The following is a 54,222-nucleotide window of genomic DNA, read 5'->3' on the forward strand; positions in this document are numbered from 1 at the left end:
TGAAGGCATGGCCCATGGCTTCCGTGGCTCTGCCATATGTTTCACCAAATGCAAATTGCCCCCAATTCAAACAACTTTTTCATCTTGATATATGCAAATGTGTTTATAAATACTGGCTTATAAATATAGCATTACAGTTTATACGGCGAGAGCTTTGAATCATTTGCTCCCTCGCTCTGCTGTTATGTGTGGCAGTGGCGCAGCGTGACAAGCTTTAACGAACAGGCTCGGACCTGGCAGTGGCTAATGGTGTCCTGGGGGACAGGATGTAAGGTGGTCAGATTGGGAGAGGAGCACGGACTGGCCAATGAGAACGGCCTGGACGAGTGTCTCATCCAATTAAAATTAGTCCAGTTATCACAGAAGCCAATAACAAATCAATGGGGGCACGTTTACAAATGAGCTCTGGAGGATGAAGTGGCCACACATTTGAACTTTTGACATTTTGAAATCAGGATTGTTTTTCCTTCACATTTAATCATCTTGGACTTTCAGACAACACTCTGAATCACAGGGAAGAATATCAACCTTCGTTCTCCATACACAATTAATAATCTATAGAAATTACTGGAAAAACAAACACAAAAGTTTATTGTGTTTACATGAGTTCTGTCGGGCAGATCCTGTGGGGTAGTATCACCTAAATACCAAAAGCTGAGATGGAGTGTGCCTGTGTGTGTGTGTGTGTGTGTGTGTGTGTGTGTGTGTGTGTGTGTGTGTGTGTGTGTGTGCTGCGCTCAGAGCAATGAACCCAAAACATCAACATCAAAGAGGCAAAATGTTAAATAATGATAAAGCCTTGATTGCAGTCTAATTAACTTGATTGAGCTACCCAAGAGCTAAACAGCTTATACATTTCTATTCTGACCTGGAAAAACTTTGTGACACATCTTCAACCTCCACTTGAAAAAAGAAAGAAGAAGGGAAAAGAAAACATAATTCATTCGCATTTTTATTTTATTTAAAATGCAAAAAAAAAAATCATTCATTTCACTCACTGGTTTTAAACACCGCCTAACATGTCACATCAGGTCACAAGCCATCCCTTAGCCTCTTGAATCTCTGTCATTCGGGCCTCTTGAGGACAGCTGACGGTGTTAGCCGCTCCAGGTTGGGGGTGCAGTCAGGTGTCAGTCGCCGCAGAGATGATCAGATTGTCACAGTCCCGCTGCTTCCCTTGGAGACGGCACCTGAGTCGATGCCTGTGCCAACATCTTCATCATCACCCGCGGCAACAGCAGCTGGCGGCTCTGGACCGGACTGCATGGCCAACACGGGCCAAGTGGGTCAGACTTCACTGAGCGAGTAGAGGCAGTCAACCATAAGGCCTGTTGTTGTTGTTGTTGTCAAATATGGTGCATTATGGGAGGAGTGTGTTCCTCTCAGAGTGTAGAATAATTTTGTTTGCTGGTGTGTTGACAGTGAAGTTATTGTGTCCAATTTCTTATTTGAACATATTTGAAGACTGTGATAGGCCACAGATGACTTCATTTGTTGCATTTGAATAACACACAGTACCTCTGTGGTTTTGCAAACAGTTTTACCCTCTTTGTTCTCACATCAATTTAGGATGGCAGCATGCTGGTAATTTACAAGACTTTAGGTTTCTCCTGTTGGCAGGCTTTATTTACCACAGACTCATTATATGTGTGTGTGTGTGTGTGTTTGTGTGGCACAGACAGTTCACCATATACAAAAATGGCAAAAAAAAAAAAAAGAATAAAAAAGGTGACACAAGGTACAACAACGGGTTTCATTGTCATTGAGCATTACACACTTTTTGAAATGGCACAAAAATGCTCCTCAGCACTTGCCGATCATCATTGCAGATCATCAATTTTCCATTTATATCTTTTATTTCCCATTTTCTGACTATGATAAGGACTTCTTATCCATGTTTGGGAAAAAATTTGAGACACAGTGGCACTTTGCTGCATGTCATTCCCTGCTCTCTTTTCCCATATTTCCTGTCTATCTTTACTGCTGCCCTCTATAGTAAAGATGAAATGCTAATTTTAAGAAAGAAATCCACACAAAGATTAATGTTCAGTGTCCATTCATGACCTTGTTGTTCTGTAGCTGGTGATGGTATATTTTTCTCAACTCCTGAATTAAACAAAGACGAGATGAAAGCATTTGAAAGAAGATGAAATTAAGAAAATTCATAATTCCGTAACAACTTGGAAAACACTATGTTTTTGAGTAAATGTGTATATATTTGTGTGATCAAAAGCCCAAAAATAGCCACTAAATGGATATAGTGAGATTATTGTTTCAAAAAAGCAAAAGAGCAGTTTGTTTTGGCGAACAAGTTGGGTAGAACAACCACATAGGTTGTTCTACCCACCCCTCTAATACAACTCATATCAGTGTACCAGTAACCGGAGATAATGAACCTGTGATTAGGGATGTGTTTTGTTAAAAGAAAACTGTCTAAATGCTCTTTAACATTGAAAACAAGCAGCATCCTTTTAAGTCCAGTGTTCTGTGGAGCCCATCCTCCACCCTGACCACCTCCCTCAGTGACCACATCAGTTGACCTCTTTGTTTGTTCCACTAGGCTTTGTCACTTGAATGTAAACATACTGTATGTTGTTTTGGGGTATTTACTGAACAAGTCATGCTGTTTCTCACACAACTACTTAATGTGAACATATTCTGTAGGTAAAGGCCTGACAAGTCTTCAGGAACAAAAGTCACCTAAAGCTGCTTTATGAAATGATACATTGTGGTGATATGGATCAAGATTTGTTGGGTACTGTTCTCAAACTGAATAGACCTGAGGCTCATAGCGTGAAATTTTATCTGGCTCTGGAGATGGATGAGACACATTTTCAGTTCTGACTAAGACGTAATGATAAAAAGGGTATAAAAGCAAAGAAAAGCATCAGAGACATAGAGCATTGTGAACCAAAGCATTACATCATTTACAAAAAAATCAGCATGCCATAAGAAGTAAAACGTAAATTGATCTTCATGTGCAATTGCATAAAATATTCTCATACTGAAGCCAATGAAACAGATATCATAGAAGCTAATAAGTTGCCACGGTACAGCACAGTTTGGATTGCCTCAAACTGGAAAATGAACGAAGACAAACATGTATCAGTAGTCAAGTCAATAGATGCTGACATCACTGTCACACAACTAATCTGAGGCCTGCATGAGTCCACCAGTCCCAAGTCTTGACAGATGAGTTGTGCTGGTTACTGAAACCTCCAGGTTCACCGTCAGCTCATTAGCCCGAGTGCTCTGATGCTAATTCGGGGGGTTACGAACTGGATGCTAATTAATCACAGACAGAGACGACCCGGCACGCAACTGCAGACGAAGCAGTGGCGAACGCTGCCGCTGCCATGCAGGGCGTCACACTCAGGTGGAGTTTGTGAGTGAACGTGGCACCATAAGGGTCACTGTATACACTGCAGAAGAATAAATGACAAAGCAAACAATGGCAGTGAAACAACGATGTGACCACAGGGAGATTATAGACTGGCTAGTTAGAAATACTATGACAGAAGCTGCTGACTAGTCTCTTGAGAAAAAAAAGTTGTGAAATACATTCAATAGTAAAGATGAATTCAGATTGTCATGAGGATGTGTGGGTTTTTTGACATCTTGCACCACAATCATGAAGATACCTCAGCTTTAGTTTAAAAAGTGGGAATCCTTGATTAACCACTAGCTAATCTAAATGCACCAGATTTCACATGTCTCATTTTTGTTAATGAAAATATTGAAAATTCATGCTTAGTTTATTGAAATGAGGATGTTGCTGTTGTTGTTTTTTTTAAACGTGCCAATGATCCCTATGGAAAGCATGTGTCAAGAGTTGACTACATTACGCCAGTATGTGTGTGTTTACCTAAATTTTGTTTGTATTAATATTAAAGCTTTTCTTGGAAAACAACATGTTCTCACCTGAGATGGTTAATGTATTAGCAAAAAGCAAAATGTGCATTTATCTGCTTTCCTATTTCTGTGGATGTAACACATTTAAGTGCAATATTCAGTCTCTTTTAGATCTGTTTTTGCTTCCAGTCACATTTCTCTGTGGGTTTTTCTTACTCTTTTTACATTAAAGCACATATTCTGACCTACTGTTAATATAAGGAAATACTCACGAATATAGCTTTAACCTGTCCAACTGACTCTGTTAAATCTCACAACTTTTATAAGTAGTTCTGTTGTTTTTAGTGAGGTTTTGGCCTGCAGCTGGACCTTCATACTGGTTCGTCATTGCAATAAAAGCATCTGTTATGCATGATAATAGATGACAGGAAATATGACAAAAAGTCTAATTGATATCTCAGTTGAGATGAGAGAAAGAACATGAAGATAAACAGTATGTAAACTTTGGTAGAGGATTAAATGGATGTTGAGGATGTGACGGGCTGTGTGTTCAGAGCTACAATAGCTCCCTCTTGAGGGTTCGATGCGAGGAAACAGGAGACATTAGAGGATGGAGGAGATCAACGGGACAGTCAGTGCTGTAGTGCTTTATCATTTCTAAGAGGAAAAACACACAAAACAAAACAAAACAAAAACACATGCAAGCCATTTAGCTCTGTGTGTATTGAATAGGCAACTCACATGACCTTTAAAGACAAAATTATACTTTATTTAATGATCATTGTCATTTCACTGTACTGTTATGATCTATTCTATTACAGGGTTTAAAGTATTTTAGGATATTTGCAAACTTAGTCTTACCAAGTCTTTAGAATAAAGTTAAAGAAGATTAAACTCTGCTGTTCTTAGACAATAAACTTTGTTTTATAGTTTCCCTGTTGAATCGAATCTGTCTTTTTTTTTGTCTGTTCCTTTTTTGTGTGTGTTATAGGGCTGTTTTGCTACTAACAAATTATAATTTCTAGGATTTTACGCTTAATTTTTAAGACAGAATGCCTAATGGTTTGATGAAGTAAATAATAAGTAAATGTAAATGACAGCACTGTATATGGAGAGCTGGCTTCTTTGTACTGCAGAACATCTACAAACACCTACATGTACAACAGTATCTGTTTGTGCAACAAAAAAACTCCATGTACGTGCGCCTCACTGTCCCTGGTGCCCTCATTAACACCACAGTATCTTGACTGAAATGAAGCACCAGCCAGATGCATTGTTGATCACATGACATGAAGATGGATGGATATGTGGGGGAGGCAGGCAGGGACAAGTATATGTGCACACTGGTGAGTTTAAAGGCAGGATTAGAGACAAAAAAATGTGTTTCATTAAGCAATTGTTTGTGGCTGTCTTAATCTGGTAGAAATGAACAAGATGCAGTGATAAAATATTGTTTACGTTCCAGAAAAGACAGAAAATTTATCATGAACAGAGAAAGTCATCACTGTTGTACACCAGAGGGCAGCAAATGACAGCTCGTCAATTTGACTCAGGGCTGAAGGAGGGAAATCTTCAGTTGCTTCTCACTAAAATACAAAACTGACACAGTAACTATTAATACTTCTGCTGCCGGTATTTCAGCTACTGCTGGTTCTACTAGTTAGCTGCTACTGTTATTATTACTGCAGCGACCACTACTGTCTTCACTACCACTTTTGATACAACAGCTTGAATATACTGCTGTTATTCTACCCGTGTTGCTATTATACTTCTCACTGCTACCACTACAACCAAATAGGCCTTATTGTGCAGAGATTGACAGCAAACAATAACCAAAACAATAAGGTTCTAAAATGCCTGCTATCATTGTGAAATATCATAATTCACATGCTGCAATTAGTCTCACCAGACTTCAGAATGGTTTCCTTTTGACCAAATGTTACAGCAAGAAAAGTAAAGGTATAACATTAAAAACAGCTGCATTTGCATTTCTTTTTCTTGAGCTACTTCTGTGCTGGCTCACTATCATGGCTGTCTGATACACTCACTAAAATGGAATCACTGTCAGCGAAATTTGTGTCACCTGCATTTTTTTCTGCCATAGGAAGTCAAAATGTTCACTGCTACAAAATATCTATTTCTACCAATGTTGTGCGTAATTCCTAAGAGACTTCTGTATTTGTGTCATTGCCCGTCAAATCTGACCACCCACACAGTTCTCACGAAGCGGCAAAACTGAGTTTTGTCAGCTGTTTAACTGTTGAATAATACATATTATCTGAGGATGTTATTTTTTTAAGTGAAACTTTGGTTTTTGCTTGTTCCGTCATGAATATTTAATGTTAAAGAGAGATTTGAGACCATGTTTTCAGTGGGTTTAAGGAGTCAGCTCTCTTCCACATCCATTTCTGAAATGTGTCTCAGAGACAGTTTGTATGTGATCATAATACAGATCATGTGTAAATGTGAGTCTCTCTGATTAGATATCTGCACACTTGGAATTGTAAAGGAAATCCTATTAGCCTTGGCTAACCTTTTGGTGTTTTGTATCCTTTGATCAAAGCGCAAAAGACATAAACATAAAGCTATGAACACCTATTATGTGATCAGCTTCACTAAAGCCAGAGGTCAGAGAGGTCAGGAACACATGTCCACATTGTAAAGATTCACTGTTTAGCCCAAGGACAGTTCACCAGAAACCCATCCATCCAGCTTCATATGAAGTCGCTGCTCACACTGAGGTAGTACATCGAGTAAACATAGCAATACAGTTTGTCAAGAGAGATCCATACCACGTATTAATTATATACAGAATATTGTCATATATTATGTTTAGCAGTTAGTGTACAAAACTGTGAAGACACGTCATCATTTTATAGATGAATAACAGGACACTGGATGTCAGTCACATTTTGACTCAGGAACACGGCAATTTAACTTCACACAGAGACAAAATCTTTTTAGTTCTCCCTAGGTGATAATTTTTTTTAAAAACTGCTTAGAATCAGTATGCAGTCAGGATTTGTGAAGCAGCACAATGTTAGTGCAGTTTTATTTATACTTAAATTAAAGTAGTACTAATTGTGTTTTTTTGGCTAGTAAGAGGCAGTGAAACAAACTGTAAGGACAACACTGATGACAAACAGGATGAAGTTATGATGAAGATAAATTGCTTCAAATAAACACTTATGTTAATGGTTATTTAGAGCAATTTATCTGGCAACTTGTTCTATTTTGTTCTGGTTTTAACTCTAAGAATTTTCTTTCTCTTTAGTTGTTTAATGCTCCACTGTGTTCACTAGCTAGTTGCCAATGTTGTCTGTCCACTTTTAGCAAGTTATAGGGATTTGTTTGTGTATCAGCTAGCTTCTTATTGCTGCTGGAGCACCAAGAAAAGCAGAGGGGATGAACGAGAAGGTGCACTAAAGCAAAACAATGAGCTAAAAGACAGTAAAAAGGTCTATAAAGGTAAGGGAATGAGAGCTGCTGATTATTATGTGAGGATTCATCACTTCTCAGCGAGTGTGAACTTTCATGTCACATTAGGCGCAGCTTTTACATAAAAATAATCTTGGTTTAAATATATTTAGCTGCGAGTGAAACCCCAAAACTGCAGACAAATGCAACACGTTTTGCTATTTGATAATCATCACAGGTGCATGCATTTGCAATCCCACAAGCTGATTTTACATAAATTAACATGTTAGCTTCTCTCTGCAGAGTGTTTAGAGGACAAGAGCACTGAGACTCAGTGAATCATTAGAGGGAGCTGCAGTTTTTTTTGCTTTGGCGTTCACCAAAACAAATGTCTTAACTATCAACATCGCCCCAGTGCTCAGTGCAGTTAACCCCCCACGGATCAGGAGGCTAAGCTACTACCACACGAGCATGTAAACACACTCTCAGACACATGCAGCTCTGTTTCTCACACTCTCCTCATTGTTCACATTAGGAGAATTCCCTCCAGACACTCATGCATTAAACAGCCGGGGAGTTGAATGTATGCATGGGCTGTAATTGGCGGATTATAAATTCCTACACACTGGTGGCACTGTTGACTTTGCCATCTCTGATTCCCCAGTGCATTCATTTCAAAGGGCTCTATTTGTAGCCTTTTGGTGAAAAACCACAGTTTAATGTGAGTCCTGCCGCCCCAGTCTGGTGAAATACACACACGTTATAATTGGGTCCTTTTACAAGGAGATAAATTATGCATGAACTTAATGGTCGGGGTTTGTGGCCCCTGCTGATATGGAAACTGCAAGGGTTTGAAAAACTCTACTATGGGGACTCAGCAGAAAAGAAATATAATGTTCTCCAAGTCTGCGTATATATTCATTGAAATCATATGTGGTTACTTTACTGTACCCTTGCGATCATTAGATGAAAACTGAGCGGTGTGACATTTTCCTTTTTCACTTTTATGTGTCAACGCATTTAAACGTTGATGTGTTCCTGCATGTGTGATTAATTTTTACACATTTGCTCCACTTGGCATATGGAGTCCTGCTGTTTCTGGATTGAGAGATCAGAGCTTCATTCAAATTTGTTAAGATTAGGATGAAACTCTCACACTGTCCTGCCAGTCATTAGCACAACTACAAAAAACACACAATTAAAAGAAGTGTTAGATGTTGTTAAGTATTTGGGGCAAGCCACTTAAGCGACATGAGGACACATGCATGCTTTCACTGCACATGCAAATTTTACAGCATCAAAGCCACATTCAGGGTGGAGAAATAACCACCAGTTAAATGCTGCTGAACATTGGCTGTGAGACAAGTTTTTCTACTTTGCCAGATACGTTGGCAGGAAACCAACAATTATTCCAAAGTCCTATCGAGTTGTAAGAAGTGATATGCGGCTGTTAAAAAGAGTGGAGATGCCGTTTTGAAACCATTAGCTGATGCTGATGGGAGAAAAAGCTGCTTTCCTGCCCTGATCGCTGGCCTCGAGGGTGTAAATTAAATCTCTTTTTAAAAAAGTGACAGAAAAAAATGATTCAGAAAGGCACTTAATCACTCAAGCTTTTTAGATGTTGCATCATGTGTTTAGATTTTTAGCATGCGTGCCACCAGGAGTGTCCTATTTCAGTTAAGTGCAGGTCCGGACTTGAACACAGCGTGGGAGAAGTGTCATGAGTAAACAAATGCTCATACTTAATCTAGATATGAATGTGATGCAGTCGAGCAGTTAAAAATGCTTGAGAAGTTTTTTTGTTTTGCTGGACTCGTAAACTAAATGAATTTTTGTACTATACTAGCTTTTAGTTTATATCATAAATAGATTGCCAAAATTGGAAATAAACAAATTCTACAGATACTTCAAAGTTGCTCTAATCAGAATTTTAGAGTTAGATACTGATTAAAATATTACATTTGATGTGAAAGCAGCTTCTTGTGGTGTCAAACCCAGAGAATAACTGCCTCTCTGTTCTGCTGAGAGAGTATTTCAGCATCTTTCAGCTTGTTGTTTTGCTTTTATGGCCTACAATTCTGGCATGCATGTAGCAAATAAATTCCTAGATACCATTTGGAGAAAAAGTGGAATAGTGAATAAGAAATAAAACATTAAATTTCTGTTCATTGGATTTGTGGGATTGCAAACCCGTTCATCATAACAACTTTGTGAGCTATTAAAAAGCCAATGTATTGGCTAAGCATCCCCAAAACCTCCCTAACCTCACCTAAAGGTTAATCAGACTAGCCTCAGCTGACAGTAAAAATTTCCACCAGATATCTACTTCATCCTGTAGAGGCACGTGGGGAGTTGCAGCCTGTCCCAGCTGGCACTGGACAGGAGACGAGGTACAGTCTGGACAGGTGGCCATCAGTCCATCACAGAGTTAACACAAAGAGACACAAAACCATTCACACTCACACCTGCAGCAACTTTAGAGTCTTTAATTGACCTACCAATAATGTCTCTGGACCATGGGAACAACCAGAACCCAGTGTACCCAGGCAACAACGCTGACCACTGCAGCACCAATCTGCCCACTGACTGCAAATACGGTAATAAAACATCAGCTGTTTTTCAGTTGTGATGGTTTCAACGTGTCAGTAGACCGCATGGCCACATGAAATGTATTCGCTGACTGAATCACTGTTCTGCTGAAATTTGTCAATAGTTTGAAAAAAATATGACGTGCAAACTGTAGATGGTCGAGTTTATTAGTAAATGGGGGCAAAATTATTTATAGGAATCCAGTAGGTGCAACATTTCAATGAAACTACTCTGCTGTTTAAGGTTCCATCTGGTAAGAAGCTAATTTAATTGTGTTTAGTGGTTGTTATAATCTTAAAGATGTAAAATAAAAATGAAGATATTAAGATGACAACTAGTGCGTATCTCAGCTTTACGCAGCAGTAAGACTGTGACCCTAGTGTTATGTGACGCTCAACTAACCAATAGTTGTCCATCTCAAAATGTGATTGACAGATTGTCAGCCCATTGGTTTTCAGAGCAAAACATCCTGCTTAGAGAAGCTCTAAAACCTGGGGTTAGATAATTGTGGTGGAATTTTTGCTGCATTTTGAGACAAAACACTGAATGAAACACTGTGGAGGCATATGGGATGAATTTGTTGAAAAGAAGCACAGTGTGGGGCTTCTTTTAAAAAAAAAAAACAAAAAAAAAAAAACAAGAATCAGTAACTCACTGGCTTAAATCGATTCATTCTCCATTTCTGGCCACGTCATTTAAAAGCTCCTATTTTTTTTCATTCAGAGATTCTTAATTTGATTTGGGAATTCCAGTAGGATATGTTTGCATACTTTAATTTTGAAAAACACGTTTTTTTCTCATATTGTACACTACAGGAGCACCTCTTCGCATCATGTGTCTGAAAAGCTCAGTTTTAGCTCCTGTCTCTTTTAAGCCCCCCTTTTCCAAAAAGCCCAGACTGCTCTGATTGGACAGTTGGCCCGATTAAAGTGAGGTAATGTTGGTTATGTACCTGAATCCCAAATCTATGAAGAAGTGCAACTTTTGCAGTCTGCTAAGAGATGTCAATGACATCTGTGGATGTTTAGAGATTTTAAAATTAGCAAAAGTGTCTCTAGTGAGGAAGTAACGGTAGACTGAAACTGCTCATTCTGTGTTTATAGGCCTTGACTTGGAGCTACAAGGAGGACATTATGTTAATGTATTAAAAGGTGATGTAGATAAGTTACAGAAGAAAGATTTGAAATTCAAACAAGGTTTTAGACAGATCTGGAGCAGTGTTTTGTCTTGATGAATGGATGATGTAACTTTCCAGACCTTTTACACAAACAAACAGGAAAGCAGTCAGAGTGTGTAGTACTCTGCCAAGGCTGCTCAGCCGTTGTACCATTTCTGATGGATGAAAACTTTAATTAACAAAATTCCCTTGCTGTGAGCACAGGCGTGTGTACGTGCATGTGTACGTTATGTATGGCTACTGAATCATGTGACCTAAATATGTAGAGAATTGATAGGACTGGGAAACACCCCCACAATTTAGTCAATTGTACCTTGTATGACTTCCGCTGGATAAGTCCCAGTGGAGCAATGATGAGTTCTTTCATACCCTGTCATTTGCACACACACCATCTTGACTGGCATTTTTAATGGATACATTTCAACACTTAAAACAATGGGAGAAAAGACTAAATCAAAGGACTTATAATGAAAGAGAAGCAGCTTTAATGCTGTTATAATCCCTGCTTGCCAGCAGAGACTTTAATGAAGGTCACAGGTTTCTCAGTGCCTCCTTTTACAGGAAATGTGTACTTCCAGTCCCACCTGACTGCAGACCGTACTGCACCAGGCACAGTGTGTAACCATCACTCCTCCACCTCTCTCTTTCTCTCAGTGAATGCAGGGAATGTCTTTTATAGATGGGCTTGCCACCATTTGGGATTTACAGTTAAACCAATTACTCATGAGGTCATGGGAAGTCCTCACGCTTGACCGATCACCGATAAACTGAGTTTATCAGGTGGCTCCGAGCCAAACAGCCTCTGAGTCACAAGAAAAGGATGAGGAAGTTACTTTATAGGAAAGCCAGGGGCCTCATTTATTTTAAAAAGACAAAAGACCAAAGCTAAGTGTGTGAAGAGTTTGCTCACTCTGTGATGAAGTATAAAAGTGAGTCTGGAAACTGAAAATATTCACTATACGTCAATAACATAAAAAGAAAGGATAATAAATGAGCACGGAATATAAGGAAAGAGGGAGGTTATATGGTATCAGTAAGGTACAGTGGATTATATGTGTGTCTTTTTAGCCAACACTGATTTAACCTCTGCATTAAATGCTACACAAAGCCCTACACTGTAAAAATAAAGAATCCCATTTAAAAACTGTGAAAATCTAGGAGCAAAAGTGACAAAAAAAGTCAAACAGCAGAACACAGGGATGTAGAAAATATAAAAATAGTGACAGTAATGGAAAATATGTGTATGCACTCATATTTTTAGTAGATTTAAATACAGAAAAACAGTGCATTTTAAAAAGCAGTAGTTACTATCTGTAAAATATGGATTTTAATGTTGTTCTTACAGTTAACATGTAAATTAATAATTAATCTGTTATTTAACGAAGGTGTAAAATATCACTTTAAAAATGAAACCATTTTTGTCCTTAATATGCATCATTTTTCTTTCATTAAAGTCAAATATCTATGAAATAATAACATTTTTACTGATTTGAATACAATAAAATAATGTAATTTTACAGTTAAATGTGTTTTAATAGTAAACATATAAACGAATTCTTAATCTGTAAAATAACTTACTGCACACAGCAAACAATACTAGCAAAGGAGACAGATGAGTGTGTCTGTATGTAGAGATATACTGAAGGGTTGCTGATTCAAGCTGATATGGAAAAGCACATAGTTGCGTGCAGGTTTGGTCTCATTTAGAGATGCTTGGCCAGGGCTCTGAGTTTCGCTCGGAGAGTTCAAGTGTAAAGTATCACATGCACATGATTTGGATTGACCACCCCATAGTTACATAATCTGACTTCACGTGGTCTTTGAAAGCTTAAAATTTAAACATTAATTAAATTGGTCATTTGATTTCTGGTGTTGGGAGTTTTTTTTAGTATTGTTAAATGTCAGCAAAAATGTTACTGTGCTGAGTAGAAAGTACAACTTTATACTTCTGAAAACAGAAGCGGGAATCGTGTTTATAGAGTCCCTTTACATTTTTAAATAAGCTGACTTTGTCATTATCCTGTAAGCAAAAATGGAGACAATGGTTCAAAAACAGCTGTAAAGCTGCCATAATCAGTATTTTTGCATTAATAATGCTGAACTGACTGTTTTGTGTGCACACAGTGCAAAGTGCCAGTCGAGAATTATCACCAAACTCTGCAGTTTCTCTCATCTATACAGGGCATTTTGGCATCTTTCAGCTTGTAGTTTTGGTTTGACAGTCGTCAATATTAAGGTTTCATATCAGGGTTAGTTCACGCAGACACAGGTTTTCAGCAATAAACGGTAAAAAAAGAAAACAAACTCTGCACAACCTGTAAAGCACAAAAATAAACAGCTACCTAAATATCAACAACAGAATGTTTAAAATTAAAGTTGTAATAGACAAATTCATGTTTAGTTCACAAATATGACATATTTACAGTACCAGTACTGACACATGTGTTTAAAAAAACCCTTGGTGTTACTGAATGAGCCACTAGCAAATTCACAATAAAACATTTTAAAAGTTTTACATCGTGCATGTAACGTACAATTTACTGTAATTATGATATTTTTTAAATGGTTTTTGTCATTGTGGTGTTGATGTGTTACTATTGTGTCATGAGAACCCAGAAATATATGTAACCATGGTTTTAACAAGAGGGCAAGAAATCAAGCAATAAACAGTGTGTGCTACTGCTTGAGGTACAGTTAGATACGTTTATAACCCCTGAGGGGTGCCTTAGCACTAATCTTTTTTATTTTTTATATGAATGCGAGTAAACCTTTTTTCAGTGCAGTAAGAAATACAGAGAGGAGAGAAAATAACAACTGAGCTCCTTTTCAAACTGACCCAGCTGCAGCAGCTGCCCTATAATTTCCAGAAAATATAGACATTGCTGTCATTGAGGTGCTGCACACTCACATATAATGACACACAATGACTGTTTGGGGAAGTGAGATGTTTAGGAAAGTATATGAGGTCATGTTGGTTTTTTGATGCTTGAAGATTTGTATGAATCCAGGTTTCCTTTTTCACTGCCGAAACAATGCGTCACATCTCTGTAAAATGATATTTAGTCAGAGCTGGTCTAAATTTCAAACAGGTTTTTTTTTCTTCTCATCATCACCAACAAACCACAGAGGAACCAGTAACACCAGTCTCCCACAAAGTCTTTACTTTGGTCTCAGAATCATTTCTAAAAGCAGGTGTATCATAGTCCTACGTCAGACTAATCACAAGTGATATTGTACATACATAGAAAGACTGTAGGAATAATAAAGCACTATGAATCTACGTCAAAGCTTTGATCTTTGTGCTATACAGCTTACTACTCTAAATGGGTTGGTTTTGACGAGCACGCTCACAATGCTCTGAAGCGTGCTATCACATACAGAAGTGTAATCTGGGACATGGTGGTAGCCTCAGGGGGTAAGACTCATATCACGTAATCACAAAATCCCTACTTTCAATCTGACAAGGCATTTTAGTGGCTTCCTATCCACTCGCTCTTTCTCCACCTTCATCACATTTCCTATCAAAGAAATAAGAAGAGATAATCCTTAAATGACTTATTGTTGTGCAGACAAAAGAGACAAAACGGATGTTTTGTTTTGTTTTTCCCTTTAGAAAACCCCAAATTTCTGGCTGGCAAAGGTTTAAACTCCATCCAGTTGTAACTGAATCCAAGTAATTCTGTCTCTTAGAAGCACACCAGGGTTTTTTGTAACCACTAAAAACATAATAAAACTGCATTTTTACCATATAATGCTTTTAATACGTGGTGTTTTTGATTTATTGGCATCTAAACTGCTTGAAACATATGCTTTTTTTTTTCAGTAATTCAGCTAGAATATAATGAATGGTGTCAAAACACAAGTCAGTTTAGTCTGATCATCAGGCTCATAAATTTTGTTCAAAGGAAAATAAGTTTGCAACAAAAGGTCAATATCAGATTGCATTGCGTCGCATTTGTGAGAAAGCTGACAGCTGAGAAAAATGATATCTTTTCTCAAGGACAGGTGGGTGTTCAGTCTCACCTGAAGCTGCCTCCAGAGATAAAAGCTCCAGCAGTCTACACATACAGAATTAGAACATTAGAAAATCATTGACATTTTACACCCTCTCATCCGTGTGTCCCAAGATGCCCTTCAGCTCATTCATGTGCGACTCAAGGCCTTGAAGTCTGAAACAATGAACATCAATAATGTATTTTCCCCTTTTTGACAAGGTCACCAGACAACAAGAGCTCTAATGGTTGTTGTCGGTTCACTTCACGGGCTGTAATTTTGGGTTTTGAGTTACACAGTGTGAGCTCACAGCACCTGCAAGGGAGAACATCAACAAACTGTGGTGCGGGAAGCGTTTTACTATTAGCCCTGCTGGCTTACCGGCCTCAGTGTTTACTCAGTGACATCATGGTAGGTTATCAAATGAGTAATAGGGGTTTGTGTGCGGAGAGGGTGTAGCAGGCATGTCAGCAGAAAGAAACAAGGATTAGCTTATACTGTAGATAAATTTCACAATTCATTTGATGCAAGTCAAATTTGTGAACATCCACCAAATAGATTTGCAAATTTTATCAGCATCAGGAATTTTGTGTTTAACTCGAATGATCAGATGGCAGCATAAATGGAAGAAAGGCACTATAGCAAGTTTTTTTTGTGTAAAAAATTTTTATAAATTTTTTTAGATTTTAGTAAAAAGCTCCACAGTGGCGACAGCCTCAGAGCCACTAGCAGGACGGTTGACTTTTGTGAAAGACTGTACAGATTATTATTGGAAGTTGAACACGGCCTCTTTCTCCTGCAGATGTCTGTCTATTTTTACTTCTCAAAGAGAGTTCCATTACTCTTTACTGATATATTCAGTGGTTCCTAAATACCCATCAAACTGTCTGATTGAACAGGAAATGAATACAGTCCAACCTGCCATATTGTCCTTGAATAATTCAGACTTTCATTTGAGGAGACCACTCGCAATCAATCAGCAGCAGGAGGGAAGGGACATCCCTATTATGAAATGCAAATTTTTGGAAACATCATTTGCCTCCACTGATGTGTGCACTTGTGCATGTTTTGAGCAGGTTTTTCCATGGCTGATAACAGGTGTACCGAGAACACCAGCCGATAAAAGCAGTGTAGCTCTGATTAAAATGTCTTTCCATCCTTATCACAACCAGGCTCCCATTATGTAACTGTGCAACCCACTGTGTTTCCTGGTCAGCGAGCATACTAACTAAGTGCATTTCCCTCCACTCTCGCTTCATTAGGATGCAAGTGGGGCCAAGGTCCTCGATGGATGTGAAGGCCTTTGTGTCTGAGCAGAAGTAGGACCCATTTGTCCCGCTGTCTCAACAGGCGCACGGGAGTTTAATAACTGGAGGTTGACCTAGTTGCTTCGTCTAGTCTGCGCTTGTCTCCGAGAGGGTCTGGGAATGAAAGAGAAAAAGTGGGGGTGGAGGAGAGAAAGAAAAATGGGAGGAACTGGGGTATGCCCCCGTCCCCTGCTGAGTGATGGGACAGCTGAGGGCAACTGTGAGGCAGCTAAACAAACCCACATATTCTCACATTGCTCCCAGTGCAGAAATAGAACAGCAGCATCCATGAAGGCATGTGCAACAACTGATGCTAAGATCCAAGATGCTGCTGTAATCCTGCTCACATTGCAAGCAACAGATATTTCTAAGTATGCAAATAACTTTTGTGAAAGTACATTAAATAACAAATAGTAATCATAAAAATAATGATGCACAGTGGAATAGTGGTTAGCACTTTTGCCTTGCAGCAAGAAGATCCCTGGTTCGAGTCCCAGCCTGAGCCCAGGATCTTTCTGCATGGAGTTTGCATGTTCTCCCTGTGCATGCGTGGGTTTTCTCCGGGCACTCCGGCTTCCTCCCACAGTCCAAAAATATGCTGAGGTTAATTGATGATTCCAAATTGCCCGTAGGTGTGAATGTGAGTGTGATTGTGTGTCTGTATATGTAGCCCTGCGACAGACTGGCAACCTGTCCAGGGTGTCCCCTGCCTTCGCCCAAGTCAGCTGGGATAGGCTCCAGCACCCCCCGCAACCCTAGTGAGGATAAAGTGGTGTATAGAGAATGGATGGATGGATATTTACTTTGCTAAACTGTCACTGTTTGATACACAGCGTCTGTAAAAAGGCTCGAATTTCTAAACACTGACTCAAAAGTTACCCAGCTTTTCTCTTTTGAGCTTGCTAACTTTTTACAGCTCATGATTGTATTTTAATAGACATTTCCTACAGACTGTAATACACCCAAAGTGTACTACAGTACCTGCTTTGTAAACACCAAAAGAAAGTGCAGATATACATGTCTGCCTCGTTGGATGCGTGTTACCTTCTAGAAGATTCATGAAGGTCATTGAAAATCTCATAAATGGCAGCAAAATGAATGAGATATTAATACTTTATTCAACTAACTGCAATGTACAGCTGTGTTACCATACCAGAAAAAAAGCCAACATTATGGTCACTGTACAGTCTGCCATACTGCCAGGAGTAAAATAATTCCAGTAAAGGAATATAGAATCATTCAGTTTTGTTGCTAGGTAAATACTGTATGAAGAGTCATGCTCTCTGTTCCTGTCTCCAGCCCCTGCAGCTATTGTCTCTCTGCTTGTGTCTGCTACCATGAGTGCTAAATTGCAGGAGTGGAGACAGGTGTTTTGAAGCAGGATCAGCGCTTCATTAGCTGCACTGCATCGTCATTATCATCAAGCGTGCTTTAAAAACTCTGCTCAGAGCATGGAACCCAGCAGAATGTTGTTTCTGCTCAAACATATCAACAGATAACTTGATGTCCAAGCTCATCTCATCTCATCTCATCTCATCTCATAGATCTCTCTGATCTGCTCCCCTCAGCCCAACTTCTAGTCCAAACTTGGCCTCAGGTTCCCAGTTTTCAGCCAAACATACAAACTCAGGCTTGCTGCTACCAGCCCTGTTGCCCAGCTGCCTTAAAATAAAGTTTCTTTTAACCAGTTCCTTTACCTCCTTCCCTTTGGGTCTGCATCTTAGCTGTGGCAACAAGCTTATACAATAATGCAGTCCTCCCTAAGTTTTCGAAAAAGTCTTCAGATAAGCAGAGAGGACGTGACCTGTTTGTCCTCAATTGTAGCTGCAACCCTGCACAAGCCTATTAGTCACAGAGATTACGGCTGTGTTTATACAGCAGCAGTGACTTCACTTAGTTTAAATGTAAAATACACAAACTAACTCTACAGACGTCACAAAAAACCACAATATTAGAGTACAGAGCTTCTGAAAATGAAAACACTTTAACATAGAGTAAATACTTGTGCCACTTCCCAACACTGGTGAAATATGTAAAGCTGTAAACACACAACAGATCGAACATACAGTACCTGTTGACGTGCTAACCCTTGCCATCTCAGTGCCCTAATTTCACTGTAACCATATATGATCCACTCACATCCTGGAGACAGTTTACAGCCCTTTCATCTCTGTGTTTTACAGCCTTTCACTATCTTCTCCTCTGTTAGTAATGACTGAATTCTGTCCTGAGGTTCCATAAAGTTCATCCTGTCATTTCCCAGGGTGATTAAGCAAAACATGTTGTCAGCTTTCAAACACAGACGTAATATAAAGCTTCATGCTGCATTTAAAGCAGCCTTATCAGCCCCGACACTCATAGAAATGCCAACCTGCTGCAAGACAAAAGGAATCAAGGGAAGGGAGATATTTTGTCAGTTTTCCCAGACTGGGATTTAAAGCGGCAGATCAGACTGGGAATACAGAGAAAGCCCTCAAAATGTCACATTTTGTGTCATGCCATAACATGTTGTGTGTAATTCTCCAGGCAGTATGAGTGACTTTAAAAACACTGAGCTGCAGATGTTGACAATAGCTGATGAGGGAACATTCACTACTCAGTTTTCCTTCCCAGAAGTGCTCCGGCCCACGTGTTTGTCCATCAGAGAGTGTGCAGAAGACTTCCTGCAGCACCAGGAAGCACCTGCTGGCTCTGGTTGAAGAGGTCGGCATTGCTCCGAACACGTCACGGCTGCTCCCTGTAGTGGGGGAGGCTATTGTATGAAAAGTTGCTGAACTTGTCGAACACTATTCACAAGAAGCACAGTAACAGGCTGTTCTGTTTTGTCGCAGTGTGTTTATTTTTTCTCTCTTTGTATAGAGGTTACCGGAGGATCTTAAACATAAAGGTGCTGAACCAATGAGGCCAGTGTGTTTCATTTTGAATTGTAAGAGAAAGTCTTTGGAAATATTTTTCACATTTTTCTTTTTTCTTTGCTTCTTTCATTTATTTTTCTCAATGAATAACAGTGATTTTATGTATTTTCCCTTTGAATTCAGAAAGTGTGTCAATGATTGAATCCATGCGTTTGGCTCCCACACAGAAGCCGTCTTTCCACATAACTGTTGACTGAATTTGAATCATTCTTATTAAAAAACATATTGCAACAAGAAAAACAAATGAAGCTTCTTTCCAATAACTTCCATAGCACAAATTAACGAGGCTGCAGAATTGGTAAGATAGAATTTAGTGCAGGGAGGGCACTGGTTTTTTTGGACCACCTACAATTGTGTACCAGATATGGTATTTTATTGGTTCATACTTGGCATGTGTGTTCTGATTTTGACGTCAACAATGCCGTTCATTCATTATACCCAGCATTGTCCTCATGTTAGCCTCTTTTTATTGGTAGGGGTATTGCTTTGTTGTGCATTGTCCCAACCAGTCAATAGAGCGTGACATATCGAGGCAGCCGATATTATTTTCAGCTGAAAAGGAAGCTGACATAGCAGTTCTAAGACCAAGTAACATTTTTCATATTGATTAAAGAAATTAGTTTATTTAAGAACTGTTTTTCCTGAAAGTTCCGTATTCGAGAATTAGTAAGGCTGAAGGGATGTATTTAATCCATCAATCTTCGTCTAATTTTCCAACTGGTAACAAGGAAGCTATATGTCGGAAAAACACGTCAGTTCTCTTTATTCCATCTACTCATCTTTGATTGGTTGAATGTTTTTCCAGGGGAAGCATCAATGGACTCAACGCCATTGCGGTGGCTGTGTTATCTTTAGTTCAACTCTAGCTGGATCTATTCTGGGAAACATGCACGGTGTCACTGGTGTAATTCAGCAGCTACTTGGTGCAACATGTTTAATGCTTAGAAATGCTACAGATATTGCCTTTACAAAAGCATTCATTCTAAAAAATAAATGCACTGTAAAGTGACAGCAAATCATGTCTGTCGTATATCTTATCTCTGAACAGGCTCTTCTTTCTTTCCTCATTTAACTTCCTCTTGTTGCGTCATTCACTTTTCCTTCCATTCAGTTTTTTCCATGGTCAACATGCATGACAGACACAGCAAACCACAGCTGGCAGAAAGAAAAACTTCCCCTGAAATCCCCAGGCTGAGGTTCCTGTAGCATGTTAGACAAGCAAATAAAAAGCTTGTAGATGCTGGACTTGTGCAAATCATCAAGTAAATATTAGATTTTCAGAATATGGCATTTGGTGGCTTCAGGTCCTCGAGGTAATCAGCATAGTAATTTGGCGGAATCACTATAGTGCGCTGAGTGGTCCTCACGCTGAACAAGGCATCATCTGTCTTTCCTGAAGGTGGACAGTGGAGACTTTTGAAGTCTCTGCTTTCAGTCCTCGCTGTGTCTCCGAGCTCAGGGGCCCCGCTGCAGCATATCAAACGCTGCCCAAAGACAAAGCTACTTTGTGTGTGTGTGAGTGTTTCATGGCCACAAAGATAGATTGCTAATGAGGCTCCAGTCTCTCAGCTCAGATCTGGCTTTGGGACTCTTGTCTCAGATTTCGGCTCACATTGCATAAAAAGGAGACATTATCAGTTTGCTCCCGTTTCTGCAGACCAGCACAAAGGGATTTTTAAAGCTCTTTTTGGGTGGTTTATAGTTTCTCAGACTATATTTAAAGAGACAAACCGCATCAGTGCTGGCTTTGATCTTTCTCTAGTTCGCCTGCCTTTGTTCTGCACATCACTCAAGAAATATAGAAATAATTGTTATCTTAAAGACAAAAAAGTGCACTTTATAAACTTGTAAAGCTTTATCATAGATATCTGCTGATGTTTAATGTGTACATTTGTTATCATGAAAAAACAATCATTATTAGTGACTAAAGATTAATGACTACGAAGATGTTTTTTTCTTTATATAAATGTAGAAGCATGAAATTCCATCTGTTTGTAGGGATACTTTATAGACTGAAACTAAAAAAAATCTCTGGAATGACCCGTTTAGCTAACAATGGAGAAATGATTTCATGCTTTCTGACAAAGAACAAAGGGAAAGAATTTAGTCCGGGAGGGAATGTGTCTGTAAATGCAAACAGGTGTGCTTGAATGTGATCTGTCTTGATACGGGCTTTGTTTAACTGTATACTCAGCAAATACGAAACCAGCTACACAGAACACTGTAAATACCAGAACAATAAAGCACAATTAATACACCACAGCTGCAATACTGGCTTTGCAATGTTCCACCTCTTTTTTCATAAAGCACTTTATTTTAGAGCTGTTCATAGTTTTTGTCCACCTTAATACTTCATTTGATTGTGTTAAAAGACAGAGTGAACACAAGACAGTTTATATACTTGTGTTTACAGAGACACTAGTGCAAAACCTTTGTGCTTATAGCCAAAAGACAAACAAAGAACTGACTCAACACTTGATATGCAAGTTATTTCCCCCATAGGCTACTTTGCAGGAAATCACATCCATGTAAACCAGTCCAGCAACATACCTGTACAGTTTGCCTCCATCACATGATCGAAACAGCACATTTAACGTCCCGTAACAGAAACTGTGCTCCCAATGCACAGCCATAACTGCAATGTCAGTTGTCATAACAACTGTTTATATAGAATGGTATGCCAAATCAGACAAAAAAAAAATTAAAGGTTGGTGAAATCGCTCCAAAAAGAAGGTTTTATGAAATCCCTCAGGTTATACTACTACTCTTTTCAGGGCTGCAACTAAGGGTGTCAGTTTGTTTTTAAAAGTGGGGGGGATGGAGACCACAGCCATTGTCAGATGGAAATGCACACCCTGGGTGGCGTGCTGGGTAATCGGGAACACCAGGGATATCCCCAGTGGGCCGCTTTATTGTTGGGCCGCTCCAGTCATAAAATAATAATAATAATAATAATAATAATAATGCTTTAAATCATGGGTCTCAAACTCGCGGGCCAACTGCGGCCTGTGGGACGATATTTCGTGGCCCTCTACTTGAGATCAAAGTTTAGCATTGGTGCGGCACGCCTGCTTTTCTCATATGCTTCCATGTCGTTGGTAAGACAGCACTTTGAGAAAATGTCGAAGAACGGTGGCAAAATGCCACAAGCTGGGCTCGAACTCACAACCACCACATCAAAGGCAGAGGCTCAACCTGTTGAACTATCAGTACATACGGGCAGAGGGGTCTGTGGGCTGCTATAATACTAATTCTCCCGGGCCGAAATTTTGCCCCTGCACGCCTCTGGTCGGAGCTTCCACTTGGCACGGGCGCAAATTTAGCATCTGCACGTTTTTTTTTACTTCATGAAGGTGTGCTGCACGTCTGTGCAACTCTCGGCAGAGTGCGGATGGTGTGTTCAGGAGCGTCGGAATTTTTTATACTGCTGAAAATAACTGGGTTTACAACGGCTTACATGTGAAGAATTTGAATGTGTTGGAGACAAAATGACCCCTGACAAAAAGTGGGGGGGACACATCCCCACCGTCCCCCCCTAAACTGACGCCTATGGCTGCAATAACTGGTTTTGCTTGACATAGCAGGCTTTAAGGGGAAAGCATACAACATGCTGTGTTTTGGACTAAATATACAAAATTAGTTTTCATGCATACACTTGGCATTCCAGACGTCCCTCCTCTCAGCGTCACTCTTCAGTTCCTCCTGAAGGATCCCAAAGCTTTCCCTGGCCACATGAGATGAGTTCTGGGTCTACAGGGTTTCTTCCCAGTTGGAAGGTGCCCAAGAGGCATCCTAATCAGATGCACAAATCACCACCACTGGCTCCTTTCAAAGTAAAAGAATAGCGACTCTACTCTGAGCTCCCTCTGGATGTCTGAGCTACTCACCGCATCTCTAAGGCTGAATTCCCCCACCCTATGGAGGATGATCATTTTGCATGCTTCTGTCTGCAACGTTGTTCTTTTGGACAGTTCTACATAGATTGATGAGTAAATGGAGAAGTTTGCCTTCTGGCTCAGCTCCCTCTTCATACAACAGTCCACAACAACGCTCACATTAGTGCTGACACTCCACCAATCTGTCCGTCCATCTCAGGCAACATTTTCCCGTGACACAGTTTGAGCACCAACTCACCCCCAACCCAGCAGGAGCAATCCGCCAGTTTTCAGCGGAGAATAATGACTTGCGACTTAGAGGTGCTGACTAGCATTCCGGCCCCTTCACACTCTCCCATAGCCCACCCAACTGTATGCTACAGTCAAGGTCTGAAGAAGCCAACAGAACCATGTCATCTGCAAAAAAGCCAAAATGCAACTCTGAGGTTTGCAAACTGGACACCCTCCTCATACCGGCTGGACCTTAAGATCCTGACCACGAATATCATGTTTTACAGGTGTCATGTTATTTTGTCCACCTTAATAATTAAAAATACATCAACACTTAAATTAATTGTGTTAAGACAGAATGAACTGAAGTATGTTTATACAATTGTGTTTACAGAAACACTGGGTGGAAAATGTGTCTGTGCTTATACACAAAAGTGGAGCAAAAGAACTGACTCTTCACCTGTGAATGTGAATGATTTTCTCCATAGGCTGCTACGCGGAAAAACATATCCATATCAACGTACCTCTGTATGCTACAATAGATCTGTATTGTGGGAACTCTAACTTCCATTATATGACTGAAACAGCATGTGTAATGTCTGATAACAGAAACTGTCCTTATCATGCACAGCTCATCCATTAGTCGTTTAATGACAAATTTGAGTTGAAAACAAGTGAAGAATAAAATAAAGTTATATAAATGCAGAAAAATTAAAATATACAAACAGTATGCTACAAGGCATCATACAGTATCTTCAACTTAACTCTGTCATATGTTTTGTATTTATCCTTCCATTATATTTATAGCACTCACACTTGCACAAATGTCTATAGAAATAGTTTGTATCTCTTTAAAAAACTTAATTCCTCAGTTCAAGTTTTGGTTTTAACTATTTTCTTCATTGCAGCACAAAACTGAACATATCAAAAAAATATAATAAATGGAATATATAGCAGCCACACGCTACATTCTCTCTATCAGCTTCATGAGATTGTCACTTGGAGCTTTTCCAGCAGTCCTAAAGGAGTTCACACATAAGCTGAGCACGTGTTGGCTGCTTTTCCTTCACTCTGCGGTCCAACTCATCTGAAACCATGTCAGCTCGGTTTAGGCTGGGTGGCTGTGGAGACACTCCATCACTTTCTGGTTAAATGGCCCTAACTGAGCCCGATGGTGTGGATCATTGCCGTGTTCCACTAAGCTCAAAGCAGATGGAAGGGTGTCTCTGTGCAGGATGTTGTGGGAACCATGCTGATTAAGTGTTGCCCTGAATTCTGAATAAATTGCCAACCGTGTCACCATCACACCTCCTCCTCTCTGTCACACATGTAGAGATCATCTACCCAACACAAGGCAAGCAAAAATCTCACATTTGGACCAAAGTCCAGATTTCCACTGGTCTAATGTCCTTTACTTATGTTTCTTGTTCCAAGCATGTCTTTTCTACTTCATGCTGTCCCTCAATAGTGGTTTCTTTGCACCAGTTCCATCATGAAGGCCTAAATCACAGAATCTCCTCCCAGCAGATGTGTCTGCTGCTTGAATTCCGATAAACACCGATGTGGACCCTAATCTGAGGTGCTGGTAATTATTGATTTGAAAATGTCAAATTTGTAACCTCCGGAATTGATATGCAAATATGTTCTTCCCAGTCAGTTCATTAGCTGGCTCCATAGAGCTATTTCAAACGAGGGGTTTTCAGTGTACAGGACTCACTATGGCAGCAAGAGTCAAAAGGAAGTGATGAGAGTTTCATGTGGGTCACTTAGCAGTATGAAGCACACAGCTAATGGCATGTGAGGGATAGAGGATTACTTAGCTTTAACTAGACCAGCAGTCTTTTCTAAGAAGATCAAATGTATTTACAAGGTTCAGCTAAGTTGCAGCTTCTCTGTGTGGTCTCAGTGTCATGGAGAAGCGTCAGTTTGAAACGAGGAATTCTTCAAATGAAGCATTCTAACAAAAAAAAAATCAAATTAATTAATGGTAATAAATCTAAATTGTCTCAAATATTGTGTGGTCACCATGTATGTAATATTCACCATCCCTTGTCATATACTGCATTCCAGTGTGTGGCTTTTTTACATGTTACATTGTCTTCACGTCACGCAGGGATGCTACTCAATAATCACACATGAAAGGTTTAACTGAGAGTCAGAGAAGCGCAAACAAAAGAGCACTGTGGGAGTGAAAGTGATAAGAGGCTTAATGTTGGCTCACTGACAGTGCATGCTACGTACAGTACAAAGAATTTACTGCCATAGGAGACAGAGTAGAAAGAGAAACGGGAGGTGAGGATCGTGGTGATGCAGGGAGTTCTACCCTGATAAGCATTATTTGTTGTCAAATAATGGCAAATTGTACTAGCAAATACTGTAGTTTTTTTTTAAAGAAGAATGAAGAATGTTTTTTCAGGAGAAAATGTTAAATATGCTAATATGCTAATAAATTATCTGCACATATGATGACATTTCTGAATCACAGTCAATAAAATTTTGCAGATGTTGACAAGAATTTGCAAAAAAAAAGGCCCTTTCATTTTTGCAAAGTAATGCCATTGAGTTAAAATTTCTAAACATAAATCAAGTGATCACAGAAATAGTCACCCTTCATTTTTAGTTGTTTGGCTGCAATTGCAGCACTGAGCCTGTGTGGTTAGAATTCAGTCAGCCTTGTATGTCTGATCACTGCAATTTTAATCTAATTTTCTTTTCAAAACTGTCAGGGTGCATGGAGATGATGAGTGATCAGCCCTTTACACATCCAGACGCAATGTCTTAGTTAAGATTGAGATCTGGGCACTGACTCAGTAACTCCAAAATATCTTGTCTTTGAACCATTTCTGTGCAGCTTTGACGGTAAGTTTCGGTTCAGTTTCTTGCTGGAAAACAAACTTCTCTCAAGTCACAGTTCTCTTGCAGACTGCATCAATTTGTCCTCCAGGATAGGATTTCACTACACTTTACCGCATCCATTTTACCATCTACCTTCACAAACCTTCCAGGGCCTGCTGCTGAGATGCACCCCCACATCATGATGCTGCCACCACCATGCTTCACGATGAGGATGGTGTGTTTGGGATGACATGCAGTATTCCTTGTATCTATTCCCCGATGCATGTTTTTTAAATAACCTTCTCACAGAGTTGCTTACGGTGTTCTTTGGTCTTCTTGGTGTAGTTATAGCCAGGAGTACTGATTTACCAGTGACTGGACTGTCCAGACACAAGTATTTGTATATTAAAATCATCTGAGACACATTTACTGCACACAGATGATCTTCGTTTCACTTATTGTGTGACTTCCAGCTCCAAATAGCTGCACCTGTGTTGAATTAGGGGAGTCACCCTAAAAGTGGTGTATACTTCTGCAATCACTTATTTTACACTTTATATATTCTTCCCACCCCTCTAAAAAACAGCAACAAAAAAACCCTAATTAAATTCACCATGAATCAATTCCAAAAAGCAATAAAAGAAGAAAACTTCCAATTGGATGAATACTTTTTGTAGGCACTGCACCAATTCACATTTATTGCCCAGATGCAAATGTTCTCTTTTTTTGGTTGTTCACTTTACTTTTGGCCAGAACCAGGCTCAGAGAGGGTGACTATTTGCGTTAACCAGTTGTGGTTGGGGTAAAAGGATGAGAGAAAAGGATATTGGAGAAAAACCAGACAATGCAAAATAGAACAGTAAACAAGTCCTTAAATGCCTGACGTGCACAGTAGAACAAGACGTCACAAGGTCATACAGACGTAAACATGGTGACCACTAAAGTTAGCATTGACCGTTTGAGTCATAATTTCATGTACAGTGAAAGCAAGCAAATTCATGAGAAGCTGTCTTCTATGTTTTATCCACTAATGTCAGGATAGAATAACGATGAATGTCAGTGAACCATGAAACCCAAACTCTGTAAAAGCTGCTTAAACCGGTTGTAAGTTCAAACCAAGTTGAGTTTATAATACTGTAGCAATAATTTATATTATTTGCATCCCTGTGATGCTCTTTAGTGCCTTCAGTGCTTTAGTGTGGACAACAGATGTTTCCCTACAACTAATTCACACCTTTCAAGGCTTTTTTTAAATGTTTAAATTATGCAACCAGATTTAGTAAATCATTGTTTGGAAATAAGCAAGCAATGGTTTTATAAATAGTCCGTGTAATCCAGCCTTAGTCTAGAAAAGTTAGTGAGGGTGCCATATGTGCAGGGGGAGCCTGACTTTAATTTATTTTGATTTATTGCTCTCAGGGCAAAAGGACATAAATCCCCCTCCTCCACCCTGCAGGAGCTGGGAGTCTGGTTCTCATAGAAAACCTGCAACCTGACTGTTCCACTCCACACCCAGCCTCTGACATAGCAGCAGGGGACAGCTGATAAGACATGTGATGGACCCAGATGTTGAATTTTTGCTTTTGTGAGGATAGTAACCTAATCTAGGTCACAGGTTCTGACAGTCTTCAGCCGGAAAGACAAAGCGCAGCCTCTCCACCTCCAGAGGTGAAATGGGCATCCCCAGGCACCCCTGAGACGGAAGAAGATAAGAGGCACGTCTGCACACTGACAACCCAGACTCTGTAAAAACCCAATCAATCCTCTGTTATCTGCTTCTTCTGCTCGGGTGTGGGGTAGATCATCCACAAGAGCACCACCCTTCAGATTATCTCTGATCAATGTAGCCAGGCAGAAAACTTCAGCTCCATAAAGCCAGAGGCTCCTGCAGTGAAAGGCCGGCTCTGAGTGCCATGGAAATCAGGGCAGATTGAGAAGCTCTGGCCAGAAAGAGGGGAGTGTTAATCATTGAGGAACATCAATATAACCGCACCCCTCCCTTTCCTCATCCCTGCTAAAAAAGGTCCACTTCATTATTCAGCGTCGCCTTTCTTTGCAGTTAATGAACTCCTACAAGAGACTTCTCATGTTGTGGCTGTTTAAATACCTCAGTCAGCACTAATTCCATTATCAGGGGAGTCATGCTGTTTACACCGAGAGGAGGTCAGCGGCGGGCAGCTTTATTACACGAGCCGAGAGGAACAACAACAAACTAGTTGAGACATCAACGCCTCTCATTAAGTGGTGGAATGAAATGGTGTCATTCAGGTTTCACTGCAGATTAGATTACGGTCCAGTGTGATTCCAATAAGAACAACTGGATTTTGAGGTAATGTGAAGTGGGTCATCGAGAGGAGCAGCCATATTTTGGTGTCTCAAGAAGCACAAGAAGAAAGGACAAGAAGTTTACCAACACATAGATTTATGTCACAAGTTGTTAAGGTAAATTCACTCTATTTTTAGTATAAGGTTTATTTAGTAGAAATTTCCGAATCATGAAACTGAAACAGACTGGACCACACACACATTAGTTTAAAATAAGGGAAAAAACAAACTAACAAACGGAAGGAACAAATGGAAGGACTTGGAACTACCTCTATCCACATTGCGATATGGATAGATACAGTTGCCTGTACAATTTGACCTGAAAGCTGGTCAAAATATTGTTTATTTAAGTTGCGAATACAGAATATAACACACACACACACACACACACACACACACACACACACACACACACACACACACACACACACACACACACACACACACAAACACACAGACAGACAGATAGATAGATAGATAGATAGATAGATAGATAGATAGATAGATAGATAGATAGATAGATTTTTAATCTAGAATTCTGAATATATGGAATGAAAGTCTGAATATACATAATTAAAGTCTGAATATATGGAATGGTTTTTTGGTTGCCCCAAGTTTCATTCCATATATTCAGACTTTCATTATATATATATATATATATATATATATTGAGAATTTCATTCCATATATTCAGAGTTTCATTCCATATATTCTGACTTTTGTTTCCAACCGAGCCCCGGAAGGGACACGTCGGTATGGCGAAACAACAGTGGAGGACACCCATCCAGACGAGAGTTTTATTTTGAAATCGGTCTAAAATACAAAGACATTGAAGCAGTGGAGTTACGAGGAGATGCATGAGGAGTCTGCCATGCAGACCAGCAATCCTGATCCCGGTAAGTTTTTGCTGTTAGCCTACTACAAGAGTCCCACATCAATTTTATGAACATTACACCAGCTAACGTGGTCCGGGCACCGGATCAGTGATCAGAGGTTGACGTTGAACTGTTGTTTGCTATCCAGTTAGCCGCTGGTAAGCTAACAAGCTATAAAACAACTCCTTATAAAACCGAAAAACAAGACCTGTATTTAAAACCTCCCACGCTGTTACACAATGGCCCATTTAATCATATGACAGAAGTTCTCCCTCTTTTAGGTACAAGCTCGTCGTTTTGAGCTGGTTGTTCGTCATCTTGTTGTTTAGATTGTTCTTCTGAGTCGAGTCCACCGTCTTCCTCCATAGCAGTTTATTTTTTAGCCATTTTTTTGCGTTGCGTTTTTGCGCTATTTTTTAGCGTGCCAGTGTTGCCAATTCTTCAGTAAGGAAAGTCCTAAAGGCTGTCCTAAAAGTCGCTAGAAGTCGCTAAATGACATCATCGCTTAATTTGCATATTTCCCAGTTTGCATGTAATTGTAATCAGCGTTGTAGGCGAGAGGAATAACATTGTGGAAGAGACCAAAAAGTGAGTATAAAACACCCAAAATCTGTTTTTGAACTAGAGGCTAAATGCTGTGGTTTATTTTAGTATGACAGTGAAGAAAACATTTTCATTTATATTCCGCCCCGTAAGTCTGGATGGGATCTGTAGTGACTTTGCGCATGCGCGATTCATCTGTCGTCTGGCTGTGGAATGATGTGGGTCTCCCCTAATCAGACACTGGGACTGCTGCGGGGTTACTGAACTGACAGCCTGTGCTTTGGGACAGGGAGGAGCTCACAGCAGCACCTGCTGCTTGTTGAGGACAGTAACTGCAGAATGATCTGAGTTTTCCAGTCAGAGCCTCCAAAACGACAGAAAAAGTCACTAGATTTGTCGCTAGTCGCTTTTGACAAAAAAAGTCGCTAGGACGCTTGGGAAAGTCGCTAGATTTAGCGAAAAAGTCGCTAAGTTGGCAACACTGCTGCGTGTCTGGGCTTGCCGTAAGGCACGTCGGTGACGTAAAATACTGCCGTAAAGCGTGTTTTGCGACACTGCGATATAAACAATAGGATCTTCACATAAAACGATAGACATTTTCTATCGTGCAGATGATATCTATCCTCATATCGCCCAGCCCTAATCTTCATCAACTACGTCTTCTTTTGAAGAGGCCCTAAGATGCTGCAGTCTCTGACCTTAAGGAGGAACTGCTACTTTCACTCTGTAACGAGACAGCGGTTATTTTAAAGACCCAGCTCCTGGTGGCTTTGAGTGAAAATTTAACATCCATCAAAACAGAACTACAGACAGTTAAATCTGAGCTGTCAGTCAGTATTTCAAACATCAAGTTCGACCCGGGTGTCCTAAAGCACGCTGTGGGTGAAACAGAAACGTCACTCTCCACATCACCGACGACATCATCACACTCCAAAGCAGAGCACCTGTCTGCTGAACAGAGAATAATAAACTGTTGAAACGGTTGGTCTGTCCTTCTGTAAGTGAAATTTAAACAGGAAGTGGTGCACAACCAGATGAGGTTTTCCTTCTGTTGGCTTCATTCACAGTGAACACGAGATGCCTGAGATGAAAACAGACATCACAGTATCAACAGCAGAGGCTCATTTTAAAGTATCCCTGGAAAGATTTTCTCTGTCATATAGTTTTTCAAGCACTGAAAGACAGAAAGGCCTGTAGTCACTTTAGCTTTAGAGGAGAGGATTTTATTATCCAGCTTATCTGAGCTGCAATTTAAATGTAATAACTGCAGCGTTCATCATTACTTTGGACACATTCTGGGAGGTTATTTTTCCAATCTACACTGCAGGAATACATACTACAACATGTGAATCAGTCATTAAACAATGTTAAGGACTAGAGAGTAGATTTACTGTTTTCTCCAGCTTAACTTCAGAGACTCAGCAGATATTCAGGACTACTGACAATGCAAAACCTTAACCTTACTGTTGTAATCACATTTAGGTTTTCTAAACATTTCATTAATGTGAACCATGGTCTCCACTGTCAGTTTTATTAACTAAATGCACCACATTACACTGACACAATACACTTCAGCTGTTTACATGAAAACACAACACAAACATCGTTAGCTTAATGCTACGTTAGCTTTAATCAGGCTGCGACTGAGCAGCTAGCTCGATTAGAATCGCTAGCATTAAAACTAATATTTACTGGATGTCAACTTTCTTCTCTGGTCAACACACACTGAAATAAACTCCACCAACATTTGGAGTGTATGAAACACATTATATCTGACACTACAGCTGCATATAAAGTGCATTAAAAGCGGCACCGATATGAAAATAAACACTTACCGAACAATCAGAGTCCTTTCAGTGTCTGCTGGTAGGATCAACCGAAGGTAGAAAACTGGTCAAAACAAGCCAACAGGCAGATAAACTGTTTGTGGAAGAGGTTCAGCTGCTGACAAATAAACCAACACTTATATCAGAATTAATCCAAATGAGGAGAGCAGAGTCTCGGCTGCCTCCTCCCACAGACTGTATATCTTTATATAGATAGATTTCACATGACTTATGCATACTTAATTAGGCAGCTGCCCACGCAGACCTGGTGCAAAACAAAGCTCGTTTAGCTAGCCAACTCGGGATATTTATACACATTATATACACATATTACACTAAATATGCCTTCTTGTTGTGCTGTCGGCTGTCAGAATCGAAGTAAAGACAACCCTCATTTAAAGTTTTATTCAATACCTGGAGGGGCTCATCCATTTCAACAAAATCGAAGGCAGTTGTGGCTACGTGCGATCAACCGGGATAACTGGTCGGAGGCACAAATAAAGAATGTACGGCTTTGCAGTGCACATTTCATTTCAGGTAAACAGTCATTCAGTTTTGATTTATATTTGTAAAATCTTTATATCATTATCGTGCATGTGAGTGATAATAGGGGGTTTTGTCATTACCGCAATGAATATGTTTGCTGACTTAGCCTTGTTATTTTGTTTTACGGGACTTTAAAAATGATAATAAATACTATTTTAACAGATGGTGCATCTGACGATTCAGACAGTCCTGATTTCGTGCCTTCGGTATTTCCTCACAGGCGTGACAGTGCCAACAGCACCAAAGTTAAGAACAAACTTGACAGGTAATTTGTACACTCACACCACGTTTCTGATACTGGATGGTATGTGAGTTCTTGTACGTGACCACAAAGCACAAAATTAACAGCATCAAGGGATTTGTATGCCTTTAAATTCTCTTTCCTGTAAACGCTTGGTGAGTTGATTAAATATAAATAGATGTCCGGCCACTGAATATTAGGCCATTCTCTCATATCCCATAACCACTCTTGTTGCTGCAATGAGTGCGGGTCCGGTAGTTGCGTACCTGCACTAAGTGTCAACTTGCTTAAGTAACAGGTACGATCGGCAGGTGACAGCTCGTCAAGGTACGATTTCTTAACAATAACTTTCGGCTGTGCCATTGTTGTATATGTAAAACACGCGGATGAACTTTTCACTTTCTGCACTGGGTCTACGCACGCATACCTTGTGTTAGTAAACACTGCAAGCCGTCTATACAGTCTATGCCTCCTTCATAGATCCCGTCAATCATTCCAGATTGGACTGTTTATCAGGTAGCCCTGCCCCCTGGCTTTGCAAAACTTTAACGCTCTATAAAAAAAAATCAATATTGATTTATTTTAAGATCGACCACCTGATCTCTCATTTTGACCATGAAAACTAACGAAAAAAAATTATATACAGCCCATGCACCGTATATCTATGGTCTCTACACTTGCTGATGATCCACTTCCGGTCTCTGAAAATGAAAAAAACGGACCTTTTCTCGTTTCTGTCTCTTACTGATTTTATTTTCTTGTTATTGTAAATATAAAATGAAAATCAAAGCATTTTTAAAATTTCATTAGAAAGTTATGTTATACTGTGAATAACAAACTTGCAGACAACAGTGCAATAATTATTCTTTATTCATGAGGATTAGATATCTGTGAAAACTAATGTGCTTGATATTTGATATTGCAAAAAAGGACATTGTGATGCTGTAAAGAATAGTGTAGGAGATTAGCCCTTTAACTGATGTTTGCTTATTTGTGAAATTTAAGTTGTGATGGAACTCTTTCCTTGCAGAGGCAAAAGAGATTATAGTGTTATTAGAAAGTGCAACATCTTTTATTTTTTAAATTTAATATTTTTATCTTTTCTTTTATTTCATTTTTAAGGTTTGGATACCCTTGAACACTTATTTGAACAGAATATAGATTCTGATATTGTTGTAAAGAATAATGTTGGAGATGTGCACTCATGTTGGAATAAATCTACATTGTGAAGCAACCCTTACTTGCACTGAATTGAAAATATTTTAGAAAAACACACTGAATTCCAAGACAAGGCTAGAATTACATGATTTTAATATTAATAGGTCGTGATCTAAAGTGGGCCGGTCTGAGGCATGAAAGTCCAGGGCTGAAAATGACTTGCTTGCCTGCTTGCATGTATCCGGTTTAGCCTGGAGTTCCTGCCAATCAGCACACATCAGGTCATCACACACCAGCTCTAGTCATATATCTACCCAGCTCTTTCTTCTACTCTCAGCTAGATTGTTCAGTCCACCTACGTACTACCTACGCTGCAGCCAAATCTCTTGCTCTGACAAGTTGCGGGGCTTTGTGTTTTTTGACTGTTGGCTAATCTGCCTGCCAGCCTCGCCCTCCTCCACACCATTTCTCAGGCTGATTACAACCCTACTTACTTACCCAGCCAGATTCCAACCAACCTCTTAGCAGCACTGCTTCAGCTCTCCATCATCTCTAACCGTCTTAGTGTCTCACATTCACAACGGCAATATTAAACTGTCTCAATATTTCTCTAAATTTGTCTATGAGTCTGTTTTTGGGTCAGAGTTGTTGTTTACAATAAAATACTGCTATCTCTGAAACACACGATTTTCCACATTTGTATACAGTGCATATACACAAAAAATCATACTTAAAGTTCCTCTCTAGTCATTATTCAAACCACTGAAAAACTCCTCTCTTAGTATCAAAATTGCATATTTGGAAGTTTTTTTTCCATGAAAACAATCCCTTCATGTTTTAAAATGGCTTAGATGTAACTCTACACTGTTGCTTTGACTAGAATGTGCAGATCTATGAAGTGTTCGCTTGTTTCTCCACCCACCCCTTTGCCGCGTTCTGCAGCTCGAGCACACCAGCTCAACTACTACTAATCTGACATAGTATAACATCAGAAGCAAGAAAAGAATGATACAGAAAGCCCCACCCTGCGAGGTGACACGATTGGTTCTTTACGTTTCTTATGTATGAAACTGTGAAAGTCTAACTCCTTGTTTTTATAGCAGTGCAGTTCCAAGGTGGAAATTTTGAGCCATGCCATTGGTTGCTTATTTTGCTCAATATGTGTCTTTCAACATAGCAAGCAACTGAATTGAGTGTTAACAAAAATGGTTTGGTTTGATATGTTATTTGGTCTCTTCAAGTGCATGACATTATGTTCCGACTTGTTTTACTTAAAGTATTTAGTTCAACACTTGTCATTTATTGAATCAGATGTAGCAACCCATTAGTTTGAAATTAGCTAGTATTCAAGAGGGCCTTTACACACAAATCTCATGCTGGGTTTATGAATAAGTGGTGCAACCCTGTCCTCTGTGGCATCCAAGTGACTCAGTAGGCTACAAGGCCAATGATATGTGCATATAAAATATCCATTTAAATCCCACTTCTGATCTTCGCAGCATTTTTTATGCCTCTCCCCCTCTTGACTGTACACTATCTCAAAAGGCAGGCGTGCAATTAAAATATCTTTGGAGAGAACTTGTGCGTATGACCTCTGTGTGAACTTCTGCTGAGGCTTCGGTCTTTGCTTTGGGAATTCATTTCAGGGCTGACATCGCTAAGAGGCGCTTAGGTGAAGCACAGACAGTATCTGATTTGAATTTCAATTAGCATGCAGAGGGAGGTGCGTCTAGACGGAACAACTGTCCTGTATGCTTATTCACAAAAAAGGCTCCTGACAAGTGAATCAACCTGCAACAGATGCATTAAAAATTAGGAGGAAAAAATGAAGGTTGTCTGACATTTTAACCTTTAATCTTTTAATGCAGTTTAGTTATCTTTTCTTTTAGTGTGACATTGATGCGCCCAGATTATTGTAACTCTTAAGTTGTCATTAGTGATACAAGCAACTGAGTAATTCACAGTGCTTAAGTGTGAGTTTTAGGCACATGTAGATATAATTCTTGATTAGTTCTTTTGTTATAATTAATCTACAGCTTGCTGCACTTGGTTTTCATGTTAAGATTTTAAGTATTTCATTCCTTGTTTTCATCCTACTTTGCAATTTTTCATACCGCTCTGCTTTGATCCTTCATATAATATAAAATCATGAAACCCTTCATTATCTGTGTTTATTTACTGAGACTATCTGAGAAGATGTGAGTGTTTATGCTAATGCTTCTTCCCGTGTTTAAGAGGTTTGTGTCTGCAAGTGTGTTTCATGTAAATTGTGCAATTCCATTCCTTTTTCTTTACATCTTAATTTTAAGTTCAGCAAACCAAATAACACTCACCGATTCAACAAAGTGGAATAGGTGGAATAGCTCCAGAATAGTTTCTTAATTTTGAAAACTATTCTGGGGCCTTTTCTATGTCGAATAACGAAACACTACCCAGCAACTCTGAATCCATTGGTCACCACAGATTTCCCCATCAGTCAGTGTGCAAACATAAAGCACTGGGGACCACAGCCTAAACCCACGGTAATCCCTCATGCCCAAACAAGACCAAAGACAGATTTCACAGGCTTGTGCTTCACAATACCCAGACTGGAGAGGACACGGCTCATTGTGGACTAGATTTGTGTCTGGACATTGCTGCTTCATGGATGTCGAGTGAGTGCAACTTTGTAGCTCGGGGTTCAAGGTCAGTATGGAAGAGAGAAAGAAAAAGTCATTTGCTCATCATCTTATGCACGCACCCACGCACAGAGAGAATTCCTCGTTAGTTCCCATTCCAGCTTGTCGACAGCCTCGCTCTCTCAGACGAAGACTGAGAGGTGAAAGAGCAATCATCACCTCGACAATGAAGCTTTCACACAGGCTGAACCAGGGAATGTCATCACTGAGCACTGTCAACCATTCATGACTTAAAAAACACACACAGCAGCAATATACAAGTAATGACTTATACTTTTGTAACATTAAAATGAAACAATATTGGGGCATCCAGATGGCTCAGCTGGCTGAGCGGGAGACCCAAAAAGAGGGGCTATAGCCTCAGATGGAGCTGTCATGGGTTGAAATCCAGCCCATGGCCATTTACTGCATGGCATTCCCCTGCTCTTCTACCCACATTTCCTGTCTCTCTCTTCACTGTATGTATAATAAAAGGCCAAAAAATTATTTTAAAATAGAAGCAATATTTATCTTTGCATGTAGTCCCACTGAGTTTTTGTTTTGCTTGGGTACATTTTACCAAATTGTGATGCAGCCTATAATATGTATTATTTACATGACAATCATTGGACAGATAATATCATGGATTTTAAGCAGCTGAGTATTGTTTAATGACACTACGTTACCTTAAACATACAGTCTAACAGTCTTCATGGATAGACTAAATAAAGAAAAAGTTTTACTGGATGTTTTGACCAAAAGATTGCATTTCCAAAAAACTCAGTGCTGAGTGTGAGCAGAACTCTCTTCCTTTGCCTAATTTCATTTTTCTACACACGTCTACTAGGTGTGCATCAGATTCTTCAATAAAAATTGAAAAAAAGAATTCTGGGCTCATCAGCACAACTAAGACATCAAGAATGACTCCTTTGTGACCTGCAGTGATGTGATGTTTTTGGGGTGAACTGCAAGCTGTGTTTACACAGAGCAGAGAGGAAACAACTAGAGAGTGTGAGAGGAAAATAAAAGAGAGTCAAATAAATGCTGGATGGCTCCAAAGCAAGTTGTCAGCAAGATGTTGAAAGACACGTTCAACAGAGTGATGCATTTCTCTCAAGCAGATGTGCAGAGTAGTGTTAGAACCACCCAATCTGTAGATGCTGTAAAAATCCAGATAGCCTTTGTGAAATACTCTATAGCACGTAGCAAGCTTTATTTGTCAGCACTGGTAACAACTTTGGGCACACGGCATGAATTGCTCATATATACATATATATATATATATATATATATATATATATATACATATATATATATATATATATATATACATACATATATATATATATATACATACTATGGCATGCCGTTTAGGAAATTATATATATAATGAAACTTGATATATATATAATGAAACTTGATATATATATATAATGAAAGTCGATATATATATAACGAAACTTGATATATATATAATGAAACTTGATATATATATAATGAAAGTCGATATATATATAATGAAACTTGATATATATATAATGAAACTTGATATATATATATAATGAAACTTGATATATATATAATGAAACTTGATATATATATATATATATATATATATATATATATATATCGACTTTCATTATATATATATCAACTTTCATTATATATATATCAAGTTTCATTATATATATATCGACTTTCATTATATATATATCAAGTTTCATTATATATATATATCAAGTTTCATTATATATATATCGACTTTCATTATATATATATCAAGTTTCATTATATATATATCGACTTTCATTATATATATATATCAAGTTTCATTATATATATATCAACTTTCATTATATATATATCAACTTTCATTATATATATATCAAGTTTCATTATATATATATCGACTTTCATTATATATATAATTTCCTAAACGGCATGCCATAACATACATACATATATATATATATATATATATATATATATATATAGAGAGAGAGAGAGAGAGAGAGAGAGAGAGAGGAGTAGCTGCATGAAAAATTCTGAAAGTCTGAAAAGTTGTTGGTTGCAGTCACCTCATGGTCACTTTGACAATCCAGTAAGCACTTCATTTAGGCCTACTGACACTTAAAAGGAATTCTAATTCCAAAATCATGATTTTTGTTTTTTCTCACATGAACTAAAACAATTCCCTACCATTTGTGCATTTAAAAAAAAATTCAGATAAAAACATTGTATCCAAAGTGTTAATAAAAAAGTGTTTTCCTAGAATAACAACCATTCTTTTTGACTCCTTAATCTTAGCTAAATAAAAATCTGAACAAGGGCATCCAGGTGACAGAAGACAGTTTCTGTCTGTGCTACCTTTGTTCACTTTGGCCCAGTTTTCTCTCCCAGTGTATCCTAAGGATTACTGAAACCAGCTTCTCTTCTCTGCACCAAAGAAAACAGGAGTACACTTCTGTAGCTCCTCTAACAGCGTCTCCCTCCTCCTCCTCCCCTGTCTCCCCCGTCTCCCCTTGCAGGTGGCCCCGTTTGCTACTTTGAACGAGGCTGCGGGGCTGTGGGAGGAATTCACATGTAAATAGGCCACTCGCTCTCAATAGACTGGGGGAAGAAAAATGAATCCCCGTCATGATAACCTTGCATAATAAGCAGGCTACGAGTATGCATATATTGCAATGTCCCCTTTTTAAGTACGTAACGGGATAAATCTCAGAACTCAGCAGAATAAGAGAACCCTCTGGGGACAGGCTTATGTGGAAAGCACAGAGGTGCAATTTGACACAAACATTACTGTGTTGTGGACATGCAAAGCAAGGGCTGATATGTATGTTATATGTATTTTTCATTGCACTAAAAATGTGTCTGTATGGTTATCTCAGGTTCCAAAAGAAAAACTTGAAATTTCTCTGAACTCTTTGTGAAACAGATTGTGCTTGGGCAGGCATGTGCTTTGGCAGCTTGAGGTAGTGTTAACTGTGCACCCCGGGGTTCAAGGTCAAAAGAGGAATTTACACACTGCTTCACACATCCACATCCACATTCATGCGTTCAGACTCCCTTTTAATTCAAACTTATTTTGACCTGAGTACCCTGTGAGTCATTTCATCTCAATTTCACTCATAGTGTGGATGTCTCATCCAGCCTGGCTGCTTGCCTTTATTACTCCGCCAAGGAACGGTGGAGTTATGTGACGATCGGCGTACGTTTGTCTGTGAGTCTGTCTGTCTGTCTGTCTGTGTGAAACATTACTCAAAAACAGAGCAATAGATTTGGATGAAATTTTCAGCGATGGTCAGAAATGACACAAGGACCAAGTGACAAAATTTTGGCATTGATGCGACTTATAATGTGGATTCACGGCTTTGTTAAAGATTTCCCATTGCCAGATACAGCGGCCTGCACAGCGTCGCTGTAACCATGACGTGAACACTGCCTGCTACCCGTTGACGATCACATGATTGCGATCCTACGACAAAATGACTGTGATTTATCAGTTGCAAATTATACAAAGAACAAAAGATTAAACTGTGGGTGTGTTTCTGAGTCCCATCAACTCCTGGTGCCTGCAACATATTTAGGTCACGTGATACACCAAACCCCAGCAAAAGTCTCTTTCTGCATTTTACGTAATTGGAGGCTGGAGCATGTCTAAGGCTTGTATGGACGTGAAACTTTCCTGATTGAATAACCGGTACAAATTACATTATCCCTCAAAAAACTCAAAGGTAGAGGCTTTTACACACAGAACCTTCAGAACAGAAGGGAACTGCAGCTCCAAAATTAAAAACATCAAGTTAAACAAGGAATTTTTTATGCACCAGCAGTTAAGCTTCAGTGAAATTAGCAACTATGGTGTGAGTTTTTATTGTCAACTGGGAAAACAAAGCATTCCTATTTACAACAGCTTCTGTTTAGCCTCTTCTCCAAAGCAACAGAGGGCATGCCTCACAGGTACTGTAGTATTTACAACCGTCTCTTATCTCAGAAAGAAATATGACTTCTTAGCAACACAGCTTAGAAACATTCAAAACAAATGGCTATAAAATTAACCTGTAGAGTCAAAGTCTGCATGAGACTGCTTGATGACTTGTGTTTCTATGTATGTTGAGGGTGTTTATGGGTGTGACTATGTTGAGCAACACCAAAGATATCATTAAAAAAAACACTATGACATGGGAATTTACAGTGCGGAGAAATCCCTCAGGAACCAGCGACTCCTCCCACTTTGTAGCTCTGTGATAGGCTGTAGAAATATCTGTTTTCACATAGCTGAACATTTTGTTCAGTTGTATGCCGCCCAACCTGGAAAAAAAACTCAATCTTGCCTCAGGCGTCTCTCTGCAACAACAGTGGAGATGGCTCCAGTACAGTACAACAGCAGTACTGAGTGGGAAGGATTGTACGGATGAGCTACTCCGAATAAGACGTGCTCATGAAGGCACTACAGTGCACTTTCACCTCATATTGCTAGCCTATTCCTGTGCCAAACATACCATCTGAGGTTAATGGGTTAATGGAAGGCCTCTGGACAAGAGGTTTATTCACCCTAATCTACCTATCACAGAGGACTCTCCAAGGACCAGTGGGGGGGAAGACAAAAGGGACAGAGGGAGTCCTGTACAAGAAAAGTGATTATACTGAACAAAGTAAAGTGATTATACTTATTATGTTCACCGTATGTTTTTAGACATACTGAACTGTGTCAGCAAAAATGAAGCACAAGAGGGAATGTGCTCCATGACGTACAGAACCAATAATCAACAGCAATCCCTTGGTGAGTGCTTTAGTAGATCAAAGGAAGTGACCTGAGCAACACACACAAGCCAGGACATATGAAGTGATTTACACGCATGCAGAAAGCTGACGTGGCTTCTAAAGAAAGGGAAGCACAATCAGGAAAAATGTGAAACTGCTTTTGCCCTCTGAGTTTCCTTCCTTGGCAAACAAGTTAAGAGGCACCTGGGTTTTCGAAATACAAAAACATGATTAGTCAACATTTCACAAAAATGAGGCATCCTGAGACCCTGACAAACGTGTATCTACAACACTCTGGACCTTTTGCTGTCATTCCTCCTCATGTACTCTTTCATTCTGCTTTGAACTCTCTGATAATAAATCTTTGAATTAATCAGAAAGTGTCCCACTGAGTTCGTTTATTTTCAGCGTTAGCCCCAAAGTCACACAAATCTGCAAAATCTAGAGCTGAGAATGTGTTATTTTCTATTTTTAAATGTAACAACCCCCTTGAGATACTGCACCAAAATCCCACATCAAGGTCATAATTATGACATTTAAGTGGAACAGATATTTATATGGTGAGGAAGTTTGCTGATTTAGTCAGTGAGCAGTGCAAACTACCCATCTGCATCAGTTATTTTAGAATGCCAGCTGCTGCACTGGCCTGTTGGGCTTATAGTCATTAATTGTTTCAAAGGAATGGGAGAACAAATGGTGTTAATACACTGGGCAATGTGTCCGCCCTTAGCCCAGTCCAAAAATACTCAGTAATGCCCCTGGCTTCATGGTCTCCTGCCCCAGCCTGTTCTACTGGGTCTGGCTTCCAGACTGCCCTGACAACATTTTCAAGCCCAGAGGATGACTAGTCGGAGCTGTAACACATCAGTGCATTTCATAGTCCTTTACACTGCAGCAGAAAACACACATTTAAACTTAGGAAGGCTTTAGCTTGTTACTGGATCCTAATATAAGGCCTCATTACAGGTCACAGGTTTGCTTTTGACAAGTATGGAATTCTAGACTGACAGTTTTGCCTGTATCTATATGCAGTTAGCTCATTACACAAGATGCAAACGCTGTCTCTCATTATATATATATATATATATATATATATATATAGTTATGGAGAAATACAAGCTGTCTTAGATTTTCTGCATGCAATCATTTAAATGCACCTTCGAGTTTTGGGTGTGCTGCCTTGTCAACACAATTAGTGTGCAAGCTGCATGAAATGAAACCGAAGAAGTGATAATTAGAGGTTAGCTTGACTGAGCATGTATTTTGTTTTTTGGAAATGCTGTACATCACATGTGCATGTAACTGAACAGCATGTCCTGCAGTGTCAGCCTTTTAGCAGCTCCCCTGTGGAAACTGGTAGTTTAGAGCCTTGATAAGAGATCTTTTTACATTCTGACTGTTACAGTAATCATTCCTCTCTGCCAGCCAAAATACAAATTGTAATAAAAGAAAAAGAAAGAAAATAACAACATGCTCCATAACACATCAACATTGCTCTAAAGATATTTTATTTTGCAAACATATTGCAAAACCTGTCTAATGACAATGTGGCCACTGTGGACCAACTACTGTACAGTAGCACTTGCTGTAATTTGCCCAAACACTTTAGTAAAATCCAACACAACTTGAATCTATTTAAAAACTGTAAACTCCATACAATGTAATAATCTAAAGTGCTTTAAAAAATCTGATATAAGACAGCAAGTAAATTTATAATAATGCATGATAATACTTTTCTTTCACGAAGAAAGTCCAGTGTAAAACATCAACAAGTTAGAATAACATATGAAACAGTAAAATAAAATTGCTCCTCAGGTACAACATTGTTCACTCATTTACCAAATAAGGCTTGAACTACTCAAAGCCTTTTCTTAATTTATTTTTGGTAATATTGTTTGGAACAGCTGTTCAAAAATCATACAGCATTCTTAAAACAACTTCGATCACCCTTCCGGACCCCACACCATCAGTGCTTTTTAACCCATATAAACTCTTTATTACATATTCGCACATGTCTGAAACTTTCTCATCGTCATACTGTATTCCTTTACGTTCGCTTCCTGACCAACAGCATAAATACAAGATCGAGACGGGAATCCTAAAGCTCAGATCTGGACTGATAAAACTCAGCATACTGAATCTAAACCTGTGGTGAAACCTTAAATCCACCCAGTTTCCTTCACATAAAACAGCAGAGAAGTCTATCTCATAACATGTTTATCTCTTTTTTCTCTGCTGCCGAAGAGCCTTCCTCCTTTTCAGGATCATGTCATGAAGTTTGTCCAGGCCATCCCGGAGTCCATCTCCTATGATGGCGCAGGCTGGCTGCAGATGCCAGGGTGTCGCGGGGCCCAGTTCTTTCAATGCTAGCAATTTCTCAATTTCAGCCAAACCCAGAGAGTGCCTCAAGTCCTGCTTGTTGGCCACCACCAGGAGGGGCACTCCCTGGTTCTCAGAGGTTTTGGCAATTTTATGGAGCTCCGTTTTGGCCTCCTCCATGCGCTCTGCATCCACAGAGTCCACCACGAATATGATGCCATCTGTGCATCGTGTGTATGATTTCCACAAGGGTCGCAGCTTCTCCTGACCACCGACGTCCCAGAAGTGGAATGTCACAGTCCTGTGGCTGCCCAGTGACACTTTGACCTTTTCTGCATTGAAACCTTTGGTCGGCACGGTGTTCACAAACTCATTGAACTGCAGTCTATACAAGACGGTGGTCTTTCCAGCAGAGTCTAGTCCGAGGATGGCAATGTGGAAAGAACTGAAAAACGGGATGCTTGAGATGAAGCTAGGTTGTTCCGATAATCCATTCCCCATCTTTCCGCATGGGGAAGGATAGATGATTTAGGAAATTAGAGCCAATCACCAGGAGTAGTCCTTGGAGCTGTTTGTATTCCAAAATGACTGCAGCAACTACCTGAAAGAATATTACATGTTACTGTGGGTGACACATGGATTTACAGAATCAGCAGCACCTAAGATGAGACCATATAACTTTGATTAAAGATTAACCACTGTGACTGCATGTAGTACTTAGAGAATGAACGAAACTTCACAGCATTTCCTGTTATTCTCTTACTCAAGGAAATATGAGTCATAAAGTTAACAAGCTGAGTAGTGTACATTTCACAGCAAAATCTAACTAATATTTATCAGAGGCCACTGACTTCTGTTCATACTAGAGAAATTCAGGATGTGGCAGCAAATCCCTCTGAGTGTGTCGAGTGTATGTATTGAATTTCTCATTAGTTAGAGGGATATTATGTTACATCATCTTCCAAAAGGTACATATCTTGCTTTTGTTTTGCTGCACTGATCTAAAATGTGCAAAGTATCCAGTGGTGCCACCCACTGGAGCTTAAATCACAGAGAATTATCACTCAACTACAGTTCACGTCATTTCAAATGAGCACGTTTTTTTAAAGCTCCTGTTTATGTTCTCCAGCCTGCAAATTATGCTCCAAATAAACTCGTTTCAAGTCTCAGGAGGCGGCTGTTTTTAGCTAAGTCCCACTAAATGAGACATTCACAGCCCCAAATGGCAGAGAGAAAAGTCAGTGACAAGCTTTTGTGCACTATTAGACACATTTGTGAGGTGTACGGAATGGGAACGTGGATATTAATGTTGCACCATGTTTACTGAATGTGCAAGAATGTGACTGATTACTGACACATTAAAGAAAAAACTTCATAAGGTAACATTAAGTTAGATATTGTGTTTTAGATTTGTTAAGCTGCCCCAAGTGGCCAGAAAAACAAAAACAAATAATTAACCCAGCCTTAATCATTGGAATACAAAAAATATATACTTTTTTATACTGGAAATGCAGTGAAACTTAAACATCAAGTCAGCAGCTAAAGTGAGCTGTGTGCATTAAAACACCTAACATTGCGTTTTTACTGATTGTTTCGGTGCTGAAAACGTTGCAGCATTGTAATGTTATTTACTAAGAGGTTACTTAAAATGCAATGCTTGTCTGACGTGTTATCGTGTACATAATGACCTGACAAATGGTGGAATTTACTTTTTGTTGCACTCAGAACAGTCAAAATCCAGAAAAGTGTGGCTTCCCGTAAATACAACGCATCCTTTAAGATCAGGAAGACATCTGAGTTGCGTATTGTATCTAGTCTTAGATTTCAATGTCAGTGGTTTGTTACCTTGCTGTAACAGAGCCAAAGCATTATTCATAGTAAAATGACAGAACATTACTTTACCCCATTTCATACTTAATAATATGTATGAAGTCACACAGTATGGACCTTACAGACGCCATATTTCACTAAAACTAAAGCATAAGCACAAATTAATGTGGCTACAGCCTCACTGTTACATTTACTAAACCTGTTTTATGTTAGTTATGCATGTCTGTCTGCATTTTTTGCATAGCATCATATCCTCAGTTGTACTAAAACAGATTTCAATCTCTTTCTCTGCATATGAGTTCGGATTGAGGAAATACAAGGGCACTGACAAGGCAGGTGAACAATTGCATTTTTGTTTCCAGTCTTACCTACCGGTCTGTGGAGAAAACATTCAACCTAATCCTCCCTGAACATAAACGCAGTCCTCTCCAGCGTCTACAAAGTCTCACATTCAGCTCACGGTGTATTTTCCGTCAGTTTTTTTTTTTTTCGGCCACCACGACAGCAAAAAACCTCCGCCAGAAACAGATACACCCTGCCTGTCCTCGGTGTCCCGTGTGGATCCACTGCTGATGACACTGCTGCTGCTGTGTGTGTGTGCCCAGTCTGGAACAACGCCCACACAGGCACTGCGGGAGTATGCGATTGGTGGGCGCACCCAATTCCTTATCAGCTGATTGGCTTAACCAGCTGTCAATCACGTGACTGCCCGGGAATCAGGATCACCTGTTGCTCTGACTGTCTGTCACACCATTTTACTTTACGCTTGAATAGTGTGTTAAAGCTAGCCGATATATTCACAGCCAGTTTTCATCTAAAAAAAAAAAACTAAACTGGAGAGATGTCCTCAGCTCAATTCCCATAAGAAGCGAGGTATTTTTTTATTGAACTGTAAGCATATGTTTAAAAACTTTAAAAACAGTGTCCCGAAATTGTGCTTTTTGTATTTTCAGACGTTCATAAGAAATCTATCGCATCGTCAAGCGGAGAAAATGTAATCCAGGAGCCCAGAATTCATTCAGATACGCTGTTCAAGTCTTCATTACGACGTTTAGTATCTTTTTTTTCCTCCAGTAAACGATAAACATTCACAAATGCTCCGGAATGCTAATATCCGTTAAGCTAGTAGCAGCGCAAGAAAGAAGCGATAAAAGGAAACAGAACCTACCGTAGATTCAGCTTGGACGGTCAGCGTGTTTTCCCTTTCTGACCGTTTCTATGTGTGTGTAGATGGACACGGGAAGAGTAATGGTGTGTGTTGTGTGCAGAAACAGCGCCGCCCCATTCATCCGTGTGTTTTTGTTTGAAATGATTGGTCAGAGGGAGGGCAGGAAAAGCAGCACACTCACTGCAGCCCATCGTGCATGAAGGATAACAAACACTGACTCTTTTTGCAACTGCCGGCTTTACATAATCAACGTCTGTTTCTCAACTATTGTAGGTCACGCTAGTTTGTTTGATTTAATTCGTTTTCACACGGAGTCAGGGATTATAATCAACACCACCAGCTACACCCAATACCAGCTACTCTGCACTAGGACTTAGGATGTTGTAAGCACCATGATGTGAGCATACAGGAACACATTCCTATGTCGTTTAGCGCTGCTCATACAGGAAGAGATAAAGAAATACATGAAACAATAGAGCAAGCAGATATGGGCTAATCTCCCAAGACTGGAGGGAGAGTTGTACCATTACTATAATATAATATATAGTAACTATAAATAAGTATATATACACTACTGCTCATATCCTTATTTTTTGAAAGAAAAGTATATTTTGTTCATTGAAGATAACATTAAATTAATTAGAAATACTGTCTAGACATTATTAATGTGGTAAATGCCTATTCTAGCTGGAAACAACTGATTTTTAATGGAATATCTACATAGGAGCACAGAGGAACATTCATGGCAACCATCCCTTCTGAGTTTTAATGCTACATTTTGTTAGCTAATTGTGTTGAAAGGCTAACTGATGGTTAGAAAACCCTTGTGGAGTTATGTTAGCACATGAATAAAAGTGAGTTTGCATGGAAAACATGAAATTGTCTGGGTGACCCCAAACTTTTGAACGGTAGTGTATATATAAATACAGTAAAAATATGATAGACGTCAACAACAATACACACGAATGTAAACATAATAAAGCTAAACTATGTTAAATAAGCATATTCGTAAGAAACTGCTTTTTCGTTATGTGAATTAACATATTTATGTGAATTAGATATTAAAGCATGACAGTTTTTTTTTTTTACATAAACCAATTTTGTGATTAATTTTTCAGTATTTATAGCAATTAAACGAGTTTGGAATCTTGTCACTCGTTGTGCATTTGTACAGATGCATAAAACCAAGCAAAACATAACTGTGACACACTAAAATTACCACGGAAATCAGCCACAATGACAGTTTACAGCATTTTCTATTCATTCACCTTTAAAATAATGTCCAATTCATGACACATTTTTTACGTATTAATCATTCAGTCAGTCTGTAGAGTGGCATATTTTTCACGTTTTGTTGTCAGGGTTTTTCTTGCATAGCGTCACTCCATTTACTCAAGAATAATACATGTTTTTGTTTTCTAAATGGTCATAAATAACGTGAAAATGTATAAGTTTTGTCAATTAAAGTCAACTCGCTGCCTTTACAGTATCCAGACTGATCTTGCTTGCTGTTGCATAGAGTCACCCCCCCCAGAGGTCTATTGTGAAGGAGGAAACATCCTTGTTGTGTTTCAAGGATGTTTTTTAAATAGTTGTTGTTGTGGCATTAGCTGCTAATTCTGTATTCCCAATCCAACTTTTTCAATTTGCTGTAAACTTTTGCACAGTACTGCAATGAATGATGACACTGTTGCATAAAAACCCCATTAGCATTGCTTTTCCCACAAGATGTTATATTTTTTTATTACGTTGTTCCGTACTCGAAAGAATAACAAGGGATTTAAATGAGGAAACCACATGGCAGCCTGCAGCTTATGTGGTTTAATGCGGTGATTGACATTTCTTTCATTTTATATTTGGTCTGTGAGTTATGGACAGCGTCACAGATGACTCATTCAGGGCGTATGTGCAGCTATGTCAGATATGCTTCGAACATGTGCAGGCTTAATTCCTGGTTCGATGAATGAGCAGCTGTCAGTGGACCAGTGGGCTTCATGACACTACAAACCCTCCATGTCCTTAGCTATACCAGGCCGGAAGAATCTCTAAACATGCTAGTTCTGTTTATTCACTTTTAGATTACTTATGTGCTTATAGCTGCTTTCTCCGCCCAAGTACAACTACTTACTGTACATTTTGCCACCTAATAACAATGCAGTGTTTTTATGATTAAAATTTGTTTTCACATAATAGTACAATGGCTCTAATACAACATGTCAGACTTAAATCCACATCAAACCACTGCAGTGAAAGTGATGAGACCCGAATCCTCAGTCAATTATCAGCCAGTGATGAAGCCGTAGAACAAATTCCACTGCATTAGCCTGTTAATGTCCTTTTTCACAAGGTGATGTACTCTGGGTAAGACAGCTTCTGTAATATCGTGAGGGCTGGAAATCTCCTACTGGGCTTAGAAAGATTCAAAATGACTCCATAATTCAAATCAATTTGCCACATTAGATGCCTTTTAGCTTTTGCCTGCCATTTGAGGGTCATACAGTGGAATTTTAAGGTCAGAAATCAGATGCTTCATGGGAATCAAATTTCCCCCCCCCCAAACTTGACACAAGTTTATGTTCACTTTTTATCTAAGAAAAAGACATTTTGAGAGTTTCATGCTAATTCAGGCTGTAGAAGTGATACAGCTGTGTCACATAACTTTTTCTATGCAACAAAGTTTGCCAGAAGTAGCTACTATGGAGCACTATTTAGCAGTGCAGAGCTTGTCATCATCACTGAAATGTACCTCTCAACCAGTGTGAGGTTAATGTGAAGTAGTACTGGGTGGTACTGGAGAAGGAAGACAATATTGTGAGTACTTAGTCAACAGTACTTGAATCTGCACAGCCCTACTTTTACCTGCAGTACTAGTGGCGTAAACATTTACAAATTTTAATAAACTGGTATTCATTTACAGTTTTGTCCAGAGGCTTGATGGTACAAACTGGAAAAAAAAATACAGAAAAAAAAGATGGTTGCCTATAACTAAGTTAAGAAAAAACAATAAAACTTGAATGATGAATAGACCAATTTAGCAATTTATAACATACAGTGAAGTTGATCACTTAATTATTACTCTAAAAAGATTAAGAGGAAAAGAAGAGTCATGATTTATTTTCCCACTGTCTACAGAGTTTCTCTTCCACACGGTCCAAGAACGCACTGTATGCTCCTCTTCTTCGTCGGTGTCTCTGTGAAACAGATTTGTACAGAATTTTTAAAAATGCAACTTCAGGTCTAAACTGTTGTCTGTTATATGTTCTTATATATTTGTATTATTTAGGGTAACTTTCCGCCACTGTTTCTGGATAGTTTAAAAGTAATGACATCCAGATTAGATATCTTACTGTGCTCATATATGCAACGTGGTGAAAGCATTCAAATCAGTTACTCAGTTAAAATGTGTGATATCATCCTCTCCAGTACTCCAAAGGTCTACGCTGAAAGACGCACATCAAAAATGTGACCAAGAAAAATAATCATTGTTATTAGATTGTTGCTTATGTGTCAATGGGTATCAAGTACTTTTATGTTGTGCTTGGTCAAGGTTGAATTTCAACAACTGCTTTACTGCTAGGAACATTAATCTTTAACAGTGTATCATGTGTTATAAAGGTCATCACTGCATGTCATTTGTAGCACTCACATGTGTCCTCTGAGATATTATTGCTACAGCACACAATCTGCATAATGAATACATGATTTGGGCTTTTTTTTATATTAGAACTTTATGGGACTGATAAAATTTCATGAAGAACTGAAAATTTATGCAGGTATGATGTTAAATACCATCTACTGACCGTAAAGGAAGCTGATTTTGGAGGCCAAGGCAGCGGGGGGAGGATGAGCTCTGGATCCCATTTAGGCTCTGGAGGTTTATAGGTGTTCATTTGTGTCTTGGTAGCTCTGCAATTAAAGTCTGTCTCAGATCTGGTGGGCCACACTAGAAAAAAAATTGTATTAACTGAAAATGTTTACATTCATGCATTTGTGGATGCAGTTATACATTTAACAATAGCTTTTGACAAAATAATACAACATAGGAGGTGAAGTTACAATCAAGAAGAAGGAAAGGAAATTAATCTACTTACATGTGTCCAAGCTTGCTAATTTTAAATGCAGGCTGCCAGGGTCTCTCTCATATGCAGTTATTATATCTGGAAGGTCCTCATCAACCTGGAGTGAGTTTTTAAAGCAAAAGGTTGAGCGTTCTAGTTTGTGTATATCACCATCTTGTGGTTAAACCAAACACTACACTCTAAAACACAATGTGTACGGCTGTGCTGTCCATCCTCTGTATTCAGTCCGTATGTTTACCAGCGTTGTAAGTTCAAAAGACAGAAATCATTTTGTGTTTGCTGACACTTACTGGTCTGAAGTTGTGAGGTTTAGGGTTTTTGTAAGGTCCAGAATTATATTTCCCCGTCTTTACAAACATCAGTTCAGACTCCAGAGCATCCAGTGCTCTGTACGATGTGATGAACTTCGGAGGGTCTTTCCTCTCGGGATTCACATGCACAACATTTGGTAGGAAAATTCCAGTTCTCCTCTTTGTTTCACCACACTGAGGTACAGTTAGTTTTGTCTTCGTCTTTCCTTCTTTCTTTTGAGAACCAGACATGCATCTATACAGTTTCAGAGAGAAATCTGGAGGCTTGATGCTCCACACATTACTTTGGCTCTCAGTCTCTGCTAGCTTGAAAAATGTGCTTCTTGTAAAGGAGAGCTCTTGACTCGCAGTGAATTGCATTTTTCTTTCAAAGGAGACTAAGGACAGTGGATATAGCAAACCACATGGAGCCATTGTGATTTGTTAATGGTTAAATAATTTACGCGCTTACCTTGAATTTCATGGAGGTCTTTTAACAGACACAAGTTTAAATCCTCATAGTTGAAGAGAGGAGCTGTTGTACTGTTTGTTCATATGCAGAGAGCACGGTTTTAGCCCCAGGAGAAAGAAACAGACAGTGGCACAATGCTCGATTACAGACACAACAAATAAAAAGTGCTGCTTGGTAACGAGGGCCTTTAGACAGCTCCTATGTAGGACATTCAACAGAACAGAAAACAGGAGCTTAGCAACAGCGCCAACAATGTGCCCTCTGAACAGAAGACACCATGGCACCTTGTAGTCTTTTTTTTACTTTATATAAAGATGGAGCATTTAATTTGACATTAAGATATCTAGTACTTTGGATACAGTTTTATTCAGAAAGATGTGCCGCGTTGTTCAGTATTCATGATGGTAACAACATTAAGTGAAGATAAAGTGTTTGTGGTGGTCAGGTGCACAATGTCACAGGAACTTGTCTTGTGCAGGAGTCATGAATTCAAAATCCGTCTAATTTCTCAAAGACATTTGTCCTTTACATTTTTTAAAATTTTAATTAAGATAGGACACAAGCCTGGTCATACTTTTCCTGACTGGTCCAGTGCACTGTCATTTAAACCTTGTTGTGCCGTTGGTCATTCTGTATCCAAGTGAGAAAGAGAGAAATCAGAAAAAAAAGAAATCAAACAAAAGTTCAAAAATAATTATTTATGTTAAGATTCAGACTGGGTTTTTTATGCTTAAATTAAGGTTAGGGTGTAGTTTAGACATGTATGTGTTTCATTTAAAGCCACTATTTATTTTACCCTCTTTATTTCAATAGATAAAAGTCTCTTTCTCAAAGGGGACCTTGCCAAAAGGCACAAGAAACATTGACAAAGAGTGCTATTTTCTAGATTATTTTTTAATAATTATGTGAAAGTGACCTGAATTCACCAGAAACATTCACTGGACAACTCAAAGTCAGTTTGTCATTTTGATGAAGGAGAAAGAAACATAGATTGTCTCATATTCCTGAAAATAAAACATAATTATTGAAGAATGCTATGCACATGCTTTTGCTTCTGTCTTAACAGAAACACTTGTGGGTGGTATATTTACACAACCACAAGATGGCAGCAGATGTTGCATTCCAGTAGCTGGGAGATTTCAGAGAGCAGCACCGAGGTATGAAGTACTACTTATTTTTATTTTTGCAAGAAGAGGCGTGCAAGAATATTTTACTCACATAAGTATTTTCCTTTTCAGTACTAAAACTGTTAAGCTCTCCTGTCCTGTAAATGTTAACATACTGTCATATAGACAAGAAGACACAAAGGTTGGAGATTAGCCAAATGACTGAATCAATTTTGAAGTACTGTATGTATGTATAAACTCTCTGAGAACCAACATCACGATGGCCTACAGCACATATGGATTCTCAAGAGGCATGCCATGATTTTCCAGCACACATGATGCGTCTTCCAGATTCTTCCTGCGATCACTCTGTAAGAAAGAGCTGTTTAATGTCTGCCGCTGCAAGACGTTTTTACAGACTAAACCTTCCAGAAAAGCCATGGAAATAGTATGGAGAGGGAACTTGTAGCGAATAGAAAGGCAGCTGTTTTTCTGTTATACCAAGAGCTTTGTTGGTTTAAACAGAACATCTGGCTTTCCTGTGATAAAATCTCAAACAACAGTACATTACAATATACAGTCCATTTTCCAGTTTTTCTTTTGTCTTCAAAACGGTGACTTATTGCAGTAACATTTCATTCATGTGTGTTGGAAATGCATCCCACATCATATGCGTCTTAAAACATGAAATGTTTTTTTAGGAATACAAAAACAACTATTAAAATAGATGTTTAAAATATTGTCATGTAGGATGAAAACATCTGCTTCGTTGTTCTAAATGTGAGCTATTGTATTGTTGGAAAACTGCCTCATCATACAAACTCAGAGGTTTTGTTTCTAAAGCTATAATGAAATCTTTTTAGTTTTTAACTTTGAGTAATGATGGAACCTGGAATAACAAATGCTTGTTTTATTAGGTCAACACATCTGAAGTTTTCTTAAAATGTAAGGAATGATATTGGAATTTATTCATGATTCGTCACTGCTGTGAAACAAATGTGTTACAAGAAGCTGTGGCAGAAGAACATCAGAAGTTGAATGACTTAGAAGAGCCAGACAGTAAGCGGAAGAGATCCTCTTGTATAAACACTGATCTGTATGCATTGGAGTTTATCCAGAGTGTTGTTGCGGCAGTCGCTTTGTTTGTACCGATTTGGACAGCTGACACAAGGGAGCAAAGGCAACAGGAAACCTGAGCTGAAACCAAACAGTGCCTGTGAAGGATCTGACCTCACTGCCCCTGCAAAACCCAGGAGCTGCCGCCTTCAGAGGCTCCTCTCAACCTCTGGCCCCTCGGCTCTGTGTCTGAAAACTACTACTATTGTATCTAGTGACATTTACAGCCAGCGTGCATCAGTGTCTCAGCTGAAACAATTACAGAAGCCTTTTGTCAGACACAATACCCTGAGATGCTGCAGTTGACCCTGCCTTCCTGTGGCCTCAGAGATGTCTCTGTGTCACTCTGACAACATTAGGGAGCCTAATGGTTTAATACAAAGAGAAAAAGTAGGACAGATAAATCTTGCAACACACAGAGAAGCTTGTAAATCATGGGTACGCAACTGCTGGAGGACATAAAAAGAAGCTGAAAAGGAAGATCCAAGGCTGAAGTGAGGAAGCTGCTGGTCTAAATTTTTGGACGTTCTTATGCTTTTTCCCCTCTATGTCTGACTGTGTGTCAAGACCTCCATCTGTTTTTACTGTTGTTTGAGCACTGTCACTGATGCAAGAAAGGATTTCTGTCATGACTGCCCATCAGATCAGATGCTCTTCCGTGCTTTTCTTCTTTACTTTTTATCTTGGCTCAGGTAGGGGAAGTGGTTTACTGTACG

General features: G+C 39.2%; 2 protein-coding genes across 5 annotated transcripts; both read right to left on the minus strand.

Annotated features, from left to right (window-relative positions):
* Positions 1-42,617: 42,617 nt before the first annotated feature.
* On the minus strand, positions 42,618-46,582 carry arl4aa (ADP-ribosylation factor-like 4aa). Of its 3 annotated transcripts, none has more exons than XM_051957048.1 (2): positions 46,440-46,582; positions 42,618-44,042 (listed from the first exon to the last, which is right to left on the minus strand). In XM_051957048.1, exon 2 carries the CDS (start codon positions 43,944-43,946, stop codon positions 43,344-43,346), a length of 603 nt encoding a protein of 200 aa, XP_051813008.1. In that variant the 5' UTR covers positions 43,947-44,042; positions 46,440-46,582; the 3' UTR covers positions 42,618-43,343. The 3 variants fall into 3 exon arrangements, with proteins under 3 accessions (XP_051813008.1, XP_022053063.1, XP_051813009.1); XM_022197371.2 differs by having other exon boundaries at positions 46,444-46,578; XM_051957049.1 differs by lacking the exon at positions 46,440-46,582 and adding an exon at positions 45,644-46,050.
* Positions 46,583-47,680: 1,098 nt separating this feature from the next.
* si:dkey-30e9.6 (uncharacterized protein LOC564083 homolog) lies at positions 47,681-51,426 on the minus strand. Of its 2 annotated transcripts, XM_051957047.1 has the most exons (5): positions 51,285-51,426; positions 50,813-51,068; positions 50,535-50,619; positions 50,244-50,386; positions 47,681-49,634 (listed from the first exon to the last, which is right to left on the minus strand). In XM_051957047.1, the coding sequence occupies exons 2-5, from the start codon at positions 51,062-51,064 to the stop codon at positions 49,548-49,550; spliced, it is 567 nt and encodes a 188-aa protein (XP_051813007.1). In that variant the 5' UTR covers positions 51,065-51,068; positions 51,285-51,426; the 3' UTR covers positions 47,681-49,547. The 2 variants fall into 2 exon arrangements, with proteins under 2 accessions (XP_051813007.1, XP_051813006.1); XM_051957046.1 differs by having other exon boundaries at positions 50,813-51,426.
* Between the last annotated feature and the right edge of the window lie 2,796 nt (positions 51,427-54,222).

Source organism: Acanthochromis polyacanthus, chromosome 12, assembly GCF_021347895.1.
Source record: "Acanthochromis polyacanthus isolate Apoly-LR-REF ecotype Palm Island chromosome 12, KAUST_Apoly_ChrSc, whole genome shotgun sequence".
Taxonomy (NCBI): Eukaryota; Metazoa; Chordata; class Actinopteri; family Pomacentridae; genus Acanthochromis; species Acanthochromis polyacanthus.

Bases quoted from the DNA above. Each gene is read 5' to 3' on its own strand.
- arl4aa (XM_051957048.1), bottom strand. From the start codon at position 43,946: ATGGGGAATGGATTATCGGAACAACCTAGCTTCATCTCAAGCATCCCG.
- si:dkey-30e9.6 (XM_051957046.1), bottom strand. From the start codon at position 51,247: ATGGCTCCATGTGGTTTGCTATATCCACTGTCCTTAGTCTCCTTTGAA. The intron at 50,620-50,812 runs GTAAGTGTCAGC...AACTCACTCCAG, and splicing joins AACCTCACAACTTCAGACCA to GTTGATGAGGACCTTCCAGA. The intron at 50,387-50,534 runs GTAAGTAGATTA...TTTTTTTTCTAG, and splicing joins ATTAGCAAGCTTGGACACAT to TGTGGCCCACCAGATCTGAG.